Source organism: Cornus florida, unplaced genomic scaffold (genome assembly GCF_030987335.1).
Source record: "Cornus florida cultivar Cherokee Brave unplaced genomic scaffold, ASM3098733v1 CherokeeBrave_3.0.0_Hap2_Chr10, whole genome shotgun sequence".
NCBI lineage: Eukaryota > Viridiplantae > Streptophyta > Magnoliopsida > Cornales > Cornaceae > Cornus > Cornus florida.
The window spans coordinates 70,519,233-70,580,180 of record NW_026775580.1 but is presented as its reverse complement, the minus strand read 5'-3'; the positions used below and the strand labels follow the sequence as shown (position 1 = coordinate 70,580,180).

At 33.6% G+C, this 60,948-nt stretch overlaps 6 protein-coding genes across 9 annotated transcripts; 4 read left to right on the top strand and 2 right to left on the bottom strand.

The window, feature by feature from the left end:
* Positions 1-1,572: 1,572 nt before the first annotated feature.
* On the bottom strand, positions 1,573-2,668 carry LOC132278608 (uncharacterized). The gene is made up of 4 exons (XM_059780441.1): positions 2,542-2,668; positions 2,316-2,434; positions 2,076-2,206; positions 1,573-1,924 (listed from the first exon to the last, which is right to left on the bottom strand). The coding sequence occupies exons 1-4, from the start codon at positions 2,591-2,593 to the stop codon at positions 1,792-1,794; spliced, it is 435 nt and encodes a 144-aa protein (XP_059636424.1). The 5' UTR covers positions 2,594-2,668; the 3' UTR covers positions 1,573-1,791.
* Positions 2,669-10,999: 8,331 nt separating this feature from the next.
* LOC132279618 (tubby-like F-box protein 5) lies at positions 11,000-14,574 on the top strand. 3 transcript variants are annotated; one of them, XM_059781638.1, is made up of 6 exons: positions 11,001-11,410; positions 11,793-12,167; positions 12,280-12,367; positions 13,073-13,205; positions 13,286-13,907; positions 14,464-14,574. In XM_059781638.1, the coding sequence occupies exons 2-6, from the start codon at positions 11,835-11,837 to the stop codon at positions 14,467-14,469; spliced, it is 1,182 nt and encodes a 393-aa protein (XP_059637621.1). In that variant the 5' UTR covers positions 11,001-11,410; positions 11,793-11,834; the 3' UTR covers positions 14,470-14,574. The 3 variants fall into 3 exon arrangements, with proteins under 3 accessions (XP_059637622.1, XP_059637620.1, XP_059637621.1); XM_059781639.1 differs by lacking the exon at positions 14,464-14,574 and having other exon boundaries at positions 11,000-11,410; positions 13,082-13,205; positions 13,286-13,925; XM_059781637.1 differs by lacking the exon at positions 14,464-14,574 and having other exon boundaries at positions 11,000-11,410; positions 13,286-13,925.
* A 1,926-nt stretch (positions 14,575-16,500) lies between these two features.
* On the top strand, positions 16,501-19,187 carry LOC132279619 (CBS domain-containing protein CBSX3, mitochondrial-like). 2 transcript variants are annotated; one of them, XM_059781641.1, is made up of 6 exons: positions 16,501-17,221; positions 17,723-17,990; positions 18,087-18,168; positions 18,427-18,500; positions 18,588-18,648; positions 18,784-19,187. In XM_059781641.1, the coding sequence occupies exons 2-6, from the start codon at positions 17,730-17,732 to the stop codon at positions 18,924-18,926; spliced, it is 621 nt and encodes a 206-aa protein (XP_059637624.1). In that variant the 5' UTR covers positions 16,501-17,221; positions 17,723-17,729; the 3' UTR covers positions 18,927-19,187. The 2 variants fall into 2 exon arrangements, with proteins under 2 accessions (XP_059637624.1, XP_059637625.1); XM_059781642.1 differs by lacking the exon at positions 16,501-17,221 and having other exon boundaries at positions 17,228-17,990.
* Positions 19,188-23,682: 4,495 nt separating this feature from the next.
* LOC132278638 (protein RADIALIS-like 3) lies at positions 23,683-25,574 on the top strand. The gene is made up of 2 exons (XM_059780476.1): positions 23,683-24,173; positions 25,368-25,574. The coding sequence occupies exons 1-2, from the start codon at positions 23,896-23,898 to the stop codon at positions 25,393-25,395; spliced, it is 306 nt and encodes a 101-aa protein (XP_059636459.1). The 5' UTR covers positions 23,683-23,895; the 3' UTR covers positions 25,396-25,574.
* A 12,713-nt stretch (positions 25,575-38,287) lies between these two features.
* LOC132277821 (bidirectional sugar transporter NEC1-like) lies at positions 38,288-39,964 on the top strand. The gene is made up of 6 exons (XM_059779662.1): positions 38,288-38,357; positions 38,630-38,666; positions 38,797-39,007; positions 39,129-39,290; positions 39,414-39,533; positions 39,659-39,964. Exons 1-6 carry the CDS (start codon positions 38,309-38,311, stop codon positions 39,962-39,964), a joined length of 885 nt encoding a protein of 294 aa, XP_059635645.1. The 5' UTR covers positions 38,288-38,308.
* An 11,251-nt stretch (positions 39,965-51,215) lies between these two features.
* LOC132277820 (uncharacterized) lies at positions 51,216-53,174 on the bottom strand. The gene has a single exon (XM_059779661.1). It carries the CDS (start codon positions 53,172-53,174, stop codon positions 51,216-51,218), a length of 1,959 nt encoding a protein of 652 aa, XP_059635644.1.
* Positions 53,175-60,948: the final 7,774 nt, after the last annotated feature.

Genomic DNA, 60,948 nt, shown 5'->3' with positions numbered 1-60,948 from the left:
TGGTTTTCCTGTACTCCTAAAGAGGAGGAAGATGGTTTTAACATGTCTGTTAAATATTGTTAATGCTTTAAGGTCTGCATAGTATAAGTATTATAATATTATATAATGAATAGTAAGTTACTATTCTGTCATCGTTCTGCTTAAGAGAGATTCTATTACTCGTCTGTCAACGATTTACTGGAAACAATACCCTGTGCAGCAATTTAATGCAAAAAACGGGTTAAACATTCCAACGCGACTTTTGGACGACCCATAATTGAATCTGGATTAAATATAATTTAGACAGAAAAGTAGTCTTATTATTTATTACATAAATACAATAATAATCATATTACCCGTACCTAATAAGCATTAATAATTATACATGTGTATGTGAGTACCAAATAGGACCAAAAAAAATATAGTTATATGTATAAATCTTAATCACGTACATTATTTTCATCAAATCAATAAGTATACATATTAAATGATTCAATTCACCAAAACACTTTTATGAATTTATTTTTTAGATTTCAGTGAGCACCGCAAATGTTTTGTCTCCTACTCATTCACGCGGGCTATCTTTTGAGTTTCCTCTCAACAAATGTCATGAACCAGAATGTGTCCCTTTTTAGTTCATTTCATACCATCTAATTTTCATGTTATATATATATATTTTCAAATTATATCTCGAGAATCCTATATTCCATGAGATCTTAAGCGGCTATAATTACAAATTTCTAGTTAATTCATTTTATTTCATATTTATCCCCTTTTATAATTAGGGATATAAGTCCATAATTACAACTATGTCCACCGACATATTTACCAAAAACCAAAAAAAATTTACAAGAGGAATAATTAATTCATTTCGCTATAACCTTTTTATTTTTTTTTAAACTTAAAAGAAAAGTTAAATGAATGTCAATACCATTTTATTTTTTAAGATTATAATTATTTATTCATATTGTGTTAGCTATCCATTTTTTTTTTTTGAAGAAAGAAACCCACCCAACTCTTCAATACACTAGAAACCCATGTTCTTAATTTATTGCTGTAGTTAACTTCAAGAAATGTTATGAACTTCTAAATATTTTATAGGTAGACGTAAATAATTCTGTGGAGCCATGTTGTCAAATATAATTCATATGTCAAAAGTTGTAAAAGCAAAAAAAATTCCGTAGAGGTATTATATTAAAAAATGCTAAAAAAAAAATAAATTAAAAACGTGCAAAGCGTTTTCCGGAAAATTATATATAAGAATTTTATAAAATTTAGTGACAGAAAGAAAGAAAATAAAAACTTGTAATTTTTGAACTTATGTTAATGAATTGAATTGTGAATTGTTGTAGGGGAGTAATCATACTTTTGTAAATAATTGTTTGTTAAAAAATTATTAAAATTTTTTTTATAATAATAAAACAAAAACTAGACTACTTCAAAGTGTATTTTTTATTTTTATAATAATAAAAAATAGGCTACCAAATCAAACATCTTCATTCAAAGTGTATTTTTTTTGGTGAGATAAGTTTGTGGATACACATACTTGCTAATTATTATAGAAAAATGAGCATAATGCAAGTAAAAACAAAATTCAGCACAATATATAGATTGTATACATCATTTGAAGATTTCAACCATCTCATTACACAATCAATCCTACACAAATTTCGGCAACAAAAACATAGTCATACTTAATATTCTCTCTATAAACTCAAATTAGCACAACTCTTATATAATATATACAAAAAACCACACATATTTAAGACACTATTATTAGCAAAGTTTTATCATGCACTGGAATACTAGTTACTACTGTGGGCTTGTGGCTTTGAATCCCCCAACGTTGGCTACATGGAACTGAGATGCATACTTGTAGGTAGGTCGACCTTCGGATCCAATCACGGGAGGTTCATTCAAAAATGCCGAGGTTGTTCTACCCCACCTGCATTCACAAATATAATAGTGTTTGAGTTCTGTTAGAGACAATATTATGAAATACTCGCACCGTTGCTTGAACTTTCAATAAATAAATAAATAAATAAAATTTAAAAATTATTAAGCTCATGTATGTAAAGGGTGGGTTTATTATCTACCAGCTACGTTGCTTTATTAGATCTTCCAAACTTTTTTCGGGTTCATTGTCCATAAAAGTCTCCTTTGTCTTGGTTGGAGGCAGAGAGCTTGATCTCTCTATCTTTACCTCGGCTTCCTTAATTACCCTTTGCTGTTAAAAAAAATTAACAGATCATAGTTAATTTATTTCACTACATTAATAGGAGGATATATATATATATATATATATATATATATATGACATGTGACATAAATTAAACCCGATTGTCATATGGTAGATCATAGTCAACTTTGAGATGTTCCTCCTCAGAGTTCTTCTTCTGTTTCCAATAAGCCTCAATTTCTCCTTTGGTTAGTGACAAGTTCCTCTGAAATTTCACTAAAATTTTACACTCCTAATTAGAAAACACTTGAACAAAAAAAACACACACACAAACATATAGTGTATTATACCAAATTAAAAAAAGGGTTTATAAGAATAGTTACCAGTTTTAGGATCAGAGACATGTGAGTCCCAACCAGCCATTAGAGAGCCCATTTGCTTGATAACCTTGTTGTTTCTTAGATCAAATACAGAGAAGTGAAATGAAATAATTGCCAGTTTATTCTAATGTGTGACCTATTATCTTTTATAGTACTAGATATAAAATATTCTAGTTGATGGTGGTGGGTGGGCCATAGCAAGTCTTGATCTTATCCCGTGGAAGATAAGTTTGAAAATGGGTTTTTTTTTCCCAGGCTTAGTATTTATTATTATTTGTTATGAATGGAATTTCCAAAAGCCCACAGATTTATATACAAGCCGACAAGAAATGAATATGAATCAAAGGCGTTGATGATGTATCTATCTCGTACGTGTACAAGATGTTTTTATCTATGCCCATTTCTGGATGACAACAGATCTGTCATTTTGAATTGGACAATATTTTCTTACCGACTAATATGGTCTAGTCGCATAATTTGTGATTATAAAATAAGCAAAGTAATATATAAAAAAATAAAAAGAGATGATTAAATTTATTTTGAAAAAATTTATTGTCCTTATTAGATCATGTTTGTATTTATGATTACATAACATTAATAATTAATAATGAGGTGCTAATTGCAATCGCGTAAGTTACTGTCTCTTTTCATTCTCGATTAGGATTTGTTAGTTTTAAATACATTAATTACTTGAGTTTCTATTTTTATAGGACTTAACAAACATTACTTTTTTAAGACAAAAATACACTTTTAAATTATCTATTCTGAAAAAGGAAAAAAATATAAATAGGATAATTTATTTAGATGGATGGATTCTAAAAAAAATAAAAGGAAGGAGAAAAAAAATCCGAAAAGATTCAAAAGAATAAAAAGAACGGTAAAAAAAAAAAAAGAAGAAGAATCTATTCTGAGATCGATTACATAAATTTTCTTACACCTATCCTTGAGTGAATGAATTCTTTCTTATTCTATTTTTTTGTCTCCTATATATATATATATATGCATATATGTGTGTGTGTGTGTGTTTTTTTTTTTGTTTTTTTTTTTTATTTATACAACTATCCTTATAAATGGATTTAAAAATAAAAAATAAAAAAAAGAAATAATTCATTCATCAAGGATAGTTGTATAAAGAAATATATATGTATATAAAACTAATTTTGTATTTTATTTTTTAAAATCTCAGAATCTTATTTTTTTTATTTTTTTATTTTTGGATTTTTTTTCTAACTCTTTTTTTTCCCCTCAGAATTCATCTCCCGTGAATGGATTATCCTATCTAACTTTTTTTTTTTTTTTTTTTTTTCCCCTTTTTCAGCATCCATTCACATAACATTAGCTATTATACACACACACACACACACACATTCCCATGTGGATCGATTAAAAGAACAGATAAGAAGAAATGCTAGATAATTTAAAAGGGTACCCTGATTTCGGAATACAGGTTGATCAAATTTGCGCACAAAAGCGGATATCAAAACAATTAACATATTTCAAACAAGCAGCGAATATCAAAACAGTTAAAGTATTTCAAACAAGTACAGATTACAAAATGAAATAAAATAATAAATAATACGCTGAAAATTAATACTTCTCCAAAATTACAACTCGGAAATCCTGTAATGCAAGGACTTCAAAAATACATTATCTAATAATCCTGTCAACTATAAATAAAAATAAGTTTATCATCCTACTTTGAAACAAAATAAAAGAGTAAATAAACAAAAAGCAATGTTTGTAGAAACCCATGAAAATAAAAACTCAAGTAATTAATGAATTTAAAACTAATCAATCCTAATAGCGACCGTTGTGAATGAACCGTCTTCACAATCGCTTGCACAATTACAATTAGCACTCCTCATTAATAATAATGACTCATTCACCGATGAGTAGACAAGTATGAATTTGATGATTTACGTTTTATAAATTTGTTATTCATACGTTTCGTTACAAATTTTTTTAAAATAAATAATAATAATAATAACAGTATTCTTTTTTATTTAATTGCTGAGCGGGGGCTGGTTATGCCACTTTTATTATTTAGTAAAAAAACACTAGCCAAGTATAATTAAATTGAGTTGATAAATAAATTGTCCTAACTTTTAAATTATAAGAAAGTGAATATTAATATATTAAATACACTTTACGCAAAGTAATAAAGGTCTTAAAAATATTAAATTACGTATTAAATTTTTAATTATTTTATCATATTCATTCCAAACTCATTTAGGAATTACCAATTTACCCCGGCATGAGTGAAGTGGGACGAAAACTCGCGAATAGGAGAAAATTGTCATCCCAATAACCAATAAGGTTTAGGCACGTCCAAAAGCTCATGGCACTAGAGCACATGTAAATGATCGCTCACTTAAGGAGTGTTTAAAATAATAGGAGAGTTTGGATCCAAGGTGGTGGTTTTCTAGATTAAGGATGGGGTCCAAAAAAGCAAAGCCCACTTGTTTGCTTCATTAAATAAATATGTCCGGCCAGAGATTATGGTATTCCAATATCGCATATCCCTCTCAAGTCAATTCATCAAATGCCGTCACCTATCCAACATTTGAAGTTAAAAAATAATAAGGTAAAGTACGACTACACTCTTTGAGGTTTGGCAAAAGAATATTCAGAGGGAATTTATTTATTTTTTTAGATAAAGACACTCCTTGAAGGTTAAAAAATAGACAAAGACACCCATTTACATGAAAAATTGACCAAATTACCCTTTGACAGTTTAGGAGACTTTTTAACTTTACAATTTAATAAATTGGACCAATCTACCCTCATGAATAATTTATGCATAAAAAAAGGTAAAAAAAAAACTTTATATTGTTCACTGTTTTTTTTTTTTTTTTTGTTATTTACTTTATAAATGTCTCAACTTCTTAAAAATGTAAACGTCTAAAATGATTTTTTGATGTAATACATATATTTCAAATAAATTATATTTTGTTATTACTTCTTTTATTTTTCTTTTTTATTTTTAAATTAAGATGTTTAATTCTTTCATCTAAAAAAATTAAACCAATCTCTTTTCCTTAAAAATTAAAAATATGGTACTAGTATAACTTTATGGATCTTAAATTATATATCAAATATTATGCATTTCCCAATATAAAAGAAAATAGGTATTAATATAACTTTATGCATGTCTTTATTTTTTTTTTATTTTTTTTTTCTTGGCTTTATTTATTTATTTATTTTCTCTTTTATGTTGTATATTTGATATATAATTTAAGATATATAAAGTTATACTGGTATCATAATTTTTATTTTTAAGGAAAAGAGATTGGTTTAATTTTTTTAGATGAAAGAATTAAACATCTTAATTTAAAAATAAAAAAGAAAAAGAAAAGAAGTAATAACAAAATATAATTTATTTGAAATATATGTATTAGATCAAAAAATTATTTTTGATGTTTACATTTTTAAGAAGTTGGGACATTTATAAAATAAATAACAAAAAAAAAAGTGAACAATATAAAGTTTTTTTATTTTTTTGGTTACTTTTTTTTTTTTTTGCATAAATTGTTCATGAGGGTAGATTGGTCCAATTTATTAAATTGTAAAATTAAAAAAGTCTCCTAAACGGTTAAAGGGTAATTTGGTCAATTTCTCATGTAAAGGGATGTCTTTGTCTATTTTTGAATCTTCATGGGTGTCTTTGTTTAAAAAATAGGTAAGTTTTATTTGAGTGTCCTTTTGTTAAATATCAGGTGTGTGGCTATATTTTACCCAAAATAATAAAAATATAATAAATAAAGAAAGAAAAGTCCAAGCGTGAATTGGACATATTAGACGTGCCATGCTTTGGATAAATTTAAAATATTTTAGTGTCCATATAATTTTGGTTATTGCTATATAGCTGTAAAAGCAATTGGGATAACTATTCACGACAAGGACTCCCTTTGATATTATCAATACTATTTTCGCAATAACTTTTGTTTTGTTTTTGTTTTTTTTTGAAAATTTAAGAGGTTGATCATGTGTATTACAAATTTACAAGATGCTATGACAAATAAAAGTAATGGTATTAGGCCTACTTGTTTGACCGAGTAATGCTATTTAGATGTCTTAAAAGTGAGTTGGGTATATTTTAATGTATCTAAAAGTTACTCTTTTTATCCTAAAATAGTTAGATATTTTGAAAACTGTTATTTTCTCCGTCCTAAAATAATTAGGTGTTTTGTGAAGTACCCAACTATTTTGGAACGGAAGAAATATATAAGTGATTCAGTCAGACTATTGAACCTGACTATTCTTACTTTGAAAGATTAAAATTATAAAGATAATTGTCAATTTAACTCACGTGTCGATTGTGGAACGAAAATTCTTTGAATTTTTGAATCGAACAATGATTGTAACAACAATTCGAAGAAAATTATGCCGAAACTTTACAAAATTATTATGAAGCTATCCGACTAGAAATTGATCCATGATCAAAATTATATGCTCTATAACATAGGCTTTATCCACACTGGTAAATGGACTCTTGGAGAATTTGCATCTTCTTACTAAAAAAAAAGTACTAGCATAGTTTTAGATGCAAATACTGGGCCTACATGCAACCTTACTTTTTTTTTTTTTGCTGTACATGCAACCCCACTTGAGCCCTCAAATGTGAGCCCAAACAAGTTAGATCTCGGGCTGTTTAAATCCTCTGCAGACCTATATACTTCATTTTTCAATAAAGCTACAGAGGGTATTATGGGCCTATAATTTTTTTTTGGGTTCATACTTCAACAAGGCTAGTATTTTTTTTTTTTGTGTGAAAATTTATTATTTAATTTACTTTTATCAGTCTTAAATGCGAGAAGTCAAGAACTAAATCACAGAAATAATAAATTTAATAAAAAGGTCAAAAACAAAGAGATGGTGATTTATTATTGGCCCGCATTACTAGTGAAGATGGTGTAAATTTTCACTGGTGAGGACTTGAGTATTAGTCAAAAACAAATGTGAGCAAGATTTTTACTACCAACAAAATGATTGCTCAAAATAATAATAATAATAATACTAATAAAAAATAGAACTTCCTCATTACCACTCATACCCACAGAGTGAGCTAAAATTTGAGCAAAAGTTTTCAATCCAAATGCTTTTGATTCGTTAACATAAACAAAAATTAAAACCGTGAAAATTCTAAGCTATCTTTTTATGATTAAGTCAGTTATCTTTTTAAATTATTTAATTTGAAATAAATTATATATGTCGTCATATTATAAGGATCGTGTTTCTTATCCAACTACACCAAGATTTCTTCCTTAAAATCGAAAAAAATTGCTCGTTTTGCTTTTAGTTTTATTTATTTATTTATTTTGCCCTATTAAAATAGACCGAACATCTAAAAATTATCAGAACTAAAAACTAGGCTAAAACTTCATCATCATCATCTAGTGATTCAAATTCACACCACGTAACACAGCAAGTGTAATGTTAGCCTGTTGAAGTACGTGGTGGGGGCTAAAAAGGTGGGATGTGGATGGAAGATGGTCAACTCTCAATTTCTGTGATCAAACATTTGGTGAGTAGGGACTTCAAGTGTAGGTGGTACATGTCATGGGAACACACTTAGCTGGCATTCCCTTCTAAGATGTGATGTAAAATTGCAGCAATCCAAAAATGCTTTGTTAAAGTTGCAGCAATCCAAAAATGCTTTGTTAAAGTTGCAGCAATCCAAAAATGCTTTGTTAAAGTAGGATTATGGCTACCCGGTCTTGTCCTCATTGTAAGTTGCCCGTCGAACAACAATGTGTGTATTCACACATGCATGTACAATAATGTGATGCTTGGTAGTACAGTTAAGTGCATTTAATAATACAATTTGAATATTATTGAAAATGATTAATTTTATTTAAAATGTAATAAAATTTTAAATGATATAGGCAACAATTATCACTGAATATTTAACGCTTAATATTCGAAAAGAAATTAAAAAAATTCACATCAACTCAACTTAAAGTCTCAAACCTATAATGTCCGGTCTGAAGTGGTCTAGTGTTACAAGGGGGCTTGTTCCAATATCGGATTCGAATGGGAAAATTATTGGGTATATACGGGTGAAGTGTTAGTACCACCTAATGATATAAGTTTTTTTGATTAGATTGCTAAATACCTGTCTCGTTATAGTTGGTATTAGTGCAAGATCCAATCATTGATCTGGTATCAAGCCAAGCACCTACTTAGGAGGTGTTTGGGTTAGTAATCGGATAGGCGAGGCGTCGCAAGTTCATGAATGAAAAAATAATTTAGTACATATGAGTTGGGTATTTCAAAAAAAAAAAAATTCAAGCTGTGCAGCTTGTGAGGCCAAATGATTGTAATCCAATTGGTTCGGATAGAACCCAAATCTTTATTTCAGCAGTACGAGTAGGTGCATTTTTAAGTAAAAAAACGGAAAAAAAAAAACACAGAAAGAGAGTATTACATCATGGTGGTGGTAGTTCACCGATTCAATTGATTTGAAGTGCAGTTATCAATTGAAGAAACCCGTTGTATGTTGAGAGAAAAGCAATGCGAAAATCATTCAACACCAAGTGAAGTGCAATTTGTGTTAAGGAATAACATTTAATATTGGCTTAGGCCGAAGTTCCTTATATTTTATTTATTAGTACTTATTAATTTATTATTTTTATTTGTATGTTTAATATTTAAGCTGAATATTAACTAATTAATTAATTTAAAGCCTATTATTAATTATATATCCATAAGTATATTAGAAATATTTTCTAACATATTACACATTATATACTTTTATTTGTGTTTTTTTTTTTTATTATTTTTAATTGGCAAGAAAATCATGAACTCATTTGCCCTTATGGAGATTTGAACCCCCACTTTTCACTTTGAGAGATAGAAGAGATACTAATTGACTAACAGCCTAATAAGTGTTTTGCTCGAGACGGATTTCGATTTGGAGGTCCCCCGAGTTAATTTTGCCCATTATGACTCCTCGCCCGCACGATCAAGCACCTCAACGTGCAACATGCTTCTTCCTCTAGGTCTAGGTCTAACTATCCATAATAAGAATATTATTATTCCAAGCTAGGAAAATTGATTAACTCATCTTATTCCTCCTGCTGTAATACCTTTTATATGCTTAACTTTGGAGCTCATTCTTTCAGTTAAAAAGTTGAAAGCATTAACCTTTGATCTATTAGCTCAAATTTAAGGATTTTTCGTCATCTTTCCAATGATACCAATTTCATTATCAGATTCCCATCATACTAGGAGATATTTACGTTTTAGTGAGTTCAAACTTTCTTGCATGCATCACCACAGAGGCACATACACAAGTGTCCCACCCCCGAGGTACACAGGGTAATAATTATTCAGAAATCATTATTTCATTAAAACACCAACTGATCCGTATTCAGTTGCTCATAATTATGCAATCAAAAAGGGAAAAGGACAAAATAGAGAAAAGTGAATAGTGTCGAAAAACGAAAAATGTGGAAATGACTCAGTCCTCAAAGGAAGTTGTTAATCCAAAGGAAAGAGTCTTAGAAACCATTTCCGAGCACTCAAGACGACACTAAGCGAAGAGAAACTGAACTCAGAAAAGAAATTTCAACGAAAAAAATTCATCCCTAAAATTATGAGGAAAAAGGAAAGGAAGGAAATGACTGGGTCATTACAACCTACCCTCCTTAAAGAGATTTCGTTTAGTATTTGTGACTTAGGATGGTAATGTAGTTCAATTGTTGTAAAATATTCTTACTTTATGTATAAATTGCATATTGAGGACATGACATGTCATATGCTATTTAGACTTGAATTGTAGGACATGGTTTGTGTGGAATTAACCTTATGCATGAAATGTGGTAACTTGCATGAATCCAAGTTTGGGGAGACCTCTTTTCTACATCTTTGATATTTGTGTGCTTAATATGTTAAATAAAATATAAATAAAATACAAGTTTACTGTTACGTGGAATTATGACTGCAAATAAATAGGGTCGAGCGGAATTTCAATCTATTCAAGGCGTAGTCCATCTGTTTGTGGTCTCAAATTGATATTATCTCGGGACATGATAAGATCAAAAGGTTAGACTTGACTCATATCATTATAATTTGTAAGATCTCAACTTGTCTTATTTAGTAAATAATCTCAGTTTGATATAATTTTCGTATTCAAACTGAGTTTGAGTTCGTGTTAAATATATATTGGTCGATACAATATTGATAGAAGTAACAAATTGCAAACCTGTAAAATGTTACAGTATATTTAAATACAACCAACTAGAAATAAACGTTTATTAGACTAATATATGTTCATAAACTATACAAATTTACAAGAGCTAATCAATTTATAGTCTTAGTGGTGTTATAAAAAATAAAAAATAAATTAAAAAACTATAGTTTAGTGGTCCAATCTAGTAAGTGTTCCAAAACTTCACACGTGTGCAACAAGAGGTCTAAGTCACACACAAAGACCCTGCCTTTAACGGACGAAATTAAAGATGCAGTTTCGACGAGTCCCAAATACATAGCGACAGAGTTGGGTTGAGGCTGGGGATCGATAAAAGGCTGTGGCGGAGAGGTGGTGGCGGAGAAGCGGAGGCAGTGGCGGCGATTGTCGTCGGAATATATGCAAAGCATACCCTAGTTTTTTGGAATATGCTCGGCATTTTTCTCGTTTTGGCCTCCGGTTCTCTGATCTAAGCTTTTCTTTTCCACCGAGACATCGAAAACGTTAAACAATTACCTATATTCTTCGGCCACTTCGCTTTTGTCGACAATCGGTGCTTTGATCCCTCTGCATTTTTGATCTCTCATCGGTTTTGCTTCTGGGAGACATTGGAACGTGAAAGGTTTTGCCTTCGTGTTGCAATTTCGATCTCAAATTCACCGATTCATTGTCACATGACCGGTACTTGAAACTTTTTGTGCTACTTTTTAACCTTCTGTTTGGTTACTGAGAAAATGAGGAAGAAATAAATGAAAATGGAAGTTATTTGAATCTTTTGTTGCTTTACGTTGTTTTAATTTCCACAAATGGAAATTTAGCCTGACCTTAACCGAGATTCAAATTTTAAATTGTTTCTTCAGCAATATATCTTATTTGATTTATGAATTTTCTTGTAAAACTGTTGAAGGGGAAAAAAAAATTGGAATCTTGATTCATTTGTTTCAGAAACTCAGGTAGGCACATGAGAATTTGTATAAATGTTCAGATGTTGTCTGTAATTAGATCTGTTAAAACTACGAGTTATGTGTCAATTCAATTGAATTATTTGTTTTCACTTTATTAGGTTGAAATAGATTGAAAAGGAAAAACTGTTTGTTCCATAGTAATGCCGTTCAAAGGCATAATCGGGGAGCTGAAAAGGATTGGGAACAAATCGAGAACAAGAAGGCAATCCGAGAGGAAGTATAGGTCACATATAGCCCCGGAAAGGTCTCCATCTCCAGCTGCATTGGTTCAACAGAGCCAGTGGGCGAATTTGCCTCCCGAGTTGCTTCATGACATTATACAGAGGGTAGAAGACAGCGAGACCTCTTGGCCCGCCCGGCAGAGCGTGGTGGCTTGTGCAGCGGCTTGCAGGTCGTGGAGGGAAGCAACACTGGAGGTTGTTAGGACTCCTGAGCAATGTGGTTTGCTCACTTTTCCCATCTCATTGAAGCAGGTGGTTCTTGTTCCTTTTTTTTTTTTTTTTTTTCAATTCTTTTACTTACTGTAATTGTGTTTTTATGTGTTTTATTTATTTATTTATTCTTTAATTATTTGATTTCTATCAGCCGGGACCGAGAGATTTTCCAATTCAGTGCTTTATAAAAAGGGATAGAGCAACTTCAACTTACCGGTTGTATCTTGGTTTGACTCCCGGTAAGTAATGCTATTTTTGCTTGATTGATTATTAATGCTTGAAAATTGAAATGTTTGCATATTTAGAGGAGAGCAAAGCTTTGAAATAGCAGTTCTATATTTTATTGCGGACGTGCTACTCTTTATTGTTGAGAACCATTCATTTATAATTCCCTTGTTCATGAATTTTAGCGTTGTTACTTGTTAGGCTTCTTTTTACCCTCTTATTATTAGATCCATCTGTACCACAGTTTGAGTAGCTATGTTGTACTATGCACTATTTTGTACCTTTAGGTGTGATGCTTTCTGAATCTTGTGTTCAAAAGCAATAGTGGGTGGGAAATTCTAGCATAACCTAGTTTTTGAGAGCATTTATATTTGTTTGATTTCTTCCTCTTAAAATATCACATCATTGAAGAGTATGCTACTAGCTGGTTACAGTGTTGTTAAAGGCGCGCGCTTAGGCGCCAGGCTCATACAGGTGCAGCACTTGCTCCTGTTGTGTGCCAAGGTGCACCATTGACAACATTTGCACCTTAAATGTGGAATATGAATATGCTTTAATGGTAATTTAATTTTTCAATTGTGCGCCTCGCTTCACTCAGGCGCACGCCTCGACTTGCTCCTAAGCTCCAAAGGACCTCTAGCGCCTTAGTTCGCCTCAGGCCTTTGATAACACTTGCTGGTTAAATATATTATATACTCATGATTTTGATCTAATTTCAGCATTGGCAGGTGATGCCAGTAAATTAATTTTGGCAGCTAGAAAGATCAGAAGGACAACAAAGTCAGAATTTTTGATATCCTTGGCCACGGATGATTTTTCTCAATCTAGCAATAATTATGTTGGGAAATTAAGGTTTAACTCTACAACCCATTCCTTCTTTTTCTCATCATTGGATTTCTTTTCACACAATTAATAGGCAACATTCGAAACAGGTCTAATTTCCTTGGCACCAAGTTTGTTATGTATGACAACCAGCCTCCACATGACCATGCAATCCAAGTCAATGGTCAATTGCATCAAAAAAGACAATCAAAGATGGTATCTTCAGGTAAATCAGTTCACAACTACAATGTGGCTACCATAACTTATGAGCTGAATGTTCTTCGCACTAGAGGACCAAGAAGATTGCAGTGCGCCATGCACTCAATCCCCATCTCTGCGATTCAGGAAGGGGGCACTGCCCCTACACCATTAACCTTTGGGAATTGCCTTGATAAGCAATTTTCTAGCACACCAATGTTGAAGGGAAAAAAAGAAACCTGTCGAGCCAGCACTAAAGATCCAGTGATCCTGAAAAATAAAGCTCCTAGATGGCATGAGCAGTTGCAGTGTTGGTGCCTTAACTTCAAAGGGCGAGTGACAGTGGCCTCTGTTAAAAATTTTCAGTTGGTGGCAGCTGCTGATCCATGGCAAGATGTTTCAGCGGCAGAACAAGATAAAGTACTACTACAATTTGGAAAGATAGGGAAAGACATTTTTACCATGGATTTTCGCTACCCGCTCTCTGCCTTCCAAGCCTTTGCGATCTGTTTAAGCACCTTTGGCACTAAACCGGTGTGTGAATAACCATATTCAATACCTTTGATGAGCCATGATACGTATTTGCTTTGCTAAAGTTAGTTGTGCATATATTCTCTCAAAGAAGTTTTTTACTTTGCTATTCACTGTCAGTGCCTTTGAGGTGCAAGCATAAGTTTATGTAATGGCAGTGACCACAAAATGTGTTTTAAGTTGCAAGATCTATTTAAACTGCAGTATATATAACCTCATTCCTTCTGGAGATTTTATGTTTAGAATTGAAGGAGCTCGGAGTCTTGGTCACAGAAATATTTCTAAATAGTATTTTGAATTCTTTTATATTTCAATTTTGATTATGGAATTCAAATCATAATATAAAGGATCCTTTTTTTTTAGCAAATGTTAAATGATTTAAAAAAGATGGAATAATATTTTTGTGGATAATGCATCATCCATATTATGGATTTATTTTAAACAGTGTTATCATTATGTGCACAAATATTTCATATCTGCCCGCATGCAAATATTATGAATTTATTGTAATTTTCTTGGTTTAGAGAAGATATCGTTATCTTTACTCTTCTTCCTGCAGCTATAGCAGCAACAACCATGAAAGACTTTTCAGGATTGTGTGGGTCAAAGTCACTTGGTTCCATGAAAAGGCCTTTGAGGCATCTTCTTTTGACTATGAGCTTGCTTCTGAGTAAGATTCTCACCAGGATTAATTATGAATTTAGCACTGCACCTCTCGTCGTATTCTGTTCTATTATTTGACTTGATGGGTTCTGTTAGATTGCAAGAGAGAACCAACTGACACCAGGATTCCTTTCAGCAACGGAACTATTGAACAGAATTGAATTATCGCTACTCTGTATATTACTGTTTTTATATGCATTTGTTGGCTGATTTTTGGTTTTGGATCTACTGACCTAATACCTCAATCAGAGGTCGCTTCGGTGTTCTAGTCCTGGTGATCTTGTAGTCCCTGTGAATGAGGATCACCCCTTCTCTTTTTGCCAACTCAGCTCCTAGTTGCCTGGATGCTCCTCTATTCTCATCCATAGGATGCTTCGTGTGCCCAGTCTGACGGAAAAATTTAGACATTGTTCCTGATATTTTCGTGCAGGAAGTGTTCTCTCTGTTGGACATAATGGCCTTGTTGGATATAACACCTGCTTCTCGTCCAAGATCACTGAGACCTGGGGCTAATCCTGAATGCTGAATGGCAGCCTTTTAGCTGGAGATGCTGTAATGGGCTGGGTTTCTGGAGTTGTGATGGGGATCTCAGTAGAGGTTTTTGTTTCTGTTGTAGGGCTAGAAGCTGGTGTTGCTGTCAGCAAGAAATCTGAAAGTGAAATGTCTGCCTTTGTATTCTGCCATAAACGATATAGAGAAATAACCTTGTGGAAGAAGTAGATGATGATAAGATGATACTCACTGATGATTTCTTCTGTATCAAGGATGCCAAAGCCCCTGGGCCTGATGGTTGGAATGCTGGTTTCATCAAAAAGACTTGGGATATAGTTGGTGAGGACATTATCCAAGGAATAAAGTCATTCTTCACCTCTGGGCAGCTCATAAAAGAGATTAATCCTGCTTCTATCACTCTTGTTCCAATGTCCCAAACCCAACCAAAATTTCAGATTTTCAGGCCCATATCGTGCTGTAACACTATTTATAAGGCCATTGCTAAAATAATTGTTAAAAGGATCAAACCTATCCTGAACAACTGCATCTCTCCTTGCCAAACAGATTTCATATCTGGAAGGAAGATTGCTGACTCCATCCTAATTGCCCAGGAGCTGTTTAAGAACTATCACAGAAGCTATGGCCCTGCTAGGTGTGCTCTCAGAGTCGACATCAAGAAAACGTATGACACCATAGATTGGCAGATTTTTCCCCTGATTCTGAAACACATGAGCTTCCCAACTAAATTTATTCACAGGATCGGCTCCTGCATCGCCTCAACTTCCTTATCCATCAGCATCAATGGGGAACTCACTGGTTTTTTCGAAGGGAAGATCACTGACTTCAGAATATTCTCCAATGTTTATACTGATGGGGTCAGTATTCAAAAAAGGATCCGGTACAATATTAGGTGCAGATTTCTTGATTGTCCAAACAGGTGGCTTTGCTCGGAATGGAGCATACTCCGGAGTCCCATCAATTCCTTTCCTTATGGTTAGTTTGACCTTCTGTTTTCGCTTTGCCTGGTCCTTTCTTCAGTTGCTAGCCTCTGATAGTTACCTTCTGCTGGTGGTTCTTTGTGTCATGGAGGGGTTCCTTCATGGGTTGTTTAGTTTATGGAGCTACAAACCTAGATGTGCTTTTTCTTTTGCTGACTTTGCTAGCAAGTATAGTTACTTTTCTGGTGTTAGGATTTGTATATTTGGCTGTCTATACTGTCACTATTGTAAAGACTAACCTCTTGAAAAGTTTTACATCTTTGTAAAGGGTGGTATGCTGCCCTAGAGTGATGTAATTAGTTCTTTCATCAATGAAATTTTACCTACCAAAAAAAAAAAATGTTACAAGAGGATTGCCATAACTGGGTTATTATTGTTTGATGCCTTGGAGAGCCTTTGGGATTCTTGTATACTCGTCTTCTTACATTTTATTGATTGCTTCTTTGGGACAACTTTTGTTTCCAGATATGTGGGCTTCTCTAAACAGGTTTTCCTTCATTGGAAGGTCTAGCATCTCATTCCAGTTGTATTTAGGTTTTCACTGTTGTCCGATGTGGTCCGAGTTTTCTGGGTAGATGTTTGGCTGTTGCGTTGAACTTGCTCCAATGGGAGCAACTATGTGGGCTTTTCTGCAGAAGGCATTCCAAGCATCTACTTTGCATGAAGGTAACTTATATTGCATAGTTACTATATCCACACCATACATGCCAGTTAAGCATCTTCTTGTTGCTCTCTCTTTAATATAAAATCTTTTGAAATATATATTATATATATGTATATGTATATGTCAATAAAATTGTATAGTAGATACCAAATTTATGATGAGAGAAATAGTATCTTGGAGTCCATCCATACCCTGCATCAGTTTGCCCTACATAGGGATGAAGAGGTTGAACAAGTATGGAATTCAAGATAGCTGCCTTTCCACATCAAACCCACCAAGAGAAGCAACTTACAATAAAAAGCAAAGTGATCAACAAAATTCCTTTGGTCAGCCTAGTTATTCAAGAAAAGAACACAACAAAGTATGTCTTAACAAGTAAGCGATGAGAGGCAAGAAATCTTCTGCCTCCTTTGAATTGCCACTGATGGGGACCGGTCCATATTTTCACCATCAAGGGAGCTTCCATTCTGTTCAAAGTTCAACCTCTCTCTGCTTGCAAGGTATGACACAATGTTAATCTTCCACTTCTTTTCTCTCTTTTTTGTTCGTCATTTTCACTTGAACTTCACCGTATTCAGATCCATGTGCATACTGCATTCTTCATATAGAATTAACATTCTTGCAGTCCAGGAAAAAATCGGTGCCATGTATGCAAATTGTGTTCTGATCAGTGATCCACGTCTTGCTCTTCCCATTTGCTAATACTTCAAGAACACTGCCATTATATGTGATAATTACAATGTTACATGCCTGATCACACAGCCTTGGGGCCTTTATTTTTCTTTTCCAAAGCTACCAAAATATAAAACCAAATTTACTTGCGACCATTGATTCTTTCTCCTATGTTTGTTTCTGCTTTCAGATATTAGCTAACCTGTTTAGATTGCAACTCAAACGTGCAGAACAATACATATGATCCACACAGTTCTATAGAAGCTTAAATCAAATATAAAAACATGACTTACAGATTTAACACAAATCACTTTAATTTCAATCAGCAGGGCCAAAATGCAGGGACTTGGCAGAGCATTACGGTCTTGCCAGGAGTCACTGAAGCTTGCAGTTCTAAGGCACTCACCTACGGGGGATACAGCTGAGATGAAAAAAGTTTTCTCACGCTGTGGATGTGTCACCTCCTCTACTGGTATGCAGCAGAAGGGATTGGAGAATACATCAGTTGCAGAAGTATTGATGACAAAGGGAGAAGAGAAGGTCGGGTCATGGCTCTATTGTCATACCAATGACACTGTCCATGATGCTGTGAAGCATGTATGTTTCTACTACACTTCAAACATGTATATAGAGAATTTCCTTACTGAATTCAATTTAACTCTCATTCACGATCACGATGACAATTCATTGCAGATGGCACAAAATAATGTTGGATCTTTAGTGGTTCTAAGACCAGGAGATCAAAACCTTATTGCAGGAATCATCACAGAAAGAGGTAATGATCATCAGAACATTAGTTTTAAAACTTTTCTGCGGAAAATAAATAAAATCTAGGTTCAGATATCATTTGCAATCTATACAAGCATGAAATTTAGTAATCCTCTCAATCTTTAGGTGAATTAAAGGGCATTAACATTTTTACAAGATCATATCAACTGAATTGCACCTTAAAAACTAACATTGGATTGCAATAAAAGAACTATGAAATGAAGTTATTATGCTAATTGTTGATGGTGGAATGGATGAAAAACAGACTATCTACGGAAGGTAGTCGCGCAGGATAGATCATCTAAATACACAAACGTCGGGGAAATCATGACTCAGCAGGTTATTTTTGTGCATTTATGATCTTTAGAACAGATGCTGTTATCTCTCTCTCTAACTTTGCCTTGGTACTTGTTTTTACATCCACAGAACAAGCTGATAACAGTGACATCAGATACAAACATTCTTCAGGCAATGCAGCTCATGACAGGTATATTGATGTAACACTCATAATACATGTTGTAAAAATGACACTAATAATTATGAATTAGGGGGTCAAGTATTCGTTCATTTTTTTGCAAGAAAAACGACGGAAACGAAATAATGGATCTCTTAATGTTGGCAGATAATCATATTCGACACATGCCAGTGATCGATGGAAGGATTGTAGGCATGATTTCTATTGTAGATGTCGTTCGAGCAGTGGTGGAGCTGCAGAGTGGGGAAGTGAAGCGACTGAACGAGTTCATTAAGGGGGAATACTATTAAGATACTAATAGAATTTGAACGAGTTTTTCATTGAGGTTCGAACCCTTAATCTCCTTTGGGAAGTAGGAATTTGGTACCGCTTGGTTACAGGCCTGCTATTGTATTACAATAAATATATTCAAGTTATGTTTGGGAGTAGTGATTCCGTACTGTGAAATTGGAATGAGAATGAAAAAAAAATTTAGTTCAAAATAAGTTGAGGCTTAAATATCTAAAATTAAGAATAAAAGTGAAGGAACAGCATTTCAATTATATATATAACCAATGTTTGATCAGTGCGGAAATTTTTTTACAATATTATTATCCAGATTCGGTTACAGGCATCCTATGCTAGATTTCTCCCCTATGGACTCGACTCGACTAAAAGAGAACCTCTTTTTAGTTCAATAATAATAATTATTATTAACTACGAGTCGACGTGGAGGAATGGTGGTCATTAGTTGTCTGATTCCGAATTATTTGAGGTGGATTACATGAATTATGATCCGCTTAGTTTGATACAGAAAGCAGTCTAAAGTTAAGGGCATATATATATATATACATATAATTTTTTTAGGAATTTGAATAGGGCAAAAAAAAAAAAAAGAAAAAAAAATGAAAGAAGGAGAGAAAATAACTTTTCATAACCAGATTTTCCAAATAATATAATAATAACAATTTTGCATTGGGAAATTTTAGGCCACTTAGAAAATAGTTTTTATTTTTTTCAAGAGAACTGAAAATTAAAAAATTGTACAAAAACTCTATTCAGTTCAGATTATTGAAAGCTGTTTTAAAATTTTTAATTACATGAAAGTTTTCGAAAATTAATTTTTAAGTGACAAATCAAACGAGACCCTTACATTCTTGAGAAACTATGTTTGAATTTATAATTATGTCGATTCATTTTATTTTTTTATAAATAAAATGGATTATGATCATAGAGACTTAATACTGATCTTCTCCTATTTGGGATTGGACTGACTATATATATATATTTTTTCTTTTTCTTTTTTTCCTTCACAAGAAACCTACTTTCATTCGAACCCTTAGTCTTCACTTTTTTATTTTTTCGATTATATTTTTTCGATTATAATGGTGTAGAGGAGCATCCATTGGAAAAATTTTGTGAGTGAAAAAGATAAAATAATAAGCACAACATAACATAGTTAAACAATGTTTAATTGGCATTTTCAAATAAAGTACACTAAATTGGATGCTGAGATGATGTAAATAAAGAAGAATCTTATATTCCAACAAGAATTACACCCAACCCAAAACCAAAAGAACCAACTTACTTCTCCCTTAGGAGACACCAAAGCTAATAACCTTAATTTTACTCCATAAAAGATGAAACATATCTAATATCTCTCCCTCTCAAAGCTATTAATGCCCTTAATTTGACTCCTAAAAAGATGGAACATATCTAATCTTTTCGAATCTAACCATGAATACATCATTCAATTTCATGTTCACCCTTTGAAAAGGCATATTTTCAACAAAATTCTACAAACTCCATTGGTTGATGCATGAACCTCATCTCATTCAAATATCTCCTTATCTCTCGGAACATTCCATCAACAAAAGAATTTTTTCACTTCTTTTCCCACGTAGATTCAATGGCTACACATCTTTCTACCATTTTTCCTTTATGCCCTTGATGCCCAAAAGATTCCCTCCTTGTGTGGTTCTCAAGCTTTTGCTACCACATGATTGGACCATCCATAGGTGATGATGTACTCCAACTAGTTAGAAGTCAACATACTTTTTTGTTTGCTGCCGTGCAAAAATGAAAGAAAAAAAACTTTAATGACTCGGAAATATCATCTGCTAATTAAATAATGACACGTAATAGCAAGTGTAGCTTTAAAAACATCCAACATTTGAAAAAATAAGGTACGATTGTTTTAGGAGCGTCATCTCTACCCAAATAAGATTATTTTAGGAGCGTGATCTCTACTCACATAAAATAGTGGCGGCTGTATCATTTTCCTTGCTTTAATCATAGGGAAGGACCACAGTACATAGCCAAGGAACAGAGTTTAAGGGGAAAAGGCGGGGAACCATAGACCTAGCTTTGCCTGATCTGATGGAGTTGAGATGATAAGGATTCTAAATACCGAAGAATTGGTGTCCTTTTAATTAGATTCGTAGAGCATTTGTCTGAATATCAGCCATAAGCAGGGCCCTCCACATGCATATAATTGGCAGTTCTCCATGCCAAGGACTAAGCAACTTGTCTAACTTGGGCCATCCCCACTTCCATGTGAATAAATACTACTTCGATAAGATGAATATGTTATAGCCAGCTTGATTTACGTTGTTGGATCCATTTTCTAATAACTTAAGCTTTTAGAGTTGACGATAAGTAACATGGTATCAACCATTCAGTTATGACAAATCTTAACTTGGTTTGGTATTTTTGATCTTTGACGCGCAAGAAGGAATTGCACGTGAAGAAGGGTGTTAAGAGCTTGATATACATTGTTGGGCCATTCTCTAACAGCTTTGGAGTACATTGTGATTCGAACTGAAGAACGAGCAATTTCTCCTTTCATTTTTCAGTAGGCAGTCAAACTGATGTTCTCCAGGAAAAGGGAAAAGTATTGTCCTCGCATATCATGTATTGGAGGGAAATGATGGCCTCTATGCTGGAGGCTTGCATACTCCTAGGTGATCACTAGATGATCATCTGGATTCACTTTAAATGAAGTAAAAGGTACCATAAGCTAAAAAAGAAAATAAAAAAGGAATAACCGGGAAACAACAAGGCAAAGAATTAACTCCTGAATTCCTTGAACAATATTTGAGCCAGCTCAATTCTCTCAATTGAGAAGAGTTTCCGCAGTAAATGGTGTACCATGTTCAAATTGGGGAGTAGTAAAATTAATTTGGCGAAAAAAGTGTCGACTCAATGAGTTCATAATTCATGCTTACAATGTTTTTATAATGGAACAAAGGAATATTAGGCATGAATATGGATCATGTTCCACTATAGGAAGAACATGCATAGTCCACATTGTGGATGGTTTCAACCGGCACTATAGGTATTGTGCACCTTTATCTTATAATTTTTGTGTTAGGTTTTTTTGAAAGGTAAATTTTCAATTTCAATTTTTGTGCTAGTTGTTATGATCACATTAACATATTTATTCGGATCGATGATATTAGAAATATTTGAGGATAAAATAAGCAATCATTGTATCAAAGATATTAAAGAAATTCAACTCAGATATCTTAGCATGCCTAATATAAAAAATATTTATTTAAAAAATACATTCTTGTTTTTTTGGAGTTGAAAGTTAATAATTAGATTCTTATATTCAAGTTTTGTTAAAGTATCTTTTTTAATAGATAATATAGTCAGATGATAATGGTATTAGATTCAGTTTGTAGCCACTATCTCTTAAAAGAAATGAAGTACTAAAACTGTACCAATTTTTATTGTGAAACTTCAGCTGTATTGCTAAGGGAGCCACCATTTCCACTGCAAGTTTCTGAATGTTTTCAACATATATATATATATATATATATATATATATATATATATATATATATGTTCTAAGCATGATAAAAGATATGTCAAGGGAAATGGCATCAATAGGATGTTGCTGGCGGGAAACGACATCAATTAGAGGCAACCGAAGTTCCTTAACCAAAACACACTAATAGACACAGCATCGCCTAATACAGCAGCAATGCAGGATTTCAGACAACCAAAACTAAAGAAGGCTTTGAAATTGATGCCAACAAGAAGGACCGCTTAACTCTAGGGGGGTCTACCTAGGGACTCACTCACCCGAGGGTTGGGACTCATTCATCAATTAGAAGACCACTGACTATTTGAGGCTCAGAAGGCTCTCTCATAATGCAAAATAATCCAACCCTCCAAACTTCTTATTTTCTTTTCAGGCATTTCTATTTATAACAGACCTCCAAAGTAGAATTTAGAAACTAGCCGTTTAGAAGAAAAAAATTAAATAGATATCGAGTGTGATTCCATGATTTTCTTTTCGCAATATGCTCCTACAGCAGGAATGCTGCTCAGAAATGATACAACCACCATTTCAGAGTCCCTACCATCAATAAGGTGTAAGAATTCCTAATAATTTCACAGGACAAAATGCGAGAAAAAATAAAATATATTTTTATTTTTATTAATTTTTTTTTTTGGAGGGGGGTGGGGGGTGTTAAGGAGTTTTAGGGGGGGTTTGAGTCTTTCATGCTGAAGATATAGAAGGTGATACAAAACAATAAAGGATAAATTTGTATCATTCCTCTTTGATAAGTGCAGTACATGATCATCATGTTAAATTTTCAATTTCAGAAAAATGACATCCTGCTCCTTGGAAAATGCAAATTCATGTTGTGCCAAGTTGATGTAATAAGAAAGGCAAACAAATCCCAGAAAAAAGATGATGGAATACTTTAGTGTATTTTTAGGTTGATGTAAGAATTCATTTGGTTGGCGCATATATCTTAATCGGAAGGTTTAGAATTATGGGATCTAATCCCCTCCAGCTTGAAGAAAAATTCTAGGGAAATCCACTTGCTGATGATATTATAAAAGACGACAAAAGGACTAATCAAGCAATTCCTAAAGAGCTTGTCCTTCGACACTCTTCACTGATTCTCCTTCTAGGCTTCTACCCTTGCTTCATGTTGTGGTACCCATGAAAAAGAATCACATCTTGTTGCACTTTTCTCTCTAAAGTCTAAAAAAATATTGCCAACTTGCTCCACCCCAACACCTCCTCCTCCTATTTATACGGAGCTAGCATGCTAGTTTGTTTCCCATACCATCACCTTCACTTACCACCTCTTTGCTTTATTTCCTTTCGTTCTTTCTTTATTTTCCTTTGTGGATTCCTTCTCTTAAATTTTCGACTCAATTCGCCAAAACTCGGTTACATATTTGTTTTTCTCACTATCATCTACCTAGCCCTTGATATACACATAACTCTACAAAATTTCACTCAATTAAAGAGAAATGGCATCAAGCTCTACGACTTCTTCGCGTACTTCTGGTTCCTCCTGGACAACAAAGCAGAACAAGCAATTCGAAGACGCTCTGGCTTTATATGACAAGGACACCCCTGACCGCTGGCATAATGTGGCCAGGGCTGTGGGTGGGAAATCGGCGGAGGAAGTGAAGAGGCATTATGAAATCCTTGTGAGGGATATCATGCAGATAGAATCTGATCAAGTACCTTTACCCAATTACCGGGCCATTGGAAGCAACGGGAGAGGATTTGGTCATGAACAGAGGTACTGCTAACTCTCAATTCATCATCATCAATTTACAACAAATAACTTTCTTTTCATTTCAGATTCTTTTTGGAGTAAGTTATTCCATTCCCTCTCTTAGTAACTAACCAAAACAAACATACATAAATGCACTTCTTCTCTATTACACATATTTACTTCTGTAGTATATGATGATATATATGATTACCATTTCCTCCCAATAAATTTTTTTTTTTCTATACTTCCAAACCAACAAAAACATTAATCAAAATGGCCTGAAAACATGTCAATAAACAAAAATGGAGACATTATGTGTGAACATTTTTTTATTTATGGGATTAGATAGAAGCATCAAGAACCTATTATTTACTTTACCATTATAGTACTATGTGTCAGTTTTCCTTTCTATTTATGGTAGCTAAGGCCAAGACCAATCACTGAACCCTCTCGAAGACATATATATAATATTATTATATTGGATTTTTGTCATTTTTTATTATCAAGATCTATCATACAATATTGAACTTCCTAAAAGGAACCACATGAAATCTAATCCAACTAGTTTTAGATCACATGCACATGGTCCTATGCTTGAAAGCTCCGACCACCTCATTTCATAAGTTATAATTTAGCAGGTGTCTCTTGTCTTGATAAGGATACGGGTCCAATTTTTTATCCATTTTCTTACTAAGTCTGCACATTCCTTTGTAACCCTTCATTGATCCCTAGGCTTTGCTCATGAGAATGCTTCTCGGATCTATAATTGAAACTAAGAGCAATGATAGAGAGTCCAAATTCGGATTGCCAAAACATTTTCCTTAGAATAATTGTTGTTATACCAACAAGGTTTAGCTACGTTACCTAGGCACGAGTTATGAATGCCACTATATGCAAGAAAATAAAGTCAGATTCATTATTCAACCTATCTCATTTAAGCACAAAAATTATAAATCATTGAAAAGGAGATTTTGAAAGTTTGATTCACCATCATGAAATAAACTTGTGAATATGAAGTGTCTATTAGCTGGTCATGAAGAAGATAGCATCCCAGATAAAGGTGCAAGGTATAGTTGATGCCATGGGCCAATTCATATATATATATATATATATATATGCAATCTAATATTAATCTGTATTATAATATTTTGAATTGTCTTTAAGAACTAATGCTGCGTTTGTGTTACCATTTGTTTTTTTTTCTTTTTCCGTCAACAGGCTTCTGAAGAATCTAAAGCTCCAATGAAGCAAAAATTGCGCCTTTGTGGTGGGTGAATTTTATAAGAAAAGCATATGTATAAGAACTTAAGAATGTAAAATGGACAGTGTAAAAGTGGTTCTTGTATTCTCTTTTATCCTGTTCTCCTAGTGTATGTTGAATCTGTTCAATGAATGCAAAAAAATCAACTCGAATAACCATGTTATTAATCCCTTTCTAATGGTTTCTCAGATTAAAAGTTGTACTTGTATAATCTGTGCTTTTAAGTTTTATCTACTAGATCTAGATGCTTATATATACAAGGATTGGATAACCGAATCCAAGTACAAAATTGAAACAAGATGAACTTTTATCATCCGGTATCAAATTGAAAAAAATAAAAATAAAAATAAAATAAAATAATAATAATAATAATAATATGTGAATTCCTAAATTTCTTCTCTTATGTACCAATAGATTACAAATAAAATAATTAGGAGAGAAACCACCATAATGGAAAAGCAAGTTCTAAATAGGAGAAAGAAAATTGATATACAAGCTGACTCGACTTGTATATATAACATTGTTCATAGAGAAATAAACTCTTGGAAGGTTATAAATTAAATGAAGATTTGAAGACCATAAATCTAGAAAGGAAGATATATAATTAATAATTAAAGATGAATAAGATCATGTAATTTGATCACTACTGACCTGATTTATGATAAGCAAAACCATCTAGATTAATTGCTGAAAAAGTTGCAGAGCTGAAACATTGACAACATTAATTGTAAATTCGAGAAACGAGAGAATGAATAGACGAAGAGGAAAAAACTTACTTGGAGAGCAAGAATTCACACTATGTAGAATTGCAGTGAGAGGGAGCCAGAAATGTTAGGAAGCAATCTGAATGGTGGTTTTATGCTTGTATTCCACCTTCAACTCTCGGAAAGGCGGGAAAGTTTTGAGTCGGTTTGTTTGAGTAGAACCATAGAGATGGAGCAAAGATCCAAAACTTGAACTTTCAAATTTCGCGGGAATCAAAAACGATCCGGACTTGAACCCTAGACTTTTCATTAACCTAATAGGGTTGAATAATTGAGGAGTAGAGAGGTAAAATATTAAGAAATAATTGGTACGGTTGGAAATTTGGAATGGACTCATTTTTTTGTTTTCACAATGGGCTTTTGCAATGCAACGAATACAAACCATGCCACTTATTATTATTATTATTAGGACTAATTTCATAAAACTTCCATAATTTTTAAATTTTGATCATAAATCTTAAATGTGTTTCTGAAAATTTCTTACACTTTAAAAAGTGATCAAATTGTCATATTTATGTCCGCATTAACTGGACTGTAAAATGACAAATTTAATTTTATTATTTAATGTTAAATTTAAAAATAAAAATATATTTTTTAAATTACAAAAATACCCTTTAATTATCTTCTTCACCACCCCCTCTCAAACTCATCCCTCTCTAAATTATTTTTGTAATTTAAAAAATAATAATTTTTAGTTTAAAATTTAACATTAAATAGAAAGATAAAATTTGTGATTTCACAATTGGTTTAACGGGTCGGACACGAATATTGGGACAAGTTTATCACTTTTTAAAGTGTAAGAGATTTTTTGAAATAAGTTGAGAGTTTATAATTAAAATTTGAAAGTAGTCAAGGTCTTATGGAATTAGTCCTTATTATTATAATTATTTATTAGGATAAAGTGTAGGAAAAAAAAAAAAAAAAAAAAACTTTAATTATTATCCTTTTGCAAATAACCCCTTCCAACTACAAACTACAAATTATCACCTTAAACTATTGATATGTTGCAATTAAAGACAAATAATCGCAAAAGACTATCTTACTCTTTCTCATTAAATTTGTCATTTTTTATTAAATTATTTTTATTATCTTTCCTCATATCTAAATATTAATTACATTGTTTGCCTTAATTTTATTATCAGTATCAACTTATCATAAAAAAAGAAAAAAATAAAAAGATTTATAACTACATTTTTCTAAAATGATTAACTTATTAATTAAACTTTACTATTTATAATAAAATTTATTATACTTACTTTAAAAAAATTTAACATAAAAAATACCTTATTTTTCATACAATATATTGATGAAATATTAATAAATTACTTAAATAAATTTTTTTTCTATATTCATGAAAATTTAATAAATTACTTAAACTGATTTAAAATTTTGTATTTAAAGATATTTATTTATACAAATAATTAAAAAATTAAAGATAAATAAATGCAAATTTAATAGAGAATGTGTCATCAAATTAGTATGAATTTTTTTCATAATTTATTTCAATAAGAAAAACAGATTAAGTATAATTTAATAAGAATATGAATTGTGATCATTTAATGAAAAAATAATCTAGATATTGAGACATTTTGTAATAAAATAAAATTTATTACAGTATTTTACATGTGAAGTGAAAAATATGAGTTATTTTTGTTTTAGCTAAAAATAAAACGCATGTCAAACAGATCCTAAGATTTGAATCATAAATCGAAAGATTATACCAGAGGCTCGTGAATCTCACCAGTCAACCAAGTCCCACACTCACAACACACCTGTGAGGCCCACACAAATGTCCAGCTTGATTCGAACAAAATCATTTTCCAAAGATAAAATTAGATTCCTTTGTTTGTTTGTTATGGTATTAAAAGAAGATTGAGAAAGATACAAGGACCGATCTCCCATAATCAACAAGAAATATTTGGGAAATAAGAAAATACCAAAATGATGTGCTCTGACACTACAGGAATACAGGATAGAGGAACATAAAAGAAAAAGAGTGAGGAAAATGATATAAGAATATGAAGAGGAAAATATCACAGAGAGAAAATCCAAGGAAAAGTATATATATCTCAAAGATGAAGGATCATAAATAATAATAATAGAAACCATATATATATGCAAAAATCTAATGTAAAATAATATAAATCCTAAAATTAGGGAAGGATATTTGCACTCCCATCTTAAAAGAAAGGACACTTTACAAGTGAATGATTTTTTTTTTTTTTTTTTTTTTTTTTCAAATTAAACAATTATCCTTTTATATATAAAATGATTTTTTTGATCCCCTCTCTCCTTCCAATTTTTTTTTTTTTATGTTTTTGGCCTCTTTTGACAGATTGAGAAAAAAAAAAAAAAAGGTACCAAAAAAGAAAAAAGTTATTTCTATTGAATCAATTATTAAAACTTATACGTAGTATCTATGAATAAATTAAATAAAAAAAAGTTTTCTCCGTTCAATAAATTATCTCTTTAGATAGAACCTCAAAAAAAATGTACCAAAAAAAAGGACAAAAATAAAGTTTTCTGTGTTGAATAAATGATCTAATCTTTTGATCGGGATCCCAAAAAAAAAAAAAAGGAATTTAGTACACAAAAGGGGGAAAAAAAAAAAAAAATGGTAACTCATGAATAAATTATTTCTTTTGACAAAACCAAAAAAAACAAAAAAACCCAAAAAATGTTCTCTCTTGTTTGACAAGACTCCCAAAAAAAGTTTTCTAAAAATAGAAAACAAAAAATTTATAATTATTTCTTTTGACAGGACCTAATAAAGTACTAAAGGAAGTAAAGAACGTTTTTAAAAAAATAAAATTAAAGTTTATAGTATAAATGATAATTATGGTATTATATAATAAGGGATGATATATTAATTTTTTATTTTTTTTTTACAAAATGTATTAATAAGTTTAAGGACCTTCTTATTATTTTCTTTAAAAAAAAAAATAATAATAATAATAAGTTGATGCAATAATAGAAAAAAGGGAGTGCCAAAATCACGGCTTTTGTGGTGCCTAATCTCCATAAAACAAAACAGATGAAACCAAGAATTTTAAAAATGAACAATTGGTCATTAGCCCAGTGTATAAACTCTCCTTCTTCAATGGAGGGTGGAGGTTTCAAGCCCAGTATTGAAGAATTTGTGAAAAGTGTAACTGAGTATGTGTGCCTAGTTTGGTTGGAGGGAATAAAAAATGAATAAAAGGGAGAGGACTTATTCTTAGGCTAGGAAGCACGGACACTCCACCTAGGGTGTCGTGGCGGACACGACTAGAAGTGTCTTAAAATTAGAATATTTATTTTCTGATTGGACACGGCTGGGACACGTTTTGGACACTTATTGGACACCGCGGTGTTAATTTGTAATTATATTATTTCAAAGAATAAAATTCAATGCAATTTAAAATATATTATAAACTAACACGAAAAATAATATAAAATTTAAAATAACGAACATTGAATACAAAATTTCAAATTAGTGTTTTCATTTATGATTACGTGTTTAAAATCAATAAAAATGATTATTATTTTTATATATAATAAAATATTATATTATTATTTCTTGACGTATTCATGTCACAATATCCAATTATTTTGAGATTTGTTGTATCAATGTCTGTATCATGTCGTGCCTACATACAATGTCCATATCCGTGCTTCCTAGTCCTTAGAGAAGGAAAAATGTCTCATTTACTTTTTATTTAATTGAATGGAAGTGATAACAAAGAAGATTGATGGAGTGATAACTTGCTTTTGTTTGATCCAAAGGAATGAAATTAGAGTTTATTAAAACTTTTACCAAAATAACCTTATTAATTAAATTGATTTGCATTGTCCTCGTACTACTTTTTTTGAGCATGAAACATCCAAAAGAATTTATTCCCTCAGAACAATTTTGTGTTCGAAATAATCGAAACAATATGTGAAAAAAAATATCTAGAATCAAAATTTAAAAATCTATGTTCAAAATACCTAGACAATTATAGATTTTACTAGTTCCTTTTCAAGTTGTTCGTTCTTCAATATATTCATGACGACTGTATACTGGTAATGTGTTAGAGGGTTGGGACCTTGACAAGCCTCCTGACAACCATGGGATGCTGTCAGTGTGCACTGGGGGTGCTCAGTGGCATTTTTGTAAATATGGCGAAAAAGTGAAGTTTAGAGTTTTAACTCGGGATCTTTATGGGAGATACCTTAAATCCATAAAAGATGGTTGGTGCAGACGGCACTCGATTTGGATTTCGGGAAGGGTCTGAAAGGCCATTATGATTTCTCAAGCATATGTGATGTCTACTCTTGTCAGAGTACTGATTTTCCTTAGAACTATACTAGAGAGGGGTTGAGCACATCAGTTGGGCTATGGCATGGCTTGCTTAGAGGGCTTAGCTAATGTGCATGGGCACGTGTTGCACCACTCCAAGATGGTTACACAAGAAGGGAGCATCCGAACTACCGAATGGCAAACAAGTGAGCAGTGGCGCGCGTGGGTGTCCAGGCAGGTGCACAGGTAGGGGTTCAGCCCAGTGTGTGCACGGGCGTGCAATCGCGTGCACACGGACGTTCAAGCATGGCGCTCATAGATGAGCACCAGTGTGAGCGCTGGCGTGTAACAACGCGCTTATGGGTGTGCACTTGGACGTGCACACGGGCGTGCATGGCTTGGCACGCCGTGCACTCTAAGGCATTTATATGTGAGTGCAGATTAGTGGGCTTGGCATGGGCTAGATTCACAAAGTTGGCTCAGTTGGTTGGGGGGAGTTACTAGCACTTTCTACTTATTTTGGGGAGTGGGGGTGTACTTAGTAACTTCCCATGCATATGGCATAGGCGGTTGGAGTCGGTTTTCCTCCACTATGCTAATGGTTACAGAAGATGGCTAAGTGGACTCAGTTGGTTGGGGGAAGTTACTAGCACTTTCCACTCATTTTGGGGAGTGGGGGTGTGCTGTATTAACTTCCTATGCATGTGGCACAGGCGGTTGGAGTCGGTTTTTCTCCACTATGCTGATGGTTACAGAAGATGGCTAAGTGGGCTCAGTTGGTTGGGGGAAGTTACTAACACTTCCCCCTCATGTGCATATATTATGGGGAGTGGGGGTGTGTTGAGTAACTTCCCATGTATGTGGCATGAGCAAAGCGTGCCAACAAGCTAGCAGTTGGGCTTGTCAACTACATATGTAGTGCTGACACACTTAGAGGGTGCCAGCACGATCCTAGGTGGATGGGGGTGTCATCTACCACTTTAGTGGGCAGTTGTGGGCGGTTTTGAGAGTTTGCCTATATATTGCTAATGTGGGTTCTGTAGAGAAGGAGATAGAGAGTGAGACACAGAGTTGTGTTGTGAAAGACTCTTGTATGCTTCTGCAGGTTGAGGCCTTTCCTTGTACTGTTTTGTGAATAATAGTAAAAGGTTGGAAGCCTTATGTTTCTGTAAATTCGTGGGTGTTATTGTCCTTACATTCTTGCAATTATACTTGTGTGTGTGAGTATTTTACTTGCTGTGTATTCTAGGTAGCAAGTGTGAGTTGGCTGAGCTAAGTCAGAAATTTAGAAAAAAGTTGTTCATATTTCTGGCTTAGTGCTATCATAGGTCACTAGATTCGTGTTCAGAATTTACCCCTGTGATAATTGGTATCAGAGCCTAGAGTTGGGTTTATCATGGCCGGTGGTAATGCTACAAAAGCTCTCAGAGATCGTGTGACTCGTTTAGAGGCCTTGGTGGGTGCTCCACAATCTGACAATGCTGCTGCCTTGACGAAGCAGATTGAATTGTTTGCAGTTGAGTTGCAGACAATACGATCAATGCTTGAAGAGTTTGTGGGGGAGACAAACTTTAAGATGCAGATTATGACGGATGATGTGATATCCATGACAGACCTCTTAAAAGAACATGTGAAGGATTTGGAAGGCGAAGTGGCTCTGTTGAAAAGGGCCATGCACAATCAGACTGTTGTGGGTGAGAAGCCATCATCTTCCAAAATCAAAATTCCAGAACCAAAGTCATTCGGGGGCAAGAGGAGTGCCAAAGATCTGGAGAATTTCTTGTGGGATATGGAGCAATATTTTTGAGCAGCCCACATTCCAGATAATGACAAGGTAACTATTACCAGTATGCTTTTTTTTGGTGATGCTAAATTGTGGTAGCGAACTCGGGTGGAGGACGAGTTACGCCCCAAAATTACTATATTTACAGAGCTGAGGAAATAACTGAAGGAGCAGTTTCTTCTAGCAAATTCTGGCTGGGTGGCTCGGGAGTCATTGAGGAGAATTAAGCATACGGGTACTGTAACGCCCCGGACCCGGAGGCCCTAACCGTTAGCCGGGTCCTTACTCGAACCTGAGGTCACCTACGTTAAACTCGACATTTCTAGAGTCAAAGCATTATCATTACACTTGAACTATACCTTTGGGAAGTCTCAAAACACATTTTTACATTTAGCGTGATAAATGCCGGGGGGAAAAAAACGGAGAATGGCCGCCTACTTCAGTCGACCGAAGTGCAGTTTCGGTCGGCCGAAACCCAAGATCCCGAGAGCATGCAATTGGTTCAGTCGACCGATGCGTCATTTCAGTTGACCGAAATGGCTTCTTCGAGCCCTGATCCTGAAACTGAAGTGCTGCACTTTGGACATGAAGGAGAAACTGAAATGGGGACTTTGAAATGGATTAAACGTATCCCAAATATTTAAAAATGGGTAATTCAACAATCATGAACATGAGTACCAACACTTGATTGCAATTACAATGTCATAATATTCAATTATATGGAGTTTATACATAGTCTTTGCCATTGTCTTAATTTACAACAAAATGAATTCAAGCTACAAGTTATAATCATGATATACATGCCAAATAAACTTAGTATAATCTTTATCATGCTACTACACAAAATAAACTCAAGCTTCTCAAATACTTTCAAAATGTCCTTTAAGTCCTCTCAACCCAGTAGTGGATTATCATCCGCCAACCCCTTGTGTCCTGAAAAATGTTAATATAAAAGGGGTGAGCGAATTGCTCAGTAGGTGGTGCCTAAGACATACCTCTTGTAGCCCCGTGAATCCAATCAATGAATTGGACAATGGGAAGTGGGATCATACCATGTTGGGAAAATACAACATCATATCCAATCTCAACATAAACAACACAATGTAATGTAATGCAATGCATGCTGATTTCGCTTCCCATTTTCAACATTCAAATCCATCACTTTTCAAACCGTTAATGAAACCCCCTTTGGTACCCCCTCAGCGCTGAGAGAAGGATTGGCTACTGTCCCTGACCGTTGGTACCTCCGCAACTTCATTTGGGGCCCAGATAGCTCAACCATGCTAGGGCAATCTCCCTAGTTCCCTCTAGGTTACATTAACCTACCAGCCCTTTGGTGACTCCGCGGCGAACGGGTTTTCGTAAAACACTTTAATCGAAACTTCTTCCCCAAAATTTCCCTTTTTCATTCCAAAACACTTTTCCCATCTTCATGCCCTATAGTATGCATGTATGTCTCATGTTCACAATGCCATGGAAATAAGGAATTTTATACTACACAATTGAACATTCTCTACAAGTATTTTAGGAAGAGTTCACATGCCATCACATACAATCTCTAGCAAGTTTTATAACATAATAGGCATGTAAGATCAACAATTAGATAAAAAGATTAACACATAAGCAAGTCTTTTTTTTTTTTTTTTTTTTTTTTTTTTTTTTTTTTTTTTTTTTTTTGTACAATTCAAATAGCACATATGATCATAAACTTCACATATAACATTTACATCATCTTCAAGACAATTAATTCAAAAACAAACATGCTTTGCAACAATTTATGAGATATAATTTACAAAGGAACAAGAAAAACATGGATTAGGAACCCCTACCTCAAATTGATGCAAAACCCTCAAAATGGGTCTAGATTTTCAAAATTTCTATGGAGCATCAAAACTGAAATTGCTGGTATGGATTCGAAGGCCTCGTCGTAGGCTTCAATTTTCCGTAAACGGCTTCTAAAAACTCCAAGAAATGAGAAAGAAATCTTGATTTGAAGTTTAGAACTCAAAAGAAAAAGAAAAATCAAGAAGAAGAGGGGGAAAAGAGAAAGATACGGGAGTGAGAGAGATTTGAGGCTAAAAATGGTCTTTAGACCATTACATAAGAGTAAGTGGTGGGTCCCGCCACTTTTCTTTTCTTTTCTCATTTTCTTTTGTTTTTAATTTACACCACACAAATACATATATATATATAAGTCACATAAAATAAAATGCATAAAATGTAAATAGACCCAACCAAAATCCCAATACATGACAATACCGGTAGCGGGTCCCACACGGGACTGTTCGGCCCGAAAAATGGAAAAATGCCTAACCTTGCATTTCCAAGAGTCTTGAACTCAATAGAATGTCCCAACCAACCGTCCGACACACCCGGCACACAAAAATGGGAAATGACGAAAATACCCTTGCATTAACAAAATTCTGAAAAAAAAAAAGAAAAATGCCGAAAATCGGAAACTTCACAGGTATAGTGCGTGAATATGTGAAAGAGTTATGACTCCTCAAGCATAGATGGTTGGTGCAGACAGCACTCGATTTGGATATCGGGAAGGGTCTGAAAGACCATTATGACTCCTCAAGCATAGGTGATGTCTACTCCTGTCAGAGTGCTGATTTTCCTTAGAACTATACTAGGGAGGGGTTGAGCACATCAGTTGGGCTATGGCATGACTTGCTCAGAGGGCTTAGCCAACGTGTATGGGCACGTGTTACACCACTCCAAGATAGTTGCACAAGAGGGGAGCATCCGAACTACCGAATGGCAAACAAGTGAGCAGTGACGCGCGCGGGTGTTTAGGCGGGCGCACGGGCAGGGGTTTAGCCCGGTGTACGCACAAGCGTGCAGTCGCGTGCACACGGATGTTCAATCATAGCGCGCGTAGATGAGCACCAACTTACGCGCCGGCGTGCAGTAACACGCTTATGGGTGTGCACTCGGACGTGCACACGGGCGTGCATGGCTTGGCACGCCGTGCACTCTAAGGCATTTATATGTGGGTGCAGATTAGTGGGCTTGGCACTGGCTAGGTTCACAAAGTTGGCTCAGTTGGTTAGGGGAAGTTACTAACACTTTCCACTCATTTTGGGGAGTAGGGGTGTGCTGAGTAACTTCCCATGCATGTGGCATAGGCGGTTGGAGTTGGTTTTCCTCCACTATGCTGACGGTTACAGAAGATGGCTAAGTGAGTTCAATTGGTCGGGGGAAGTTACTAGCACTTTCCACTCATTTTGGGGAGTGGGGGTGTGCTGAGTAACTTCCCATGCATATGGCACAGGCGATTGGAGTCGGTTTTCCCCCACAATGCTGATGGTTATAGAAGATGGCTAAGTGGGCGCAGTTGGTTGGGGGGAAGTTACTAACACTTCCCCCTCGTGTGCATATATTATGCGGAGTGGGGGTGTGCTAAGTAACTTCCCATGCATGTGGCATGAGCAAAGCGTGCCAACAAGCTAGCAGTTGGGTTTGTCAACTGCATATGTAGTGCTGACACACTAAGAGGGTGCCAACACGACCCTAGGTGGATGAGGGTGTCATCTACCACTTTAGTGGGCAGTTGTGGGCGGTTTTGAGAGTTTGCCTATATATTGCTAATGTGGGATCTGTAGAGAAGGAGATAGAGAGTGAGACACAGAGTTGTGTTGTTAGAGACTTTTATATGCTTCTGCAGGTTGAGGCCTTTCCTTATACTGTTTTGTGAATAATAGTAAAAGGTTGGAAGCCTTGTGCTTCTGTAAATTCGTGGGTATTATTGTCCTTACATTCTTGCAACTATACTTGCGTGTGAGAGTGTTTTACTTACTGTGTGTTCTAGGCAGCAAATGTAAGTTGGCTGAGCTAAGTTAGAAATTTAGAGAAAAGTTGTTCATATTTCTGGCTTAGTGTCATCACAAGCCACTAGATTCGTGTTCAGAATTTACCCTTGTGACATAATGCATCTTAACTATAAAACCATGAATTCTAGTTAAAACTCATGAGGTCGAACTATGGTAAATGCAGTTCTTCGATTTGTTTCGACAGTTTCACCAAAACCACGAGGTCGATATTGTTTACCTGACAGATTTGTAATTAAAATTGATGTTGGTTAAAATAAGTCAATTTGTAATTAAATAAATGTTAAGGTAGGTATTACAAATTTATAAACTAATCTCTCATTCTTTCTTTCCTCTTGTCCGCCTAATCTCTGTGGGATAAAAAAATCATCCATTCTTGCTTCCTTCTAACTAAGCAAGGCAAACTTCTCTTATCACTTCTCTCTTAGAAAAAAATTTGCTTTCTTCTCTGTTCGGTAAGAATGAAAAAAAAGGGAATGGAATAGAGAGAAAAAATAATGACTGAGACATCCTTAGAGAAGAGATTAAGTGTTTCTCACTTTTTGTTGGGTTAGATGGAAGAGAATGAAAAAAATTGACAATTTAATTTGATCGGTAAGATAAAAGGAAAGATAAATTTTTAAGTTATTTTTACCATTAAATCCATCCCTTATTTTTTTTATGGGATTTATTAAATATTTATGAAGGGTGATGTAGTAATTTAAAATTTTTACAATAAGTTCACTTGTCTTCTTTCATATCTTCCGCAAAAATATGGACAGATGAAAATTTGTGAAGAAGGAAGGATGATTTCTTTCCTTATATCATTTCTACCGAACGAAAAAAATTTATTCTTTTCCTCTTATTTTTTTTTCACCCCTATTCTTTCCTTCCTACCGAAATAGCATGAGTCACTAAAAATTTGGAATGTTGATGTCAAGATGTTTGGTGGAGCCTAATAAAACAACATATGTTAAAGCTGCATGTGGTTCCAAATATTGCACGTTCACTGTAGTCAACCATTCGTATAAATGGACCTAGCAATATGAAGACCATCCATGACTAAAATTGGTTCTTTTTATGTGCATCATGTTGATTTCGTATATTGTACGGTACTTCTCTACCTTTAAAAATGTAATGTAGTATGGAATTCAATCAAATTAGAGTAAACCAGCTAGTGAGAAGTGAAAAGAGGGTTTTGCAGTTTTCATAACAAAGTTCAGATTTAATGCAGCATAAAGGACTACAAAGTTATTTCATTTTATTAGTCACAATTTCATATCGTTGTACCCATTGCTTCTCAGCTCGCAGCAAGTTCGCTCATTTCGGGTGATCGAACCAAGTCATATTAGCAAAACGTGGCAAACCAAAGACCTAATTTGATGAGATTTAACCACATGATTTGAAAATGATTTATCACATTCACGGCATTGTTATAGCAAGACATGGATACAAATGTGGAGGAGCAAAACCATGCAAAAATGCCAAACAAAAACTTTCCCGATGCTGAAATTGACATCATGCATGAACTCACTCAAGTTTAAGGTCCCATTCAAATTAATGTTGAACAGAGACGGATAATGTTAAATTACTTTATAGTATGAAGCTTAATTTGGATGAGAGGTCACAATCAGTAGTAACCGACCAAGAGGCATTTATGTCACATATATTTACGTATTTATTGTTATTATCATCTTTGGCTTTATCTTAAATGAATTTACAATTATTCCCAAGTCACACTTACAATTTGGGGTCAATGATATTAAATTATTATTTGAACTGCTTCAAAAAAAACACTAATATGAGGTTTGTTTGATTCAGTTTTCAGAAAATCAATTCTCATAAAACTATTTTGAAGGAACTATAAAACACAACTCTGTGTAAAAATAAACATGCGTCGTCGGAAAAGTGTTGTAAACAAATTGAACCAAAAAGACTCATCATTGATTCATTACCCAACTAAAATATAGATCAATTGGGTCAGAGATTTACCAACCCAAATCCATTTAGGGGCACACTTTACCAGCTCTGGTAACATGGTAATTACTTACATACATGCGACAAACACTTCCCTGATCTTGAGTCTGCTTTGCCAACATGTTCAAAGCAACACACAGTAATGTTTCCACACCAAACATTGATCCCCAACCTTCTCTGCCCAACTTTTGTTTGACAATTATCTGTATAAAGGATGTCAGCATGGACAGTTATTCCAAGTCTTTCTGTAGCGCGCGCAAAAGAGATCATCCCTACAGAGAACTTCACTGCTGCTGAGAGAATGGCAGTCTTAACTCTTGATCAATTGGCTTTCATTTTCGGCCTCTTGGGTACATATATAAACACTACTATATTATATATGATCTTTCTGAAGAACTAGATGTCTTAGTACTTTCACTTTGGGATATTCCCAAATCATGGATGTTATATAGCAATTTTTTTCCCGGTAAAATTAAGGGTATACTTTGCATAACTTATCGGTCATGATATCATTGGATCACGTTTTCTTTTATTATCATATATTTTATTTTCTTTCTTGACATGTATGGACCTGTTTTATTGATTAATTTGAATGTACTTTGGTTTCTTTTGTCGTTCATAGGTAATATTGTATCATTCCTGGTGTTCTTGGCGCCAGTGTAAGCCCCATTCACTTGGGAATATTATATTAATTTGCATATAAATATGTATAATTAATCCATCATTAAACCATAAGAAGATTATTTTTGCCTGTAATTGACTTGCTTAATTTCACTGTCTCTCTCTCAGGCCAACCTTTTACAAAATTTACCAGAAGAAATCATCAGAAGGGTATCAATCAATACCCTATGTGGTGGCACTCTTCAGTGCAACGTTATTGTTGTATTATGCTTTTATCAAGACAAATGCAAATATGATTGTCAGCATTAATGGCATTGGATGTGTTATTGAAATTACCTACCTTACCTTGTACATAATATATGCACCTAAGAAGGGCAAGGTCAATCTCTCTCTCTCTCTCTCTCTCACACACACACACACACACTCATTTTCAAGAAGGATAATCAAGGATTCTATGTTTTGTCTGACAGTTGATGATGAATTAATATATATTTATGCAGATGTTCACATTAAGTTTTATATTCATATTCAACATAGGGGTCTTTGGCTTGATAATGCTACTTACCACATTACTAGTCAAGGGTCCTAAGAGGGTAGCAGTTGTGGGGTGGATTTGTGCTGCTATCAACCTGGCTGTTTTTGCCTCTCCTCTAAGTATCATGGTAACTCATATCTATATTTATATATATACACACACTTTTATTCAACAAGAAATGCTAAGTGCTGTCGCGACTACACAATCTCAACCCTTAAATTATTGATTATAATTTATGTTGCGTGCACAGAGGCAAGTGATTAGAACGAAGAGCGTGGAGTTCATGCCATTCACTCTATCATTTTTTCTCACAATCTGTGCAACCATGTGGTTCTTCTATGGATTCTTCGTGAAGGATTTCTACATTGCAGTAAGTGAACAATTCCATTAATTTACACCATATCTATCTACACTTGTTTTTAATTAAAAGCACCAACATTAACGACTGTACTGACCCTTTTTTTTTCCCAATTCATGTGATTGAATGACGATCAGCTACCAAATGTGATGGGTTTTTTATTTGGAATTGTCCAAATGATACTGTACTTCATATACAAAGACACGAACAAGGATGTCAAAATGAATTCGAAGCTGCAGCATGATGGGACGACAGGGACTGCAGAGATGAAGATGAACTCGGTAGTAATGGAGATTAATCCAAAGTCTTGTGTTGATGTTGATGATGATCAACAAGAAGATGCAGGTTTGGAGGTTAAGGTGACAATTTGTGAGGAACCAAAGAAAGCAAATGAGTCCTTAAGCTTTACAGTTAAGGGAAGTTTGAGAGAAGCTTCGTTTTAGGATTGAATTAGAGTGCTGAAGCAATGGAGTTATGGATTGTTGAAGTAGTGTTTGGATTGTAAGAATTTCAATAATTTGTATTCTCTAGGTATGTGGTCCTTTAGAGCTTATATTATAAGTTTCTGGGAGCATTTGTTGGAAAAATATATGTTTAATGTGACATTTAAAATAAAACAAACCTTATACTAATATGTCATGTAATAATTAACAATATGCTAAGAAATCATTAATTAAATATGCAACTCTATATTTAATTAAATATGCAAAATAAAGTAATAAAATAATAATAATATACAAGGAATGAACCTAGACGGAGGCTAGTATTGGATACTATGTCCTTAAGACAGATTCGCTCCGTTATGGTACTAACAGACTCAGTGACGTCTATCTCCTAGGATACAACGGTTTACATCCACCAGTAGCAGCACTACAAACTCGTGGATACGGTGAACCTCCTCCGTGTAATACTCTCTCTGACTCAAAAATGCATCTATACTATATAAATGCTGAATTGGGTGTAATTCGAACCAAATGGTTCGGGCCAATCTTAATATGGCTCGATGAAATTGAATTAGGTTCTAAGTGGTTCGGACCACTTAACCTATGTTTGAACCCACTTGGGTTGGGTTTAAGTCTAGAGCGGGAGATAGAAGAAATTGAAAAATGAATGATTTGCAAATAATCCAAATGGGGGTATTTATAGGCAACAAGGTGCCTTTTCGGATTGGATGTAACCCTTTGGAAAAAAACTAAAAGCTAGTTTTTAATTAATGTGCCTTTTCAGATTGTGTGTGTCTCTTCATCATTGGACACAACTATTTATATGTGTCTCTTCACACTGGACACATCTACTCCAATTGGTTGCAATGGTTCACATGGTGTCTATTCACTAATAGACATATCCACTCTAATAAGTTGTAATGATTCACATGATGTCTGTTCACCAATAGACATATTCACTCCAATAGATTGCAATGGTTCACATGAATAGTTATGTCTGTTGGTTTTGAGTTGCAACCCTTTAAAAACAGATGCAACTCTTTGAAAAAAACAGATGCAACCCTGTAGAAATAGATGTAACCCTTTGAAAAAAAAATCTAACTTTTAATTTAAATTTAAAAACTAACCACCCATTTACATAAACCTAGCCTAAAATTAAAGGCCCAATCTAAGATTCCATTTAGTAAAAAGAATAATTGGACTTTACAATTAGGCTCAAGCCCAAGCCCAAGCCCAAGCCCAAACTTGGCTTATTTAAATTTCAATTAGTTTCAACATTTTTTTCATGTGGGACAAACACTTCCCACATTTTGCATACCTATTTAGGCTTATCAAAACACCACATTTTGGAGCTAATTTCTCATTCACCCGGAAACGGATTCGAGAAAGTAAATATACTACGTTCATCTCCTTGTGGAGAGAAACGCGCTCATCTAGAGATTCGCAAGAAATTATTAATGGAATCTATTCCAAACCTCATCTAAAGTTTATGGTTTTAATGCCCCCGTTTCCAACAATCCCTCACATGAATGGAAATTTGCGTAAAATGCAAAAGATGATCGTGCAGACACTATAGAGTATATAGTCAGAAAGTTACTGCATCAGGATAGGTAGTTTTTGGCTTTGAACCTTCCTTAGTGTATTGCTATCGGATTTACTGGCTAACCAGTGAACGCGATGTCTTGAATTGTTCAGCCGTTTGTGTAAACCAAGACAATAACAAACACACAGTACCTTTCCTCACAAAGTTGGTTCTCATTGTTGTGTTCATTTTGGCCCTGAACAATTCCTGTTATTCAATGAGTGCTCCAGAAAACTTAGCCTTTATAGTTCTCATAAAAGCGGCCCCACTTCACGCTCATATAAGTGACTTTTTATTAAGAGTATCCTACCATACCCCACTTGAATTTTCAAGGTATAAGAGTCATTAAAAAACATAACTTATCCTAATCCTCGCTATAGGTAGCACTGTCTCATCATAGAAATGGACAGAAGATTTATATCTTCCCAGTGCTTTTGGTGAGTCACTCAGAATTTCTGTTGTCCCTTTGAACCTAGATCTTGGGATCTCTAGTCAACTAGGTTGGGTTTCCATTAAGGTGACTCGTTAGCTTTCGGCTTTAAACCCAATTCCCCTCGATGATCTGTACAATTACTCTCTAGTACAATCCTCAATTTTATATGTGGCCACAAGGTTGTGTTTAGAAATATTACACTCTGCAGAGATTTCTCCAGGTGAGAGCAACTTTATACTTTGTGCCCTAAAATTGCTTATTGTTAGCAATATCATTTTCTTTAGTGGCACAGGTGTAGACTTACTTTGAAATGTCCTCTAGGTGAAGTCTATTGACTTTCCTATTTGATTTATTCAAAGTTTCTAACTTTGAGTTATATTAAGAACATACAACTACACCTTTAATATAAAAGACATATCCACTCTTGGATTTGAAGTCTTTAATATCTCATATCCAGATTGCATCACTGTTACACCTCCAATTTAATTAGATACCTCGATCTATGTAATATTGGATTTAGGGTGTATCTCCACTACGTAATTTATTATTTTTCAATGATCCGATCCTGGATTGAAAATATGCAATTAAACACAGTTATTAAGATGCCTTGCAATCTCAACCAATGATATACTTTGACTAATATTTATATTTGAGATTTACATCTACAAAAGTTAGCTAGGCTTTTGTTATCATAACTAGTATTATCTCAATCTCACTCTATTGAGAATATATTATGTTATCAGATGTTAAATCTTTCATATTAAATATACTAATTAGTATATCATTAATTATTATTATTATTATTTTAAGCATACAATGACTTATACATTACATTTATGTCATTGTCTTGGTACCAACTTTAATTCACTCAAGGACTTATAAGCTTGCACACTTTACTCTTCAACTAGAACAAATAACTCAGCTCTTCCGTTAGAAAAAAAAACTCTTCTAGTTGTTCCATAATATTTTCCTCATAGGAAACAACATGCACTAGTTTATAATCTTGAAAACAACATGCACTAGTTCATAACAAATTTTATCTATGGACAATATCCCCCCACAACTTTGGGATAATCTTGAAATTTTATATATGATATATTTCTTATGGTTTTCCAAGTCTTGAAATACCATATATTATATATTTCACCTCATCTTCCTTTCCAAGTTTTTATATTCATTTTTTAACAAACATGTATAACAGTCTCTAATGCATATGTATTCACTTTATCTCTAGCTTGTTCTTATAATATGTCATAGACGTTACTGTGAATTAATACTGGAGATATTAATTACAATGGGCTTTAATTAATATTTGTAACTACATCTCTTGTATATATGAATTGAGTTATTCATGTTTAGGTTCATGTTAAGTCAGTCATCTTAACATGTCATAACATTTCATGTGTCATACATCACATAACTCAATCATTTAAGCAAATAACTCACTTATTGTTTAAGTTTTGGATACATCACCACAAAGTGAGCACTCACTTCTCAACTATCATTACTAGTTAAAAGTGAGTTTTTAAGCTCTCATTACTAGCTTAGATTAAGCACACTCTTCTCATTAATTACTACTAGTTTATAATGAGCACCCACTTCTCTGCTATTACCACTAGCTTGAAGTTAAGTTTGCTCAGTTATCAATTTTAGTAGCTCTTAACTTTAGTACACACTTAACTAAGTAGTTTACCTTGGTAGTAGAGTAATTTGTTTTGAAAAATATTCTTTAAAAACTACTAATTCACAAGTAGTATTATTCACTCATATATGAGTAGATATGATGTATAGCTCAAATAGCTTATGGCTAAAATGGCTACTCATCATCCTCGTGTTTTTTACTACCAAGTAGAGAGTAGGAACCAACTAACAGATTTTCATCTTCCTCTTAGGTTCTGTGCACCTCATTAATCATTTTAACTTATGGCTAAGCTAATTAGTTTGCAACTTAGTAACATTTTAGCTTTCAGCTAAATTGTACATTATAACTAACTAGCTTGATTTAGCTTGTCTCAATATACTTGCTTACTGTATCCATAACATTTTTCATTAAACACTTTAAAGTTATCAGAAAATCTTATCTTATTCAGCCCATTCACAGCTATACGTGTCTTTAAATACTAGTAAAGATCTTTTTCCCTTGACTATCGGGAGAATTGACATAGCTAGACTAGTCAATTTTTGTCTGTTGTATTAAATACACAAACCAGTCATAAACTCATCCAAAATTAATAATATCACACATTAAATCAATTATATTGTAAAATTAAATTATTATGCACATTAAGTATTATTATAATATCAATTAAAAGTAAGCACTTATATAAATAATATTGAACTCACATAAATAATATTATACTACATGATTAATTATATCACATAACTAATCTAAGATATAATAATATTCAAGAGAAGACTTTGTTTTCTCAAACCTTTGTGCCTCATTCACCAATAAACATGCTAGAAAATCAGGACCAAAAGATGTAGACGTTCTAACTCACAAGAAAATGATATGCACTGATGTTATGAGCATAACCTATCAAAGGTTTTATGTAACGATTTACTCCACCATATAATATGATATTGTCCGCTTTGGAATCGAGCCCGCACAATTTTGTTATTGGGTTTTATCTCAAAATGCCTCATACCAATTGGAGATAACACCACTACATAAAATCACTTTATCTTTCCTTGTGTAGAGGTGTGGGGACTGTTCACATGTAGCTTGCTCAGTGTGGTAGCATGTCAGTGCCTCTTGCACTCGCTCACGGCACACCCACTCACAAGGTCGTCACATTATAGGTCCCACTTTAACTTTCTTAGGAGTAGGAACTGCAAACTTAGTTAGACACCCCCACACTTCTAAAATTTATAGGAAGGTTTTTTGACCTTTCCATAATTCATATGATGTCACATTAGTTTCTTTTGAGGTATTTTATTGATAACATAATTTGCGAAAAGCAAAACTTTCCCCCACAAATTCTGAGTTAAACCAAAACTTGTCAACATAGCATTCATCATTTCTTCGTGAATGATACCATGTTCTGAATAAATATCAGCAAATGATGATTCGTATTCACGAACTCTATCATTTATTAACACCTTGTTAAGTTGATTCTCAACCTCATTTTTGTAATATTTAAACATTTCTAAGGCTTTATCTTTGCTTCGTAACAGATGTAGATAACATTATCTTGTGCAATCATTGATAAAAAGAATGAAATACATTTTTCTATTTCTAGTTGACACAAATTTAAAATAATATAATATACTACATAATATTATATTACAAAATTAAAATAATTCAACCAATATTGAATTATATAAATAATTCAATAATTTATTAATATAATATGCTTCAATTTCACATAATATTGAATATATCAATATTTATCATATTATCATATAATAATGTATATAACATTATTTTATTATATCTCATTTATTAGTATAATTTCTACTTGTTTATATCTTAAAAATAGAAGTATATAATAAAACATACGCAATGAGTGAATCTGTCTTAAGATTGTTGGAAAAATATATGTTTCATGTGATATTTAAGATATCACAAACCTTATACTAATATGTCATGTGATAATTAACAATATGCTAAGAAATCATTAATTAAATATGCAACTCTATATTTAATTAAATATGCAAAATAAAGTAATAAAATAATAATAATATACAAGGAATGAACCTGGACGGAAGCTAGTATTGGATACTACGTCCTTAAGACAGATTCACCCCGCTATAGTGCTAACGGACTCAGTGGCGTCTATCTCCTAAGATATAACGGTCTACATCCACTAGTAGCAGCACTACAAACTCGTGGATACGACAAACCTCCTCCGTGTAATACTCTCTCTGACTCAAAAATACATCTATACTATATAAATGCTGAATTTGGTGTAATTCGAACCAAATGGTTCGGACCAATCTTAATATGGCTCGATGAAATTGAATTAGGGTCTAAGTGGTTCGGACCACTTAACCTATGGTTTGAACCCACTTGGGTTGGGTTCAAGTCTAGAGAGGGAGATAGAAGAAATTGAAAAATGAATGATTTGCAAATAATCCAAAGGGGGGTATTTATAGGCAACAAGATGCCTTTTTGGATTGGGTGCAACCCTTTGGAAAAACTAAAAGTTAGTTTTTAATTAATGTGCCTTTTCGGATTGGGTGTGTCTCTTCATCATTGGACACAACCATTTATATGTGTCTCTTCACACTGAATACATCTACTCTAATCGGTTGCAATGGTTCACATGGTGTCTGTTCACCAATAGACACATCCACTCTAATAGGTTGTAATGGTTCACATGGTATCTATTCACTAATAGACACATCCACTTCAATAGGTTGCAATGGTTCACATGAATAGTTATGTCTGTTGGTTTTGAGTTACAACCTTTTAGAAACAGATGCAACTCTTTGAAAAACAGATGCAATCCTGTAGAAATAGATGCAACCCTTTGAAAAAAAATCTAACTTTTAATTTAAATTTAAAAACTAACCACCCATTTAAATAAGCCCAGCCCAAAATTAAAGGCCCAATCCAAGATTCTATTTAGTAAAAAGAATAATTGGACTTTACAATTAGGCCCAAGCCCAAGCCCAAGCCCAAGCCCAAGCTTGGTTTATTTAAATTTCAATTAGTTTCAACATTTTTTCCATATGGGACAAACACTTTCCACATTTTGCATACCTATTTAGGCTTATCAAAACACCACATTTTGGAACTAATTTCTCATTCACTCGAAAACGGATTTGAAAAAGTAAATATACCATATTCATCTCCTTGAGGAGAGAAACGCGCTCATTTAGAGATCCGCAAGAAATTATTAGCGGAATTTATTCGAAACTTCATCTAAAATTTATGTTTTTAATGTCCCGTTTCCAACACATGTCACTTGAGGTATAGAGGGTTAAGTGACTTCTGTGTGTTGTATAAGATAAGCAACTTGTCAATTTATATAAATGCTTATGTTTTAATTATATGTGTGTGTGTGTGTTTGTGTGTGTGTGTGTGTGAGAGAGAGAGAGAGAGAGAGAGAGATATTTGCACCATAAATTTGTACCAACATTTCTATTAGCACAAGTGATATCAGGTATTCTTATTATTATTATTTTTTATTTTTTATATTTTATTTTTTAATGGCCAGCACTACACAGTCTACATCAACAACTTTGTGCCATGTTGACATGCTCCTGCTGTTGGGGCTGGGTCTTGGGCTGTTTTTTACCTTCAGTGGACTACACTTGTGTACAGTTTACATATATATCTATAAATCATTCAACTTTCAAAAAAAAAAAAAAACTTCCAACCCAGATAATTAAGCAAAGAAAATTGTCTACAGTTAGTACAAAAAAAAATTTCACTGCCTCAATACGTTTTGGGGCTTGAATTGTTAACCAAAATAAAATGTTCAGGTTAAATATATATTATGCAGATTCAACAACGCACAACACGTCACATCACCTATTGTTAATTTCACCATTTGTAATGATAAAATTCACCAATGTAGTGGTGAAAAATCAGCAATATAATTTGTGAAATTATGAGAGATGGAGACGTTATGGAGGAGTAACGGTTATATCTTTGACCTATTTTGGGCTGAGTTCTCCTGTGGGCTAATTGTTTGGGTTCTTAGCATATCCATGGACTATGTTTTTGTTTATACCTTTTATTTTGGGCCTAGGCCCTTTTGTTTTTTTTTTTTTTTGAACTTGCCCTCCTAAAGACATTGACTACTCATGAGATTTGATATTTAAAGATTTTTTATTTTTTATTTTTTCAATAAATTAATTAGTGGACTAAATTTTATAAAATGGTAATTTTATTATTTTTTTATGGACAACACTTTCCTATTCACCATTGAGTAGGTCCTACTCACCTGAGTCACTGCTGATGTGATCCAATTATAAATAAATAAATAGTGTGTAATTATTATATAAGGATAATAATTTTTTAAGAATAAATTTAGTCACCCTCTTTCATTTCTTTATTTATCACTGATTTTATAATTACAGACAATGTGTGTGGACCTCCCTCTTACTAGGAAAGTCTTATTTTTTTTCTATTTATAAAATACAATACAATATATAATCATAAATATGGTATTACTGACTCTTAACCACTCAAAGTCAATTCTGGTCGACTTTTGTCCAAACATCAGAAGAGGGTCTATCTGATTTACCCTAGAATTAAAGCCAATTCTTGCACTCTTAGTTCACCAATCTTAGAAACCTAATAGGACCATCTCGTTCTTACTGTATCAATCTATACTTGACCCAGTCCCTATCTAATACGAACTTTCACACTTAGATTTCTTGCTTGCCACGCAAGAAATCTTATGTAAAATATGAACTTTCACACCTAGATTTCTTGCTTGCTTGACACGCAATAAATATTATTTAATATGCCAACTTTCATTAAAAGACCAACTAAAAAATAAAAGTAACAAAAGGAATTTAGTTTCTGAATAGTAATCCAGGGCTTTCAATTTTCATTTTAACATCCTATCTAATTTCAACAAGAACTAACTAATAATTAATGTTTCTAGGATTTCTTTTTTCTATTTATATTCACGCCTAATTCTTTCCATTTATACATACACATATATATATATAATTTTTTATAAGGGGATATCATATATAGGAGCGTGTATTTTTTATTTATTTATTTATTTATTTTTTTATATATATATATATTTTTGGTAAGGGTATATGTGGTATATTTTTATGGTTGGGGGATTAACCGCCTTTACCAATAGGGTTTTCTTCAATATTACTTTAGTAGCACGCAAAGTGACCAAATATAACATATATATATATATATATGTATGTATGTAAATCCTACAGATTAGGAAAACATTGACCGCCTGTGCCGCGAGAGAGGAGACAGAGATCGAGTTAGAGAAAGAGAGAGATGGAGATGGAGATGGGCAATCTGTTTCCTGATCTCATACAAGCAATCCTTCTTCGCCTCCCCTTAACGCACCTCATTAGAGCAAAGCTTGTCTCAAAGACATGGTGCAACTTCATAACCCATCTCCGCCACTCCACGCCTCTCACCTCCTCCGCAGGCCTGGTCCTCTTCCTCAGACAAACCTCCATGAACCCAAACCTCCATGAATCAACCTTCATCACAGTCCAAGAACACAAGCCGCCAAAAACCCAACTCCGCGGCAACCTCAATCTCCCGACCTGCAAGCACGCCTTCCCTTATTTGATCGATTCATGCAACGGGCTGCTTCTCTACGCCGCCCACGACGGCCGTTACTGGACTTACTACATCTCCAGTCCGGTCTCCGATCGATGCATACCGCTCCCTCGCGCACACGAAATACACAGAACGGCTCGCGAGAGCATCTTATTTGATGGATCAGATTATCACTTCAAAGTTGTTTGTCACTTCCGGAGAGAAATTGATCACGAAGGTGGGAGAATTGGTTGCAAGATTTTCTCGTCCCGGACATGGCATTGGCGGGAAAAACAAGCAAGGATCATAAACTCTGGTGTTCTGCACCGCCATGACTTCAAGGAACATGATTGTTTTGGGCCTAGTGTTGGTAGCAAAGGAAAGCTGTTCTGGATTTGGAGCATATGCATGCTTGTTTATGAAGATGGGAGAGAAACTTTTAGGCTGATTGAATTACCAAAAACAGAGTATTCCTTACCTAGTGAACAACAAAAGAGCTTGTTTTCTAGGCTCTTGTGGGAATCGGAAGGGCTCGTGCACTATTGTGACCTGATTGACGAGGGATTTTATGTTTGGACATATGATGATGATGATTATGATTATGAAAGCATGGATTGTAGTTCGAGGTGGCGATTCAAGTGGCATGTTGTGTTGGACCAGCACCGAAAATCGAGATGGGGTGGGCTTCCATTAATCAGACCTTGCGCATTTAATGCAGACTTGCAGGTATTGTATCTGCAATTACGCCAATCCATTGTTGCCTATAGTTTTGAGACTCGAGAATGGGCAGAGGTTTGGAATTTTGGTAGACAAGGAGAAAAATACTTTATGTGCAACGTTTATCCTTTTCTATTCAACTCTGTTGATTTTTTACTTGTAAGAAATATTGATGAATAATTTGCAAGCAAAATGTTTGTGTACGTATATGACAATTAGAAGGATCAATTAGAAAATTTCAACTCAACCCCCAATCTGCACAGCATTAATTATTACTGTAATATTATCAAGTGTAACTTAATTTTGAATTGAATGAAACTCAATTAATTTAGAAAAATTAAGCAAGTTCAGGTTGATCCCTTAGATCCAACTAACCTACTTGAATGACACCCCATGGACATACTTGCAATTCCCTTTTCTGTTTGACACTTTTGTTGCGTTTGGGAGAACTGAAGGTGCCAATTCGGTGCTCCAAAACATGTATTTGCCTCGGACATAAAAACCACAATGTCTCCATGCTTGGAAGGGATTGCCTCGATCTATGGGAATTTCTGTAGCTGATTTACATGGGTTTTTTTATCAACTGTTTTGTGCCTTTGTTAGTTTGTTTGGTCCTTTAGTCAAGGGTATGCCCAAGACTATTTTCTTTATTTTGTGATCTTTGGCTGATCACTTCTTTTTCTGTACTTTATTGTTCATTTGTATCAATAAAATTATGACATTCAGGGGAAAAAAGGGTTTTCGAAGACTTGTCTCTTTTTCTTTTCTTTTTTTATAAGTGTATATGCTAATGGTTGCGCTCTACCTACTAGCGAATATTACATAATTGTTAAATTTGTTCAGTATAATATTTGTGTTACTTGAAAATTATCAGCATTGAATAATTTAGTTTAAGAAGAGTATTTAGAAATAGAAAAGAATTGCGTTTGTCCCCAAATGATTTTCAATTTATTGAACCCCTAATATAGAATTGATTAACTCATGGATTGTGACAATATCTGATGCTAGCTATTGCTTTTCTCTTGTTTCAAGTGCCTCTGATTCTTGCACTTTATTAGCAATTACGTACACAAGTCCATGTTATACAAAATTTACAAGTACTCCCGATATAGTGCAAGAGTTGACAGACAGGGTTGTGATCTCCGAAACAAGAAAATTAATTTATAATCACCCAGCGTTTGTAATCTGACGGTTAGGATAATGCATTGTGTTGATCAGCCAAAGTCTTCAGTTAAAGGCTTCAGCTCAAAAAACATTATTCATAAACAAAATTTTTACATGGATATAATATAATCAAGCCAAATTTTGTGTGCGCCTAAAGAGAAGAGACCAAGGACAAATGAATTGGTGCATTTGAGAGTGAAAGAGAGAGTCCTGTATCTTCAGCAACTATTTTCTTTCCCTTATCTTCACCTCCCCCTTTGTCCTCATTTGCATAGCTTATGATCCTCGCCAACGACGTCGAATTGTGACAATGATCACCAAACTGCATTTGCATTACAAGCTTCATTTCACCCTCCAAAAGCTTATTCTTAGCTGCCCATCTTTGTATCTTCCCTGAACTAGTCTTGGGAACACTTCCACTCTTAACAAGAAGGACCAATCCAACATCAACATTTTCTTCCTTCAAAACAGCTTTTCTTATTCCCTCACATACCTTCCTCAAAACCCTAATCTCTCCTCCAGTTCTCTGCAGCTCTGCAACAAGTAGTAAAGTTCTTGAAATCTCGAAAGCTGCAAGGCAACCTCCTCTTAGGAACTGTGGACAACTGTTATAGGCTGCAGTCTCTATATAATGAGGATGTGTTTCTTTCCCATTTTGGAGCTTAATAATGTCCGGACATCGGCCAATCACAAAAAGATACCTTTCTTCTCCTCTCACAATTCCCCTGTCACCGGTCCGGACAAAGCATCTGCTCACCTTGTTGTTGAGCCTCCCTTGGAACACCTCTCGAGTTAAAGAAGGGTGTCCGAGGTAGCCAGAGGCGTTGCTCGGAGATGAAACCCATATTTCTCCTTCAACCTCATCCTCCGCTGGCTCATGTGTGTCTTCATTCACCACAATAATATCCACATCGTCTTCTTCTTCTTCTTCACCTTTGCCAGTACCCGAACCAAGCCTTGCACTAGGCAAGAGCTTATTGTAACTTGGAAGACTGAAATTTTCGCCCTCTCTTCTCCAAGATGTAGAGACAAAGGTACAATTCTCTGCTAAGCCATAAGATGGAGAGATAGACAACGGGTTTAGCCCAAAAGGGCGAAACATGTCAACAAACTCATCAACCAATGCCTTGTAAATTGGCTCATTGATAATAATCAAATTCTTCATACTCCTTAGGCTAATTGGCTTGCTTCCTTTATCAACCCCACCTCGTTTCACAACAAGCGGCAAGGTGAATGATGGGACCGGAGTACAAGTCGCCTTGAACTCTGCAATGAGCTCAAGCCACAGCCTTGGCCGGTTTACGAACGCAGTAGGTGATGTCAACACACATGTTGCACCAGACACAATAGTCAGCAGCAAAAACATTAGGCCACAGTCATGGTACTGAGGCAACCAAGACACTATAACACTATTGGGATGAAGATCATAGGCCTTCCTCGCTGTCCTGACATTGTGAGCTGCCGAGCCAGCCCTCACAAGCACCGGCTTTGGGATCCCGGTGGCACCAGAGGTATACTGAATCAAGTACACGTCGTCCTGTTTGCAGCCATTATACGACGACAAACTCCATTTTGAGTACTCCACATTGTTGTTTTCTTTAAGATCATCACTAGATATCCATCTTAGCTTTTGTAACAACCCACATAGGGACACATTGTGGGCAGAGGAGGACGATACATATCGTCGAACACTTTTGATATAGCCACTGTTTGCTATGGCAGCTTTGGGCTTTGTCTGGGAGAGAACTCTAACAAGGTGGTGATGATTGTCTTGGGCAAAAGAAGGGTCAGGTGGGATGATGGGTACACACACAAGGCCAGCTCTTTGGCACCCAAAAATGAGCTCTACGAGCTCGAGCCCGGGTGAGCAGAGGATGACAACAGTGTCACCTCTCTGTAGAGGAAAAAGAAGCTGAGAAGAAATGTACTGGACCGAGTTGTTGAGCTGAGCATAGGTAAGCGTTGAGCATTTAGTGACAGTGGTTGAACCGTCCTCGGCCCAGACGAAAGCTGGCTTGGACTTGAAGGAGGGCAAGTTAGCCCATAGTGGGAGATACAAATCAACCACAGGTTGGTCCGGGAAATAAGGATCATAGTTCTCGTAGTTCATGCTTGTGTATGAGTGAAAATGTGATGACTAGTTCTTTGTGATTTTACATATAATGGTCCTAGATTACTATATATATACACACACAAATATATAGATTGATCAATAATTTCATTGGATGAAATGAACAAACAACACGAGATGAATAGAATACAGGTGTCTGATGTTGTCCTCAGAGAAAAATACCAAACTGTAATGATAGAAATTACAGATATTCATGAGAATATCCAAATATCCCACTTTAATTAATCATTAGCGTCAATGTTCATGATTTTTATGCTTATTTCGTGATCTTCAATGGGGATGTGATGGGAAAAAAATTAACTCTTATAAAAAAATGGTGTTTGATGACTATTTTGCAGCATATATTTTAGTATATACTCATAATATATACTCTCATCAGTCGCTTCGGTTAGCTTCAGTTATCGTTAAAAAGAGATCAGAGTCATCCAATGAAATTAATACTTTTCTCAACGTTTTAAAGAAGGACAAAGTGGTCATAGTCACATGTGTGTAATTATTCATACCCAATAGATTATATTAAAACTTACAGGACAGAGTCACAGAAACAACCTTGAGCATCTGGTAATTTGTAAATTCCAAATGGTGAAATTGGAATTGTGTTTTCACTTTTACAAATTAAAAGAAAAATGATTCATAATTATTAGAGTATTATATTTATTTGAAATACATTTACATATCCACTTTATTCTTACTTTCCAACTGTTTAAAAAAATATGTATTTAGAAAAATATATATACATATTTTTCTCGACAAACCAATTACAACAAGACTTACAAAAACACCAATAAATTTGAGAATGATTAGATTATGAGTTTATCCTAATTGATGAAATAATTAATTAAAATTAATGGGACATTCATTTGCTTTCATTTGTAAAAGAGGAAGTAAAGACGAAGGAAAAAGAGAATCAAGGTTCAAGTACCAAAATTGCATGGATAACACATATTGGAAGATCAATTGGGCAAAGTAACAGGAATAGCAATGATATTATAAGTTTTATTTTTTGGCTTTCATTATAAGTATTTTTTTACTTCAGAATGTGATAAAGTATCACTGAATTACACATTTTTAATGAGGATTTATAAATATATTGACTCATGTGAATATAGTTATTATAAAAACTTTACTATGACTTATTTAATCTTATTACACATTATATGAATTTTGTAGATCAAAAGGAGACTTATAAGTTTTCTTTTTCTTTTTTTCTTTTTTTTGACAAAAATAAAATATTATTAATTAGAAAAAACACGGTTAGAATTCAAAATATATATATTTCCAACATTACATGTCACGGGAGATTCACAATATTATCATCTACAAGATCAGGGGAAAAAACATGGACAGTCGTAGAATGGGCAACTTTAACGAACATTGGCACTTTAATGTCAGAACGACAAAGGACCATGCACTGCATGTAACTATGTAAGATTACTTGGTCCCTTTATCAATGGATTTAAGTCCAAAATTTCAATTTTATCATCAAAATTTTCAAGTGGTCAAACACTTCGAAACGACATAAAAGTATTTGTGTGTGATACACATGGCGAATTTTTAATAAAAAGTACACTATTTGTTTCAAAATAAGTGTCATGTTTTTTTTTATTTTTTTATTTGTACCAAAATTATAATTCACTTTCTTTTTTCAAATAATATATTTTACATCTTTCCATATATGTCTTTTGAATTTAAAATTTCAAACTTGAATATTCAAAACTTAAAATGACAAGTTAGTAATTTTCTGGACAGACAATGCATGTCTCACATGTTCCCTTAAAAAATATTACTCCCCATAAGCGACATTAAATTTGGACGGAAGGAGTATATTGGAGCAATTTGTACTGAATTTTGGAACACTCGTACATTTTTCACTGGCTCCCATGCTATATACAAAATGTACAAATTCCTCCGGTGTTTTAAAAAAAAATTCTATATTTTTTAAATTGAGCAAATAAGAACATTTTGTTAATTAAAAGGCTGAAACATCTAAAATGTTCTTAAGAAAAAATAAAAATAAAAACAATGCTTTCAGGACGAGAAAAAATAAAAATAAAAACAATGCTTTCAGGACGAGAGAGAGAGAGAGAGAGAGAGAGAGAGAGGTCACTAATTAAGGCTATGTTTGACATGCATGGAATCAGAGTTTTGTAATTGAAATTAGTGTAATTGAAGAAAAATAACTCATAAATTTATGCCGCAAAACACACCATCAAGGATATTTTGAAATTTTTATGAAGACAAAAAATTGGTCGAAATTGACCGCAGCATATATTGAGGGGCAATTTGCACATATATTTTAAATGTTAGAAATTTATATTCATACTAGTAAAATTGTATGTGTGTTTCATGTGAGTAAAATCTAATTTAAAATTAATATTTAACAAAGTAATTAAATAATTATAAATTCTAAAATATTCTTGAACAAAAAATTGACTAGCAAAAATTTATCAAAAAAAAAATTGACTAGCAAAAGAGATTTTGTATATATTTCCTTGTCTAATTAGAAAGACTAAATTATTTATTTTCTTTATATATTTCCTTATATAATTAGATTTCCTTTTTATTGAAAAAAAAACTCATAATAAATAGGTAATTTGAGTTTTATAAAAACTAGATAATTTGAGTTTTATAAAAACTCTTCTAAATATCTTATATTAATTTTAAAATAAAAATTCATAATAAATAGGTAATTTGTGTTATTCTAAAAGGAAACATACATCCAAATTTATTATTGAAAAATAATGTACTATTGCACGTTAGTAAAATCTAATTTAAAATCAATATTTAACAAAGTAACTAAATAATTATAAATTTTATAATATCCATTAACATAAAATTGACTCAAGGTAAAAGAGATAAAAATATAATTTTGAATTGAACTTTACCATAGGAATTGAATTATTGATGGTGTATTTTCAAACTCCTAAAGCAATATCAAAATCAAGACTATTTTTTATTTACTAATATTTTTTTATTTATATATTAGAAAATTATTTATATATTATTTATAAAATTAGAAAAAATGTGGAGACTAAATAGACTAAATTATTTATATTTTTTATATATTTTTTACATATTTTCTTTTGCTATGTTTGGTAGGAAGGAAAGAAGTGAGGTGGAAGGAAATAACAAATTTCCTTCGTTCGGTAAAGATAATATAAGGAAAGAAAGAATAATAGGAATGATAACTCATCCTTCCTCCTCCACAAATTTTCATCCCTCAAATATAGATGGAAGATAGGAGAAGACGAGTGAGCCTATTATAGAAGTTTTAAATTACTACATCACCCTTTATAAATATTTAATAAATCTTATAAATAAAATAAGGGATGGGTTTAATGGTAAAATCAACTTAAAAATTTATCTTTTCTTTTATCCTACCGATCAAATTAAATTGTCAGTTTTTTCTATTCTGTTCCATCCAACCGAACAAAAAAAGGAAACGCTTAATCTCTTCTTAGGGATGTCTCAGTTATCTTTTCTTCTCTCCCTTCGGTTCAGTTTTTTTTCCTTCCTACCGAAGGAGCATTATCTAATTAGATTTTCTTTTAGTAAAAAAACTCATAATAAATAGGTAATTTGAGTTTTATAGAAACTTTTCTAAACACCTTATATTAATTTTAAAATAAAAATGACTAATAAATAGGTAATTTGTGTTATTCTAAAAAGAAACAAATATATTGAACATATAAATTTATTATTAAAAAATAATGTACTGAAATACATTAATGTATTGAAACTATTTATACTTTTAATAATAGTATATGGATACTAAATAACAAGTTTAATTTTTTGTAATTTTTTATATTGCAGGTTTTTTTTTTTTGTTTTTTTACTTTACCCTAGAATTTACTAGTCGTAAAAGATTATTCTTTCATGGACTATTGTAATTGGGCTCTCACACAACAGAACCAAATGAAGCTTGTGACCTCATTGGGCCAGTACTGAACCACACGATCCAATTCTGTAGGTTTTCAAGACCCCAATGTAGTTGCACCTATTGCTGGTCCAGACTTGGGCTCAAGCTGTTGGGACAAGCAAACCTGAGGTTGATTAGGACTAAGTAGGCTTGGGCTCTAAATTTTTTTATGCCCAGTAATAGGTTCAGGCGTTTTTAGTAATTTCATGGGATCAACATTTGGACAAACATTGGACTTTATTCTCATTGGCCCAACGAGGTATTAGCCCAGATGTAACGCACCTGCTTCCACTATTTTTTGTTAGAATACTGAGTCGGGTTTTTCTCTTACCCCATCGAACAAAACATGCTGAGTCAAATTTATTTTTCTTTTGTTCCTACTGAATAGTGTTTGAGCCAAAAAAAATTTATGTAATTCCTACTTAATTTCGATCAAGAAAAAAGTACAGCTTTATAAAAGTATTTGAAATTGTTACACGGTCTGGGATCAATCACTAACTTTTCGAAAAGGGAACATACGGTATACATGCACAATGTCAGTATTTGATTATGTGTTGTAATCTCCATAGGAATATTGTTGCCCCTTTAGGGTTGGACGTTTCGTGATATTTAAAATTGTGGTGGACCCTACAAAATCAACGGAGAGAGAGAAAGGGAAAGGAGCTGCCGTACCTCACTTTTGTGGGGATGTTCTTCTATGGCCCACTTTTACTTTTCCCATTTTCTTTATAAACGTGAGGTTGTGCTGAATTTTAATCAACTATGTTCACACATAATAAAGTAGAAGTGGGCTCCACTATGTTTAAATGCAATTCCATGCATGTCACAACCCCTAAGAAACTATTTTCACACACAATAAAGTAGAGGTGGGCTCCACTATGTTTAAATTCAATTTCTTGCATATGTCACAACTCCTAAGAAACTATGTTCACACACAACATGGCAGAAGTGGGCTCCACTATGTTTCATGCATGTAAATGCAATTTCATGCACGTAACGAAAGTTGGAGATGCATACAGAAATGTGAGGCGGTGATTGTTGATGTGGAAGAATGGTGTTGGTCCATTGATGTGTGTTTCATGCCATTAGTGTAGGGAAACGTGTTAATTTTAAAAACTTTTCGAGTGATTTTAATTCATAAATTTTGATTCATCACATAGAGACAAGTTTTATGTAAAAATAAAAATATGATATATTATTCAATTAATGAATTGAATACTTACATCAAAGGTTTAAGTAAACCTTTAAAACTTTCCTCTAAAGTGAATGTTCTCACTTATTGTAGATCCCTTAGCAAGATACCTTCTCCTTGGATCTCCATCTTCTTGGTAATTATTTTGCCTTTAGAAATCACTCATAAGCCTTCATGAATGACCTTGGAAAACAAGGTTTGTGGGAGCTTCCATTAGATGAGAACACTAACCCTAATTTTTTAGAGAGAGAAAATTTATTCCTTTTTCTTTCTCCTAAAAAAAATCATCCCAAAAATATACATAAACCATATATATTTATAGGCAACATAAAGATAAAGAAAAGGAAACAACAAATCCTTCTCAATCTCTAATTCACATGTCTCAAATCTAATATGATTCCAATATCAAGTTGGGCTATGAGTGAGAATCCATTGGGCCTATTATTTTATTGACTACAATAAATTAATAATTGGCCCGGTCCATGGACTCAATTCAATTAATTCATAAATTAATTTCTACTCCACCAAAAGAAATTAATTGAACTCCAATTAAATAATAAATAACCTCTAAGTCAATATTGCAGTTTGATCCCTCTATGCATAATTAGTTATCGGATAAATAAAGCCATCAATTCGACTACTTAATTAATATATTTATTTTGATACCTTTGATTATTTCTGACTCGATCATAATAAAATATTTGTTTGACAAAAATAATAATTTAAATAAATAAATATATAATAAATCATTTTGTCTAAAAACACACGAAGGCCTTCGAATTTACTTTGTGATCAACCATAATCAATACAAAATAAATACAAGTAACAATGATACAAATATTGAAAATATAACCCTCTAACTATTAATTACATAACTACCTAAAGTGTCGGTCTAAGGATCCCGAAGAATCCGCCGAGCAAATCAAAGTAATTATTAATTAATAATAGAGTTTATACTTTTCTCATGCTTAAGAGTCAAATGCCATGACAGTGATAGGGAGCAATTGCATACGACGACTCTCGCAATATATCTCAACCTAACGCGGATCCAGTTCAAATCTTAATTAATTATGAGTCCATCCATAATTACCGACTATGAACCATTTATGATTATTATTTATATATCATGCATTAATTGCCATCACATACATATATATAAATATCTCTTGTAATCAAATGGACACTATCAATTCTATAATGAATCGAAACATAATACATTGAATTCACCAATTGTATAAAACATAAATATTTCAGAAACTTCAGGAACATATGTCACTTTAATCCAAACTGGAATTTGCTATGCCAGGGCATATAAATCCCAACAATTAGTTCAGTGATGCGTATGCCATGCAATTGATTGGTTGCTAGGCATAGGCGGTGACTCTTGACTATATCTATATATATATATATATATATACATGTCCGGTTGAGGGTTATGTAAAGTATAATTTTTCCAAAGCAGCGTCTTTTCATCTATCTTATCTTATCAAACTGAGATAGTGTATTGTATCATTTGAACACTTTTGAGAGAGAGAGGAGAGAGAGAGAGAGAGAGAGAGAGAGAGAGAGAGAGAGAACGTTTGGTTAGGATTTACGCAAATGAAGGATTAACTAAAGATCGCATCAACAGAGGGGTTATCTTTTCATATTTGGCAACAAATTCAAACTCGTATCAGCAAAGAATGAGTTAGGGTTTGTGCATACATGGGCGGAGTCAGGATTTTAGTTCAGATGGGGCACAATGTATTTGTTAAAAAAAAAAAATTTAGTAAATATGACAATATAATTTTTTTTTTTAAAATCAAAAAGGCAAATAAAAAAAAAATAATTGTAAAATAATATGCTAAATAAATACCGTAACAAAAATATAGTTACAAATATAAGAATCAAAATATTAATTAATAATATTTTAATTAAATACAATCACAAATGTCATCGATAAAAAGAAATAAGTTTAAAAATATAGAAAAATACATAATTATATATAAGCGAAAAAAGAAATTTTTTGAAAAAGGAAACAAAAATTAGAAAAGGAAAAATATATTGTATATTTGAAAAAGGAATATATGCAAATTTTTTTCTTTTTCAAAAGGAAATTAAAAAAATTTGAAAATTTGAGGGGGGGCACTATTTAAAATTACCATATAAGTATATATATATATATACCAAAAATATGTACCTATGTATAGTAGGTTGGAGCAAAGTGAGGGGGGGCACGTGCCCCCTCTGGGCCTTAATTGGCTTCGCTCCTGATCGCCTCGGTTCTGCTCTTGTGGTTGGCCGTAAGAGGAGAGGGTCTTTTGGCTTCCTCAGGGCTGTGTGAAGCTTAGTCGCAGGTATCGAAAAAAGGAGAAAAAAGATACCAGGTTCGACCACTGGCCACAGGAGTGAGATAGGCCGAAATTGGCTCATTTTGGTTGTATTTTTTATCTTGGGAATCAAAGCAAGGTTTGGGTGGTTTAACCCCTGGATCGCGTTTGATCCTTTGATACCGACCTATTTCAATAGGAGAAGCTCGGGATGAACGTTTGGTATAAGGACAAGAGCATTTTTGATCAAATTTAGAAGAAATGATCAAATTTAGTTGTATGCGCATATGTGAAACTGAAGTGGTTTGAGGTATGTGAAAAGAATTTTCTAGT

Excerpts from the sequence above, each read along its gene's own strand:
- LOC132278608 (XM_059780441.1), bottom strand. The coding sequence starts at position 2,593 with ATGGGCTCTCTAATGGCTGGTTGGGACTCACATGTCTCTGATCCTAAA. Across the intron at positions 2,207-2,315 it reads ATCTACCATATGACAATCGG|CAAAGGGTAATTAAGGAAGC; the intron begins GTTTAATTTATG and ends TTTTTTTAACAG. Across the intron at positions 1,925-2,075 it reads CTAATAAAGCAACGTAGCTG|GTGGGGTAGAACAACCTCGG; the intron begins GTAGATAATAAA and ends TTGTGAATGCAG.
- LOC132279618 (XM_059781637.1), top strand. The coding sequence starts at position 11,835 with ATGCCGTTCAAAGGCATAATCGGGGAGCTGAAAAGGATTGGGAACAAA. Across the intron at positions 12,168-12,279 it reads TTCCCATCTCATTGAAGCAG|CCGGGACCGAGAGATTTTCC; the intron begins GTGGTTCTTGTT and ends GATTTCTATCAG. Across the intron at positions 13,206-13,285 it reads AATTATGTTGGGAAATTAAG|GTCTAATTTCCTTGGCACCA; the intron begins GTTTAACTCTAC and ends CATTCGAAACAG.
- LOC132279619 (XM_059781641.1), top strand. The coding sequence starts at position 17,730 with ATGCAGGGACTTGGCAGAGCATTACGGTCTTGCCAGGAGTCACTGAAG. Across the intron at positions 17,991-18,086 it reads TCCATGATGCTGTGAAGCAT|ATGGCACAAAATAATGTTGG; the intron begins GTATGTTTCTAC and ends AATTCATTGCAG. Across the intron at positions 18,501-18,587 it reads GGGAAATCATGACTCAGCAG|AACAAGCTGATAACAGTGAC; the intron begins GTTATTTTTGTG and ends TTACATCCACAG.
- LOC132278638 (XM_059780476.1), top strand. The coding sequence starts at position 23,896 with ATGGCATCAAGCTCTACGACTTCTTCGCGTACTTCTGGTTCCTCCTGG. Across the intron at positions 24,174-25,367 it reads GGATTTGGTCATGAACAGAG|GCTTCTGAAGAATCTAAAGC; the intron begins GTACTGCTAACT and ends TTCCGTCAACAG.
- LOC132277821 (XM_059779662.1), top strand. The coding sequence starts at position 38,309 with ATGGCAGTCTTAACTCTTGATCAATTGGCTTTCATTTTCGGCCTCTTG. Across the intron at positions 38,358-38,629 it reads TTTCATTTTCGGCCTCTTGG|GTAATATTGTATCATTCCTG; the intron begins GTACATATATAA and ends TGTCGTTCATAG. Across the intron at positions 38,667-38,796 it reads CTGGTGTTCTTGGCGCCAGT|GCCAACCTTTTACAAAATTT; the intron begins GTAAGCCCCATT and ends TCTCTCTCTCAG.
- LOC132277820 (XM_059779661.1), bottom strand. The coding sequence starts at position 53,174 with ATGAACTACGAGAACTATGATCCTTATTTCCCGGACCAACCTGTGGTT.